The 72,089-nt window shown below is 34.3% G+C and overlaps 3 protein-coding genes across 6 annotated transcripts; 1 reads left to right on the top strand and 2 right to left on the bottom strand.

Annotated features, from left to right (window-relative positions):
- Positions 1 to 28,142: 28,142 nt before the first annotated feature.
- Positions 28,143 to 31,567, bottom strand: LOC114173507 (probable pectinesterase 29). The gene is made up of 5 exons (XM_028057961.1): positions 31,286 to 31,567; positions 30,734 to 30,893; positions 29,472 to 29,678; positions 28,684 to 28,931; positions 28,143 to 28,406 (listed from the first exon to the last, which is right to left on the bottom strand). The coding sequence occupies exons 1-5, from the start codon at positions 31,519 to 31,521 to the stop codon at positions 28,247 to 28,249; spliced, it is 1,011 nt and encodes a 336-aa protein (XP_027913762.1). The 5' UTR covers positions 31,522 to 31,567; the 3' UTR covers positions 28,143 to 28,246.
- Positions 31,568 to 33,269: 1,702 nt separating this feature from the next.
- LOC114173506 (histidine kinase 4-like) lies at positions 33,270 to 40,166 on the bottom strand. Of its 4 annotated transcripts, none has more exons than XM_028057958.1 (12): positions 40,070 to 40,166; positions 38,941 to 39,365; positions 38,533 to 38,766; positions 38,285 to 38,454; positions 37,644 to 37,862; positions 37,368 to 37,554; positions 37,225 to 37,276; positions 36,874 to 37,103; positions 36,559 to 36,657; positions 35,607 to 36,319; positions 34,486 to 34,977; positions 33,270 to 33,989 (listed from the first exon to the last, which is right to left on the bottom strand). In XM_028057958.1, exons 2-12 carry the CDS (start codon positions 39,280 to 39,282, stop codon positions 33,755 to 33,757), a joined length of 2,973 nt encoding a protein of 990 aa, XP_027913759.1. In that variant the 5' UTR covers positions 39,283 to 39,365; positions 40,070 to 40,166; the 3' UTR covers positions 33,270 to 33,754. The 4 variants fall into 4 exon arrangements, with proteins under 4 accessions (XP_027913759.1, XP_027913760.1, XP_027913758.1 ...); XM_028057959.1 differs by having other exon boundaries at positions 40,059 to 40,141; XM_028057957.1 differs by lacking the exon at positions 40,070 to 40,166 and adding an exon at positions 39,459 to 40,027.
- A 23,161-nt stretch (positions 40,167 to 63,327) lies between these two features.
- On the top strand, positions 63,328 to 64,515 carry LOC114174408 (sporozoite surface protein 2-like). The gene is made up of 3 exons (XM_028059249.1): positions 63,328 to 63,443; positions 63,605 to 63,927; positions 64,349 to 64,515. Exons 1-3 carry the CDS (start codon positions 63,328 to 63,330, stop codon positions 64,513 to 64,515), a joined length of 606 nt encoding a protein of 201 aa, XP_027915050.1.
- The last annotated feature ends 7,574 nt before the right edge of the window (positions 64,516 to 72,089 follow it).

Below are 72,089 nucleotides of genomic sequence, written 5' to 3'. Positions count from 1 at the left end.
AAAATACCCAAAATCTTGAAATAGCTCCATTTGTCTAGGTCACATGCCAAAATACTATATTGTTCAACATATTGTAGTAACCCATTACTCTCAAAACCTCCCACATGATGAAAGACGACTTCAAAATGGGAGTCGTCCATACCAACAAACAATGATATATCTATACTAGCCTATGAAATATCAATTTGCCCAAACAAAAAATCACATATTACATTTCATACCACTATCACACCGACAAAAGCATCAAAATCGACAAAAGCATAAGTAACAGAGGACGACATATTCAACACAATCACACTTTATAAATCACCACTGTCAACCAAATCATAGAAAAATGATAACAGCATCGCATAACACCATTAAATTAAACCACGCACAACATTCAAACAAAAAACCCTAAACTCCACGATCCCAACAACAAATCATGCAATCAACAACAAAAAATATTGGTTTGTGCACCTGTAATCCAAAATATATGCCAATTTGATGTCAATTGCAGCTTCAATTTTGTCCACAACGCGTTAACTCCCCCAAAATCAGCAAACCTTCTTCGTCCCCGCTTTGCTAACGTCTGTAGAGAAATGTTCCCAATTTTGTGACTTTTTTTATTTTGATTTTTGTCTTATGCTGCATTGCTCCACATCACACACAACTCTTGTGCCACGTCATAAAATTTTTCCTCACTTACCAAGTCCACACAGTCAAACGTTATCTTATTTAATAGAGTCAACGAAAAGGGACCACATTGATGCAAATTAATTAATTTGGGTACTAAGTAGACACAGTTAAAAGTGGATACCATTTAGACACATTGGGATGAAAGTGGGTATGTTACGACTAATTATACCTACAAACAATGTTAATTATTTTACGTTTTAAACCACGTTTCAGATTAACATTTATACTTCTAAGTAAACATTCCTAAGTGATAAAATTATTAATATATTAATTTGTTAAGTAGTGATAATTATACTTAAAGATATCATTAATATTTTATCTTTATCTTATTTTTTATTTTTATTGTTATTATTATTCATATGTATTTTGGGCTTAGTTCATATTTCTTTATTACAAATACAATCTCTATGTGTATTTTTTACATAAGGGATAATAATCTCAATCCTAGTTTCACTATATTTAATATGGTATCTAGAGCCTAAGGGTTTTAAGGAACATTTTTGTTGCCTTTGTCACTAGATCCTTTGTCAACGTCGTCGCCCGCCGTCGGAGATCCAGTTCCGACCGACGACCACACTGTTGTGATCGTCAACAGTGCACTCATCAAAGCTACCATGCACTCCCACACGCCTCTCTAATTCGCCAAATTACCTACCATTGCCGCCATGTGTGGCGGCACGTCCGGGCTCCTTTTCTGCTGCATTTTGCTTTCGTCAGAGCAGTTTGGATCTTTGGGGTTTCTCTCCCTTTTCCTCTATGACGCCTTCCGCTACTTCTTTCACTTCTACTATCGCTTCTACATCAAATATATCTGACTTACCAGCCTTTACTACCAATGTCGATGTGCACTTGCCTATTGATAAGTTAGATGACAAGAATTATACGACTTGGGTGTTTCATGTTAAGCTTTGGCTTGAGAGTCAGGGATATCTTAACTATCTTACTCTGAAAGTGACTAACATTGCTCTCGGTGATTTTCCTCGTTGGAAGATAATTGATGCTCACTTGTGCATGGTTCTGAAGAATACCATTCAATCTCATTTGAAACCAATCTTTCGTGCCTACGACACATGTTATGAAGTATCCGAACTTACAAAGTTATTATACACCAACGACGCCCAATATCTACATGGTGTTTGTTATGACCTTTTTAATGTTGTTTCTCCTCGTACTCAAGACCCTGTGGCAGATTATTTGAGAAGATGAATGCTCTTTTTCATGAATTTAAGTATTACCTCCTACCTTTATTCCTATTGAAGAAATCAAGGAATGGTCAAGGTTCTCTATGGTTTTTGAGTTACACGAACTTGGTGAAAAATATTCCTATGTCCATAATCAGATTTTGGATTCTCCTATTATACCCAATTTTACCTCTACTTGTTCTACCCTTTTTTGTGTACCTTGTCAACCTTCCAATGATAAACTTGTCGCTGCCAATGATTCCTCTACTTTGGTCTCTTAACATGATAATCGTCACCTCTCTCGCAAGCCAGAAAAAGGACGACACAAGTATGATCATTGTGGTAAGTTCAGCCTTGTATAGTCGTCCTCCTCGATCTGCTATTGTTTCTCAAACGGGTCCTCTATCACAACCATCTATTGCGGATCCTCTTTCATTTGTTTTCGCCACCGACAAATTTGCTATTATCAATGAATTTGCCAAATGGAGTGAGTATCGTAAGCTCTTTAGTTTTATGGCTTATGTTGCCTACACAGGTACATCTTTGGCTGGTTTAACTGAATCTTCGTCTATTGGTCCTTGGGTGTTCGACTCAGAAGCCATCGATCACATTACTGGTAACAAATATTTGTTTTCCTCTTTGTCCTCTACGAATAATTTACCCTCTGTTACAATGGCTAATGGGTCTTGTGTTTTAGCTCATGATGTTGGGACTGTCAATATTTTTCTTTTTTTATCCATTGATAATATTTTTATGTCCCTAAGTCTCCATTTAACTTATTATCCATTAATCGTCTAATATGTTCTCTTGATTATCTTATCTCTTTTACCCAAACTTTTGTTTGTTTACAAGATTAGAGTTCGAGATAGGTGATTGGCACTGGATGTGAGTCCCATGATCTTTATTATCTCCGCCCTTTTTCCCATGTTGGCACAATTATGGAGTCTTCACCTTTTCTTATTCGTGTAAGTTGAGTCATCCTAGTCTTGCTAAATTGTAGCAACTTGTTCTTGGCTTATCCAAGTTGCCCAAGTTGGTGTGTGAGTCGTGTCAATTAGGAAAACATAGTTATAGTTCTTTTTCTCATAGTGTCGCACACGGTGCTTTGTCCCCTTTTGACTTAGTTAACTCTAACATTTGGGGACCTAGTCGTGTTACGTCTAGTTAACGTTTTCAATACTTTTTTACTTTTGTTGATGATTATTCACGGTGTACTTGGTTATATTTAATGAATAGTCATTCTGAATTATTTCAAATCTTCCAATCTTTTTTTAATGAAATTCAAACTCAATCTGGTGTTCCTATTAAAATTTTGAGAAGTGATAATGGTCGTGAATATCTATCCAATTCTTTTAAAAAATTTATGGTTTCGCATGGCATTCTGCATCAAACTTCTTATGCATATACACCTAAAAAAAATGTGGTGGATGAACGTAAGAATAAACATCTTATTGAAACAGCTCGCACGCTTTTTAATTCATGGTGAGATTCCTCAACCTTTTTAGGTGATGTTGTTCGTACTGCATGTTATCTTATTAATCGAATGCCTTCTTCGGTTTTAGATAATAAAATACCTATTTCCATTTTATTTCCTTATGAACCTCTTCATCCCTTACCACTCAAGGATTTTGGGTCTATATATTTTGTACACAATTTTAGTCCTGGTCTTGATAATTTGTCTCCTCAATCGCACATATGTGTTTTTTAGGGTTCATGAGATCACAAAAAGGATACAAGTGTTTTTCTCCTTCTCTTAACCACTATTATGTTTTTGCGGATGTCACATTCAATGAGTCTTATTTTTACTTTAAAAGTTCCTCTCATTCCACTGACTCTCCATCTAATATAGTCAATATTCCTAATACTGTTAATATTCCTATGATTTGTGATCTTTCATGTATGTCTTATACGTTGTCAGTTTCTGCTCCACCACCACTTCAAGTTTATAGTCGTCGTCATCGTCCTCAACAACCATCGAGTGACTCAACTCAAGTGTTAACTATTATGTCTCTTCCGGATCTAACAATTGAGTCTCCCCTTCCACCAAGTGACCTTCCAATTTACCTCAGAAAAGGTATATGTTCTAGACATAATCCCTTCCTCATTATATTGCTTTAAGTTACCATAAATTGTCTTCACCTTTTTATACCTTTCTTTCATCTATTTCTTCTATGACCATTCCAAAATTTGTTCGTGATGCCTTAGCCCATCCTGGTTTGCGTTAGGCCATGCTCAATGAACTAAGATCTCTTCATAATAATGGAACTTTGGAACTTGTCCCAATACCGTCTGGGAAATATGTTGTTGGTTGCAGGTGGGCTTTTGTTATGAAAGTTGGACTTGATTATACAATTAATGGTTTTAAAGCACGACTTGTGGCCAAAGGTTACACCCAAATCTTTAGGTTGGATTATGGTGATACATTTTCTCCCGTTGTACAAATGGCTTCTATTCGTTTATTTATTGTCATGACTGACTTTTGAACAATGGTCTCTTTATCAACTGAATGTTAAAAATGTGTTCCTTAATGGCATTTTGCAAGAGGGGATTTATATGGATCAACCTCCAAGATTTGTTGCTTTAGGGGAGTCTTATGGGTTGGTATATCGTCTTTTCAAATCTTTATATGGCTTAAAACATTCTCCTAAGGTCTAGTTTGAGAAATTTACCAATGTTGTTCAACAATTTGGTATGACTCGATGTGAGGCAGATCATTCAGTCTTTTATCATCATTCAAGTGTCGGATGTGTCTATTTGTAGTATATGTTGATGACATCTTTGTGATCATTTTCAAACCACAGATCTTGGAAACTCATATTTCTTGGGTATTGAGGAGGCACAACCCAACAAAGATGATATTGTTATTTCTCAAAGGAAGTTTGCACTGAATATTTTGGTAGAAATTGGGTTGATGAATTCAAATCTGGTTACACACCCATGGATCCCAATATTAAACTTATACCAAATCAGGGGAGCCTATGTCAGATCTTGAACAATATAGAAAATTAGTTGGAAAATTGAATTATCTTACAGTACTCATCTTGACATTTCCTTGGCAGTTAGTGTGGTAAACAAATATCTTAATTCTCTATGTGAAGATCATTGGAATGCAATCATTTGTATATTAAAGTACATTAAAGGATCTCTTGGAAAAAGATTGTTATATGGTTCTAATAACCATGAAAGAGTTGTTTGTTATTCAAATGCTGATTGGGCAAGATCTCTTTCTGATAGAAGGTCTACATCCATATTCTGTGTCGGTAACTTTATCTCTTGGACAAGCATGAAACAAAGTGTTATTGTAAGATATAGTGCAGAAGCACAATATAGAGCCATGGCTTTCAGCCACTTGTGAGTTTGTTTGGCTTAAGCAATTGCCCAAAGGGTTATAATTTGGAGATGTTAATCAAGACACTTATATGTGACAATCAAATTGCTCTTCATATCAGTTCTAATCATGTCTTTCATGAGAGGACTAAACACATTGAGATTGACTATCATTTCATTCGAGAAAAGATTGTATCTAGAGACATCAAGACTGATTTTGTTAACTCAAGTGATCAGTTAGCAGATATTTTCACTAAGTCTTTACGGGGACCGATAATTAGTTAAATTTTTAACAAGCTTGGTACATACGATTTGTATGCACCAGTTTGAGGGGGGAGTGTTAAGATATCATTAATATCTTATCTCTATCTTATTTTTTGTTTTTATTATTATTATTATTCTTCATATGTATTTTGGGCTTAACCATATTTTCTTTATTACAAACATATCCCCTATGTGTATTTTCTACACAAGGGATATTAATCCCAAACATATATATATATATATATATATATATATACTTGTTGAGGATATAGAGATATGAATTGAATCGAAGGGATAAAATATGAGATCGACACAAGTATATTAAAAGGAGTGCGATGAAGTAAAAGAGAAATGTATTGAGACGCTGAAAATCGAGAAAGGAGATAAAGAAAAATGAGATTGAAACAAAGAAGATAATATCAAGAAAATTGTAATTAAGACAAGGACAAATTTGGATCGAAAAGAGAAGTTATTTATGATAACTACCGAAGAACATGAGAAGAATGGGCACATCTGACATAACATGGGTGATTTCAATTATCTCATTAATGTAAATTTTCTTTTATTTTTTTTTTAGTTTAACTTTCAAAAAAGGGGGAAATATAAACAGGTCATTCAAACGTAAAATAAGTGTGACAAATTATGGTTACAATTCCAACACTCTAATAATGTCGCGAATAGGATAAATGGGAAATATAGTGATGAATGTAGCAATTTACTAATTTTTATTTTATCCCTAATAATTTACTTTACTGCAATTTACATTCTTTCAAACTTTCATTGTCATTCTCTTCTTCATCCACTTTCTTCTTCACTTTTGTCTTTTTTTATCTCTATCTACCATTCCATATCTAAATACAAAAACGAAAACAATATGATTATTGGAGATAAATGCATGAGTTTATGGTTGAAATACATTTTGAAAAAACACATCCATTTGCACATTTAATTAAAGGTATTGCCTTCGATGGAGTGTTGTAGGGTGTTAACACATTCCTTACGCGTAATCGGCTCCCAAACCAAAATTTGGTTTTCGCAAACTATGTCTTATTTTACGGTTTTCCATAATTTTTTTCAGAATAAACTATGGTAGCTACTCCAAATCTTTGTATCTTTTAAATCTTTCCTTTTTTCGTTTGTTGTCTCGTCGCGATATCAGTTGTGACACATTTTATCTCATTTGTTTCCTACGTATTTCTTTATCTCTAACTCTAAATATGTTAGTTTTCGATTGTACATTATTATGATCAACTAGCTTTAGCTTTCTTGTAGTTATTGCAACATACTTTTTGTTTTCACTAAAATCTCCCTCCCAAAAAATAAATGTTCTTTTGCATTCAATCTACTAATGGCATTGGTTTCATCCTTGGACTAACCTGAGTTAATCCCTGTGCAACATTAGTAAGGAGGTTTTATTCTATTTTGTTTGGGATAGTTTAAGCGACAAAGCTATCACCACTTTTGCCTCCAATTTATATATATATATATATATATATATATATATATATATATATATATATATATAATAGATAATAGATAAATACATGGATAGATAAATAGATAAACAATAGTTTATTTTAATTTTAGTATATTTTGTTTATGTGGCACCCTAAAAATTTTGTACATATATTTTGGCACTCCCAAAGTATTTACTAAAGATCTGCCACTATATATAATAGATAAATACATGGATGGATAGATAGATAAACAATAGTTTATTTTAATTTTAGTATATTTTGTTTTTGTGGCGCCCTAAAAATTTTGTACATATGTTTTGGCACTCGCAAAGTATTTACTAGAGATCTGTCACTGGTTGGGATGTCAAAAAAATCCTTACCCGTGGATAAAACCCGCAACGGGTAGAAAATGGATATTAAAAATGGATACCCGCTACCCGCGAGTATGGGTATTTTTGATACCCGCATGTTTACGGGGCGGGTACGGGTATCATAGTATCCGTACCCGTGGATACCCGTACCCGCTAAACTTTACCCTTATATATATATATATATATATATATATATATATATATATATATATATATATTAGTAAAAAGCATTATGAGTCTTCATTCAATAATGGTGATCAGATTCTTATCCCACAAATGAGTAAATTACTTCCATATACTGTGGAGGAATTGATGTGTCTCTAAGACTGGTTATGGACCAACATGGAATGTAATGAAATTAACACTTTTACTTAGATATTTTAATTAAGTGATTGTTAGAAATTTTTACTGAACTTCTTATGTTTTAAGGCTCTTGTAGATTAAAATTGGACAACCATGAAATTTTATACAATGTTGCAAGAGGTGGACATGGATGAAGTTATAATTTCTTTAATATTTTATTCAAAAATAAACTACAATATAAATTGGTACTGATTTTTTATTTGTTTGTTTTTCAAGAATCAATCGGAGAAAGGGAACTTGTTGATCTAAGCACTAATTATGGCTAAATATTTATTTTTTAAAATATTTTTGTAAATACCTGCGGGTACCCGTGGATACCCGCGGATATGAAAAAAATAAACGGGTACCCGCATAACGGATACCCGACGGATATGGGTACGGGTACGGGGCGAATATTTATACAGCGGGTAGGGTACGGGGGAGCTACTACCCGTACCCTACCCGCCCCGTTGACATTCCTAGTCACTAGAGATTTTGAATATGTGATCTTGGATTTAATGGAGTAAATATTGGATCTGAAGAAGGTAATCTTGGTGGGATTGTGTCGTCGAAGAAGAAGAAAAGGTTAGAGAGGGAGAAAATGGATGATCACCTCCTAATGAATGATTTTATGAAAAAGACCATATTGTCTTCTTTAGATAACATAAGGACTCAATTGAGTCTACAAAAATAATATAAAGATCAAATTAATAATTAAACTTTTTATTAAACTGACATGTGATCACCTTTCAAAAACAATGTTAACACTAATTTGATGGAAGGAACCGCATTAACTCTAATTAACAAAACTTTGCGTTCAATTGAATACAAAAAATAAGGACCAAAAATAAAAATAAAAAACATAAATTTATAGACCAAATTACTAATTAAGCATACATGATTATACGTACAAAAGTTGTTGCTTGATATTTAGTCGTTTCAGTAGTTGAATAAATCCTGGTTTCCAGAACCAATTTCTTTGTTGGGTGCTTTATTTTCGGTATCAGTTTCCTTGCTACGTGGGACTACTAAACCACGACAACGCATTCGGTTACTTTATGTCAGCTTATATAAGCCACTCTCGCTTATCTTAATAAACATGAAGTTTTCTCTCTAGTTCTCTTTCTTCATCATATATATAGCTTTTACAATTGGTATCAAAACCACGTGAGAGGGGCCTGATACAGAATGAGGAGTGGGTATAGTGTGAGGAGTGAAACACTTTGTGAGAAGGGCCTGATACAGAGTTAGGAGTGGCACAATGTGAGGAGTGAATCACTTTACAAGTGTGTAAGAGTGAGAACCAAAAGATCAATTTGTCATCGAAAAAATTTGTTCAACCAGTCATTCCCAACTTTGATGGCCACTATGATTTTTGGTCAATAACAATGGAAAATTTCCTAAGGAGTAAGGAAATGTGGCACCTTATAGAAGACGGCATACCAACCTCTACCCTAGAACCACGCCCATAGAAGCACAACGGAAGACCATAGAAAAGGCCAAACTCAAAGACTCGAAAGTCAAGAATTTCTTGTTTCAAGCCATTGATAGAGAAATTCTTGAAACTATTTATAACAAAGGAACCTCAAAAGAGATATGGAGCTCCATGCGGAGAAAGTATCAAGGGTCCACAAGAGTAAAAAGAGCACAACTCCAAGCACTCAAAAGAGAATTTGAGTTACTTACTATGAAGGAAGAGGAAACAGTTGAAAACTACTAGAGTAGACTTCTCCATGTGGTAACGAAAATGAAAGCTAGTGGTGAAGTAATGGAGGAAAGTGTGGTTGTTAGCAAAATACTCAGATCTTTAACCTTGAAATTCAACTATGCTACGTGTTCGATAGAAAAGTCAAATGATCTTGGTACCTTAACCATTGATGAACCACACGACAGCCTTTTGGTGCATGAGCAACGTATGCAAGGTTTCCAAATAGAAGAACAAGTTTTGAAGATTACAACTAATGATAGACCTACATGGGGTAGGGGAGGCCGAGGTGCATTTAGAGGGGGACGCAACATCAACAACAGAGCTAGATGTGGAAGGGGAAGACAATCATTCAATAAAGCATTTATTGAGTGCTTTAAATGTCACAAGATGGATCACTTTCAGCATGAGTGTCCAGATTTTGAAAAATAGGCTCATTATGTGGAGTTTGAAGAGGCTGACGAAGAAATTCTATTAGATGGCGTATGAAGAATTACATCACACAATGCATGACGAAGTGTGGTTCCTAGATTCCAGTTGCAGTAATCACATGACAAGGAACAAGGAGTGGTTTTTCGAATTTAAGGAGGGCTTGTGCAAAACTGTGAAGCATGGAAATAATACCACAATGATAGTTGTTGGTAAAGGAAGCATTCGAGTAAGAGTTAATGGCTTCACTCAGGCGATATCAGATGTTTATTTTGTCCTCGAGCTTAAGAACAATTTACTAAGCTTAGGCCAACTCCAAGAAAAAGGCTTGTCCATCCTAATTCAACATGGAAGTTGCAAGATATTCCATCCAAAGAAAGGCTTAATTATGCACACTGATATGAAGGGTAATAGGATGTTTTACGTAATAGCCTCTACAGCAACCAAAAATCTAATGTGCATGCAAGCGAATACCACCTCAGACCAAGAAACACATTTGTGGCATTGTCATTTTGGCCACCTTAACTACAAAGGCCTAAACACGCTCACATGTAAGGAAATGGTCATTGGACTTCCACCTCTGAAAGTCCAACACAGAATTTGTGGTACCTGTCTCATTGGTAAACAACAAAGAGAGCCAATACTGAAGAAATGTCTATGGAGGGCCTCAAAACAGCTTCAACTAATTCATGCTGACATTTGTGATCCCATCACACAATCCTCAAACAACAATAAGAGGAACATATTAAATTGCATTGATGATTTTTCTCGTAAAACCTGGATCTATTTTTTTTGCAAGAGAAATCTGAGGCGTTGACCATGTTCAAAGATTAAAAGCATGCGTTGAGAAGGAAATTGGCACATACATCGCCTATCTTAGGATGAACCAAGGAGGTAAATTTACCTCACTAGAGTTCAAAATTTTTTGTAGCACTCATGGAATTTCAAGACAACTAACAACTGCCTACACGCCTCAGCAAAATGGAGTCGCTGAACGAAAGAATAAAACACTCATGAACATAGTACGAGCAACGTTGAATGAAAGACAAGTTCCTAAAGCTTTCTGGCCTGAAGCAGCTAGATGGTGTGTGCATGTACAGAACCGAAGTCCAACTTCAGCTATAGAACAGAAAACTCCCGAGGAAGCTTGGTGTGGTGAAAAGCCAAGAGTAGATTATTTTTGAGTTTTCGGATGTGTATCCCATGCTCATGTACCAAACCAAAAGAGAGGCAAACTCGACGACAAAAGCAAGCATTATGTGTTTCTAGGAATTAGTGATGAATCTAAAGCTTACAAGTTATTTGATCCTATCGCAAAGAAAATCATCATAAGTCGTGATGTAATCTTTGAAGAAGACAAGAGTTGGGATTGGCAAGGAACGACAAAAGAATGCAACACTAACATGCTAGACTGGGAAGAACAAACAATTAAAATTAGAAGTAAAGATCCAAGTTCTGCACAACAGGCCCGCAATGATAGTATCACTCTCGAAGCTTTTTCCTCGAGTCATCAAACTGAGCCCAGTTCAAATGAAACCAACCCACTAGCAACCGAGGATGCTGAATATGATGAACACGACTCCCTAGTTCAAGGGAGGAAAACAAGGCAGAGAAGAAAACCAGCTTAGATGGCAGATTATACACATTTTTCTGAAGCAGAAGTCGGCCTAATGGCGCTAATGCTGACTGAAAATGGGAGTGACCCTCACTCCTACGAGGAAGCATCGCAAAATAGAAAATGGAGAAAAGCAATGGAATTTACCCTCACTCCTACGAGGAAGCATCGCAAAATAGAAAATGGAGAAAAGCAATGGAATTTGGAGATCCAAGCAATTGAAAGGAACAAATCATGGGAACTCACTGTTGCTCCAAAAGGAATCACACCTATTGGGGTTAAATGGGGTTTTTAAAACCAAGCTCAATGAACGTAGGAATATTGAGAAATACAAGGCTCGTTTGGTGGCAAAAGGGTACGCAGAACAGTATGGCATAAATTATACCGAAGTTTTTGCCCTTGTGGCAAGGCTTAACAAAGTGCAAATATTGTTAGCTTTAGCAACTCACCATAGATGGGAAGTATTCAAACTAGACGTAAAAAGTGTCTTTCTCCATGGTGAGCTCAAAGAAGAAGTGTACATACAACAACCAAAAGGGTTTGTTAAGAAAGGCCAAGAAGACAAAATCTACCGATTGAGGAAGGCATTATATGGGCTTAAACAAGCTCTAAGAGCTAGGTACAACAGAATTGAGGCGTACTTTGCCAAAGAGAATTTTGAGAAATGTCCTAGTGAACACACTTTGTTTACCAAGAAAAATACACATAACATTTTAATAATCAACTTTACGTAAATGATGTGATCTTCACTGGAAATAATAAAAGAATGTGTGAGAAATTTAAAGGTTCAATGATGTCAGAGTTTAGTATGTTAGACTTGGGAAGGATGAGATATTTCCTTGGCATTGAAGTAATTCAAAATAGTATTGGAATCTTCATTTGTTAGTGCAGATATGCTCAAGAAATATTGGCACGATTCAAGATAACTGGATGTTGTAACACTCCTGCCGGATATTACGGGTTTAAAATATAATATAAAATAAGAAAATAAAATCACATTTATTATAAATCCATTTCCCAAAAACGCGAGAATTTCAAAGAATTTATTTCATAATAAATATAACTCTAAGTTTAAATCTGCTAAAAATTCAATAAAATACCAAAATAATCTCATAACAGATTACATCTTTATTCCAAAACCATAAATGATAAAACTCTATAAAACTATTCCCATGAGTTTTCCCTGCTCCGCTGCTAAGCCTCACCAGATCCACCTGCAACATCATCTGCTCTCGTGTACCGCGTACACGATCATCGCCAAACACAAGCAGATAGGGTGAGCTAACAAAATAAACATATATATATATATATATGACACAAATATACCAATCACACAATCACACCAAAGGAATTCCATCCTTTGATATCACATCACATGGCCACCACCATGTTATTCGTTTTCTACATCTTCTAGTGGGTACCTTAAGGTGTCTTGCTGCCATACCTATCGGCCACAACCGATAGAGCACGTACGGGTAACCATGCTACGGATCATACACCGTAACGCCAGGTGGAGTTCCCATATACGAACATAATTCGTAACGTCCCAAGACTACCAAACTCGTTAGTCAACTCCTGAGGAGGGCAATCTATCTGGACCCATCCGTATTGGCCACAACCAGCACACTCACACCGGTAACACTCACCAACCCGAGCTCAACTCAAAGGTTCCTCGTGTTCATCCACCATCCCGAGCTTAACTCGAGGGATGCCATTCCGAGCTCAACTTGAGGAATGCCACGTGCTTAACCCCTATCCTGAGCTTAACTCAAGGGATACGTTTCGAGCTCAACTCAAGGAACACCAACAAGCCGACCTTTAAGATATCCTAGAAGCCTTGTAGATCACGCACATCATAGCAAGCATAACACCAATCTGCTACAGCAAAATCGCTTGGTGGGGGACACGTACCACTAGGCGCTGCCGCTTCCAGATTGCCTGGCGGGGGACACGTACCGCCAGTCGCTACTGCTTCCAGATTGCCTGGCGGGGTACACGTATCGCCAGTCGCTACACCAGTACTCGCACATTACTGGCTTTAGTTCAGGTTCAAGCACACTTCACAGAGGTTGCTCTCATTTGCTCTCATTCTAGAGTACCCCTCATGAAAAGCATTGCCATCTATAATGTTTTAGGTCTTATAGCATCTCACATGTGCATTCATCCCCTAGTCATATAGACCATCCCAAGCATGCTCAAACAAAATATAAGTAGCAACACTCTAACAATTTTAAGCACATGATCTTATGCACCAATGCAAGTTAATACTGACACCCATGCCTTCACCAAACCAATTCTCCACATGTGACTAATCCAAAGGAATATTCAAATTGATATAGACTTACCACATAACCCTATCATGTTTCGTTAAAAGTTACTTGAACTTATCCAGAGCTTATTCATGTATTTTACACACTCCAAAATCAGCAATATTAAGAAATGTATATCTCTAGCTAATGACCTCCAAATCCAATCTCCACCGTTCAAAGTAAAGAACCACATGTTATGGACCACCTGTCAAAATTTCACCTATATCGGACAGTTAACGAATCAGAAAATGAAGTTTTACGAAAACTGCTCAAACTAGAAAAATGGTAGTGCCTAGCGCCGAAAAGTGAGGATGTGGCGCCTGGCGGGACTGTACTACCGTCGGCCGGTCCATGTTGTGCAAAAAGTACAAAAAACAGCATTTTTCGTGAACCAGAGCACCCCTCACATCCTTGATACGACGCCTGGCGGTAACCAAAGTGTCGCCAGGCGGTTCCTGCTGTTCCAGGAACCCCAACCTTCTTCTCTGTACCTACGAGCTTTAACCAATCCCCAACTACTCTATTTTCCATTGATTTTTCTATTCAAAGGCTACACTCACAGGTTTAAGATCATGGTTCGTTCCTATGGCTCCCACTATACGAAAACTCCTTACATTATTTCATTTAACTTAGTGTCACAATAACAATCTCAACCCCAAATAATATTAATTCAATTTTCGTCCAATTTGACCATCACTCACATGTAATTCAATTATGTATGATGCCCAAACACTCAGAACCAATAAGGACTTCCCCTTTCCTCAATCAGAATCACTCAAGCACACGTAAAAATGTCAAAATCAAATGAACAGGTTCACGTCGCCTAGCGGGTGTTCATCACCGCCAGGCAGTTCATCACAAAACCCAGAAACTGGGTTGCAGGTTTGTGGCGCCTGGCGGTACAGGGATTCAGCGCCTGGCGGTACAGGGATTCAGCGCTAGGCGGTTCCTTAGGGAACCCAGAAACATACTAAACTAACATGTGCCGCCTGGCGGCTATGAGCAGCCCGCCAGGCAGTTTCTAGAGAAAAATTCCAGAAATTCAGATTTTAATGCAAGTTTAACAAAAACCAAACATACACATTCTATAATCATACAATTACGCATAAAAACTCATATAGGACGTGGTTCAGCTCCCCTAACCTGGTTCCCTTGGCTTAATTTTGGAATTGTTGTAAATTCTCTCTTGATTCTCAATGATCTCTCTTTGGCTTTCTCTCCCAATTCAGCTTCAAAGCTTCACTTTCGTGTTCTGTTTTCTGAGTACACTCACAGCTTGCCAAAACCCTTCTTCTTACCTCACATTGGCCTTTTAAAGGTGTCTTAAAGCTAGATAATTACCAAAAACGAATTTAAGGTTTAATGGCAATGTTTATTATCATTCATTGATTCTTTATGGTCCGTTTTTCAGCCTCCCTTGACTGCCCATGCATCTAGGTTTCCCTTAACCCTTCAAATTCAAGCCAAAACCTAAAATAGCAAAAATAAAGTTTAATTTGGGTTCTCCAAGGCTTGAACCCATAACCATACAAATGCCAAATCAATGATCAACCATTTAACCAATTCATGTTTCATGATGACTAATATAATTAAATGATTATATCATTTCATAATCATGCTCAACATATATTTAAAAAAATAAAAACAAATAAATAACACATAATTGGCATACTTGGGACTCGAACCCAAGTCCTCTCACACAATCAAAGTACTCTCAACCACATGAGCTAGTACGTTTCCACGTGATAGTAATCCGCATTAAATGCCTTAAAGGCTCATACTACCCGCATTTATTAAATAATTATTTAATTAATTATTCAAATTTCTCGGGTCTTTCATTTCCCCCACCTTAAAGGATTTTCGTCCTCGAAAATTGGACTTACTAGGGAACAAGTGCGGATAGGATTGCCTCGTTAGGTCTTCCATCACTCAAGTCCTCTCTTGGGTTGCCTCGTCCCAAAGGACTTCCACAGTCCAGATCTCCTTCCCTCTGAGTGGCTTGACTTGAGAATCCAAGATTCTCATTGATCCAACTCCCACTATTAGATCCTCACGTACCTGAACGTCGTCCTCGTCTTACACAAGTGTAAAACTTGCAATGTACTTCCTTAACTGTAAATCCTATATACAAGTTTGCCAAGTGCGGTGGTAAAGCGATCTCATAGGCTGCTAGACCTATCTTTCGTGTTATCCGCTAAGGTCCAAAAGAATTTTTTTCTTTTTTTAGTCTGATCGTTCTTTCGTTGCCAGTAATTGGAGTAATCTTAAGAATCGCATTCTCTCCATCCTAAAACTTCCACGACCTTCTCCCCATATTTGCATACAACTTTTGTCTGCTCTGTGACGCGTTCATCTAGTCTTGGATTAAACAAGATTTCTCCGTGGTCTGCTACAGCAACTCAGCCTAATAATCGCCAACTCCCAATCCTAGTATTCACACATCTAAATTTTTGCCTCTTTTACCACCCACCGCCTTATATAGTCTAATTCTGATCTTGATTAATACTTCACTTAAGTGGTTTAACTCACTGGTTTCTTCTTAGCGATCTACTAAAACTTGCAATCATTATAGTGTTTACACTAAGTCCTCGTCATCAAGTTTTTAGTATCTATTCCTCTACTCCTCTTTCTTCCCATTCCCCACGACACCATCCGATTAGAAACTATTGACACCAGCTCTTCCTCCAGTACTAATGCGATAAAGAACTTCACCACTCCAAAGTGAAATTCAAGCATCTACTTGAAAACGAGTCTATGACTCTTCCCCCATCTAGATGCTCTACATCTATTCTTCTCTGGTCTTTGCTAAGTAACTCTAGTTCACACGACATTCTGTCCTCACCTTTCTGATCCATTTACAATTGATACACCGTCGTTGATTTATATCTTTGGATCATCGAACGCCACCTTGTTGAGTACCACACCGTTCTAGAATGAGATTGGAAAATAACCTATCCACTCTTGTGTTGATGTCCCAGTTTCACAAAAGAGTCAATTCCAATTAACCTTGAGTATGAATTCTTCGATCATCTCGAGACACCACCAAACCCAAGTATTCCGCACTTAGCCGCAATTGTAGAGTAAATCAACATCTCAGTACCAACTCCCTTTTGCATACAACCAGAACCCAATTCTCGTAATGGCAATACCTAGGAGTATATGATCTCGATTAAAACCAAAGCGTATAACCCCAAACACCACTTTTCTATCTTGTGTCCTTTTAATTATTTACTTTAACTGATCCAACACCAATTAGTAGAGACACTCCTTCAGCTACGTAAGACTTTTCTCTTTTCCTTTCATCCTCCCTTGTGCCATGATGTTACCAACTGCCTCATTCCCGCAAGAACAACTTAACGAAGTACTTCTTCTTTCAGTAATTGAAACCGTTCATCTCATGTCCCAAGTCAAACTTTTCTCTCTTGTGAGCCCCTTACTTAGAACATCCATTCTACTCTCGATTTAAATTGTGGTTATAGCCGAGAAGATTTAACTGCCTTTCATGGAGGTTGACCGGCATAAAACCTTGAACATATGGTACTCTTACCACGTGATTGGTTTTCCCCCTTTCTTAGAACATTGCTTGGTCGATCTATTCTTTCGAGTTTTGCCTCAACTTTACCTTCCGCTTGAGATTATCACTTTTTTTTGTCTCTACCCTCTTAGTTTAGCCTTGGCCTCATAAGTTTCCCTATTTTCCACTCCGACCTCAGACCCATGTTAGGGTGTAGTACCCATTTGACTTCTCAACTTTGTTGTACAAGCATGCACTGAACACCTCTCCTTATTCTAACCTTTGAATTTGATTCCTCTCGCAAAAACTTGTGGTATTCATTCCAAGAACCTATTCTTGCCCTCAATTTAACTTGATGTTTCTAAACTCCTCCAGTGTTTTTCGCCTACAATCCACAACTTAACTTCACTTGTACACTGATACACAACCTTCTGCATATTCGTATCTTCGGTCAAGAGACTACCTCAAAGGCCTATTCTAATCCCTGCAAGGCAAACAGATCAAGTTTGACCTTGAATCTGCATTCCTTTACCACCATAAATAATAAACATATACCACAGAAGTGCAAACATAACAAGAAAAGGTATAGAAAAGAAACTCAACCTATAACTTCTCTCTCTTTTACCAAAACCTTTAGAATTAAGAAAGGAAATTATCTCATATATAGTCATGAGTGTGCACCCCCATCACTCTACCAAGACATTTTCTGTTCTTAATACTTCCAGTTCACAAGTTCCTTTCTTGCGCACCAACGCTTCTTGGAAAGAACCTCTCCCCTTGCGCACCAACGCATCGGGAAAGACAAGTAATACCCCTTACTTGCTCACCAAAACCCGGTAAGAGCATTACTTTCCTTAGGTCTTATAAGCAATTACCCTTGCCTGCTCATCAAAACCCAGCAAGAGTACCACTCTTACCTGCTCACCAAAACCCAGTAAGAGTGTTGCTTCTACTAAGACCCGTAAGCAACAACTCTTGCCTGCTCATCAAAACCCAGCAAGAGTATCACCCTTACCTGCTCACCAAAACCCGGTAAGAGCGTTGCCTACCCTAAGACTCACAAACAACAACCCTTGCCTGCTCACCAAAACCCGGCAAGAGTCCACCCTTTACCTGCTCGCCAAAACCCGATAAGAGTGTTGTTTTCCCTGAGCCTCACAAACACAACTCTTGTCTGTTCAACAAAATCCGACAAGAGCACCACCCTTACCTGTTCACCAAAACCAAGTAAGAGCGCCAATTTTTCCTATGCCTCACAAGCAACATTCCTTGCCTGCTCAACAAAACCCAGCAAGGACATTGTTACTAAGCTTAGACATATAGAGTTAAGCATTAGAACTTAACCATAACACACAAGATACAATCAAAACACGTCAAGCTCACTTCCCAAGGCCCAAAAATCTTTTGAAAACCATTGCTCTGATACCAAATGTAACATCCCTGCCGAATATTACGGGTTTAAAATATAATATAAAATAAGAAAATAAAATCACATTTATTATAAATCCATTTCCCAAAAACGCGAGAATTTCAAAGAATTTATTTCATAATAAATATAACTCTAAGTTCAAATCTTCTAAAAATTCAATAAAATACCAAAACAGTCTCATAATAGATTACATATTTATTCCAAAACCATAAATGATAAAACTCTATAAAACTGTTCCCATGAGTTTTCCCCGCTCCGCTGCTAAGCCTCACCAGATCCACCTGCAACATCATCTGCTCCCGTGTACCGCGTACACGGTCATTGCCAAACACAAGCAAATAGGGTGAGCTAACAAAATAAACATATATATATATATGACACAAATATACCAATCACACAATCACACCAAAGGAATTCCATCCTTTGATATCACATCACATGGCCACCACCATGTTATTCGTTTTCTACATCTTCTAGTGGGTACCTCAAGGTGTCTTGCTGCCATACCTATCGGCCACAACCGATAGAGCACGTGCGAGTAACCATGCTACAGATCATACACCGTAACGCCAGGTGGAGTTCCCATATACGAACATAATTTGTAACGTCCCAAGACTACCAAACTCGTCAGTCAACTACTGAGGAGGGCAATCTATCTGGACCCATCCGTATTGGCCACAACCAGCACACTCACACCGGCAACACTCGCCAACCCGAGCTCAACTCAAGGGTTCCTCATGTTCATCCGCCATCCCGAGCTCAACTCGAGGGATGTCATTCCGAGCTCAACTCGAGGAATGCCACGTGCTTAACCCCTATCCCGAGCTCAACTCAAGGGATACGTGCCGAGCTCAACTCAAGGAACACCAGCAAGCCAACCTTTAAGATATCCTAGAAGCCTTGTAGATCACGCACATCATAGCAAGCATAACAACAATCTGCTACAGCAAAATCGCTTGGCGGGGGACACGTACCGCTAGGCGCTGCCGCTTCCAAATTGCCTGGCGGGGGACACGTACCGCCAGTCGCTATCGCTTCCAGATTGCCTGGCGGGGGACACGTACTGCCATTCGCTACCACTTCCAAATTGCCTGGCGGGGTACACGTACCGCTAGTCACTACACCAGTACTTGCACATTACTGGCTTTAGTTCAGGTTCAAGCACACTTCACACAGGTTGCTCTCATTTGCTCTCATTCTAGAGTACCCCTAATGAAAAGCATTGCCATCTATAATGTTTTAGGCGTTATAGCATCTCACATGTGCATTCATCCCCTAGTCATATAGACCATCCCAAGCATGCTCAAACAAAATATAAGCAGCAACACTCTAACAATTTTAAGCACATCATCTTATGCACCAATGCAAGTTAATACTGACACCCATGCCTTCACTAAACCAATTCTCCACATGTGACTAATCCAAAGGAATTTTCAAATTGATAGAGACTTACCACATATCCCAATCATGCTTTGTTAGAAGTTACTTGAACTTATCCAGAGCTTGTTCATGTATTTTACACACTCCAAAATCAGCAATATTAAGAAATGTATATCTCTAGCTAATGACCTCCAAATCCAATCTCCACCGTTCAAAGTAAAGAACCACATGTTATGGACCACCTGTCAAAATTTCACCTATATCGGACGGTTAACGAACCGAGAAATGCAGTTTTACGAAAACTGCGCAAACTAGAAAAATGGTGGCGCCTAGCATCCAAAAGTAAGGATGTGGCGCCTGGCGAGACTGTACTACCGCCGGGTAGGGATGGCAACGGGGCGGGGCGGGCACGGGTTTTGCTATCCCATACCCATCCCCGTAAAAAAAATTCATCCCCATCCCCATACCCAAACCCAACGGGTATCAAACTTTTGTCTCATCCCCATCCCCACCGGATAACGGGTATAATCTCGTACCCATACTCATACCCATTTTCTTACTACTTTAATATTAATTTTAATTAATTTTTATAAAAATAAAAAATTATGGTAAAGAAAACATAATATTATCAAATATTCAATATTAGAAGGATGGTTGTTTCTTCGATATTAAATACTTTAAATAAATTATAATTGTTTATATTTTAGATTATAATACCAAATAAAATTTCATGAGAACCAAAACAATTATTAAATTTGTAAATATTAATGAAACATAGTCAATAAAATTTAAAAATATTTTTTTAAAAATATAAAAGGAAAACAAATATTCAAATTAAAATATATTTTAAATATTTGTTTACTTCAATATTTTAAATTCTAATGAATCTCTTTTTTATATACTAACAAAAGTCATAATACATCATTTGATCAAATAATGCAAAGAACAAATAATAATCATAATAAAAGTTTAAAATAAATTATAATTGTTTATATTTTAGATTATAATACCAAATAAAATTTCATGAGAAGCAACACATTTATTAAATTTACAAACATTAATGAAACCTAGTTGATAAAATTTAAAAATATATTTTAGAAAATATAAAAGGAAAACAAATATTCAAATTAAAATATATTTTAAATGTTTGTTTACTTCAATCTTTTAAATTCTAATGAATCTCTTTTTTTATACACTAATAAAAGTTATAATATATCATTTGATCAAAATGATACAAAGAACAAATAATAGTCATAATCAAAGTTTAAAATAAATTATAGTTATTTACATTTTAGATTATAATACCAAATAAAATTTCATGAAAACCAACACATTTATTAAATTTGCAAACATTAATGAAACATAGTTGATAAAATTTAAAAATAACTTTTAAAAAATATAAAAGGAAAATAAATATTCAAATTAAAAATATATTTTAAATGTTTGTTTACTTCAATCTTTTAAATTCTAATGAATCTCGTTTTTATACACTAATAAAAGTTATAATACATTACTTGATCAAAATGATACGAAGAACAAACAATAATCATAATAATACAATTTTAACATAGATATTGTATCTTTTGAACTTCAATTATGTTGGATGGTAATAAAAAAATATTAATGACAATTACATTAAATTTTTATATTGTAGTAAATAAAAGTTATTTATACAATTATAGTGAAAAAAATTACAGTATGATTGATAATGAGTTAGAAAATAAAAAATAATTAGATAAACAACAAATAAAAATATTAAAAAATTAACAAATGTTTATAAACAATTTGAGAGACTATTGAAAGAAATCACACAAAGGAAAACAATGTATAATTAAGGATATGATAAGTTGAAAAATATCTTAGAGATCTAAGAAAACTTTTCAAATATCAACATATATACTAAATGGTTGATAAATAACAAAAATTGTTTTAGCGAAACAAAAGAGTTCTTCAAATGAAACAAAAACTAATAATAATAAGTAAAAGATTTTTTTTATATTACCTAGTAAACGAAAGGTTTATGCTATTAAATACTTAAATTGAGAGTATTAAACATTCTCATGTGAAAAGAAAATATATAATAAATAAAAATATTAAAAAATAATAGAAATATTCAAATGTGAGACATAAAAACATTTTAATTGACATACATCTTTTTAACATAATTACATAAAGGTTATGATAAGATGAAAAATATAATTGAGATGCGAATGAGTTTCATGACAAACTAAATAATTAGAAGAAATAAAAAATTTATATATATATATATATAGTTAGTTAGTTAATTAATTAATTATGAATATTTTAATAATTTAAACGGGGACGGGTATTATGGCAGGGATATGTACATCCCCATACCCATACTCAGTCAATGTGGGGATTCTCCGTCAAAAGGGGGACGGGTTTATTTGCCATCTCTACCGCCGGGCGGTCCCTGTTGCGCAAAAAGTACGAAAAACAGCGTTTTTCGTGAACCAGAGCACCCCTCACATCTCTGATATGGCACCTAGTGGTAACCTGTTGCGCGAAAAGTACGAAAAACAGTTCCTTCTCCCTTTGGCTTTCTCTCCCAATTCAGCTCCAAAGCTATACAAATACCAAATCAATGTTCAACCATTTAACCAATTCATGTTTCATGATGACTAATATAATTAAATGATTATATCATTTCATAATCATGCTCAACATATATTTAAAAAAATAAAAACAAATAAATAACACACAATTGGCATACTTAGGACTCAAACCTAAGTCCTCTCACACAATCAAAGTACTTTCAACCATATGAGCTAGTACTTTTCCACATGATAGCAATCTGCATTAAATGTCTTAAAGGCTCATATTACCCGCATTTATTAAATAATTATTTAATTAATTATTCAAATTTCTCGGGTCTTACAAATGTAATCCAGTAAGAAATCCAATTGTCCTAGGAACTAATATGTCAAAGGATGAAGAAGCACTAAAGTAGACTATGAAGTTTAGACAAGCAGTAGGCTGTCTCATGTACCTAACTGTCACTTGCCCAAACATAATGTTTGGAGTAAGTTTGATTTGATTAGCAAGTTCATGGCAGATCCAAAAGAATCACATTAGGCAGCAACAAAAAGGCTTCTACGATACATAAAGGGAACAACAGAGCATGGAATTCTCTACAAAATAGAAGACAGAAACAAAAGCCTTATAGCCTATATTGACAACAACTACGCAGGGGATTTGGATGATCGCAAAAGTACTTCTAGCCTAGTACTGAAGATTGGATATGGAGTTGTGTCATGGGCCTCCAAGAAACAACCTATTGTAAGTTTATCTACAACTAAAGCAGAATATATTGTTGCAGCATTTTGTGCTTGCCAATGTATTTGGGTTAGAAGAATTCTAGATCAGCTTGGAGAAGAAGAGAAGGAAGCCACCAGCATAGTAATATTGTGTGACAATGACTCTACCATCCAATTATCCAAGAATCTAGTCTTTTATGGGAGAAGCAAACATATTACAATAACATTCTACTTCCTCAGAGATTTGGTGAAGGATGAAGTTGTGAGACTAAGTCATTGTAGATCAGAAGACTAGGTTGAAGACATCATGACAAAATCACTAAAACTTGAGAGATTTGAAAAGCTTCGTGGCATGCTTGGAGTAATAAACGTTGTTGAAATAAGCTACTTACACATGCATCTAGCTTAAGGAAAGAAATGTTGTCTGATATTTAATCGTTTCAGTAGTTGAATAAATCCTGGTTTCTATAACAAGTTTCTTTGTTGGGTCCTTTATTTTCGGTGCCAAAAGTAAGATCATAAAAAATTATTGAAATATATTAAAAAAAATTCAAATGATATACTCGCTTTATATAAAATAAATGTTTAAATATTGTTTTATTATAAAATTCATGATTTTAATTTTAATTTCTATATGAAAATTCCTAGATTTTTCATTTCTATTAAAACAAAAAATTTTAATTCTTATGAAATTTAGTTTTAGTCTCTTTAAATTACTTTTCTTTAATTTTTATTTCTAAAAGTTTTGAAATTAACACTTTTATTCTTTATAGATAAATTATAAATTCAAAGTTTATAGATATATATATATATATATATATATATATATATATATATATATATATATATATATATATATATATATATATATATATCACAAGTTATAGCATTAAGCACCACTATGAAATAACAACTTTACTCTCTTTGTTTTTCCATTACACATAAACACGTAATTAATATCATCACATAATAATATGATGAAAATAGTAGTTTTCAATTTTAGAAAGAAATTACTGAAATCAAAAATCAAAACTGGTTAATATGATTTGGGAAGAAAAAAATATATAAATAAGCCAAATTGAACATCAATGATAACTTTTTCATTTTACTAGCACGACACCCGTGCCTTCGCACGGGTAATTTTGTATGTTTTATAATAATTTATATTTTAAGTTGTTAATAAATTTATAAATTAGTTTTTTTAAAATAATCAATATTATTATAATTAATTATATATATTTTTTTAAATTAAAATGTTAAAACTTTTATTTAAGAATAAATTATATAGACAATTAAATATTAATAAAATAAAACTTTTAGCAATTAGATACTACAATGATTAATACATAAGTAGAAAATTTAAATAATTTTATCAAAAATTTGAATTTGGACCTTTTTCACAAAGAATTCATCTTTTACATTAACCTTGAATATATACCTAAAATATCCATATAATAAATATCTAGGATATTTTTAAATATAAAGGATGTCACTGATTATCTAAAATATATTAAAAAAATATATTAAATATATTAAATATAAGCAAACAATGAATAAAATGTTTAATAAATATTAATAAAAATAAAACTTTAGAAATTAGATACGACAATGATAAGTATCGAAGTAAAAATTTTAACTAAATTTACAAAAATATGAACTTGGATCTTCACAGAGAAAAAAAAAACCTTCAATATCAATATTGAGGATGTACCTGAAATGAAAATTGTGAATATAATGTGTGTAAGTATAAACAAACAACCAATAAAATGTATAATGAGTATTGATAAAAAGAAAATCTGGCAATTAAATTAGACAATTATTAGTATATAAGGATAAGTTGAAACTAAAACTTAACTTTGACCTTCTCACAAAAAAGTCATCTTATATGTCAATCTTTACCTAAAAATAAAAATTGTTGCTATAATAAAACAATGAAAATGATATATATTTCAATAATAATAATGTTGTAATTTTTTTATAAATATAAGTAATATATACTTTAAAAGTGAAAATAACTCAATTGTACTTAGATACAGATATATTGTGCATTATGAATCTATATAAAATAAATACAAAGCAAAGTTAATGTTAAAATTTATTAACAGAAATATAGATATAAAACATAAGTCAAAATTTAAAATAAATTAACAATATGAAATCAAATCATAAAAGTATGAAGTTAAACATAAATTATTATAATAAAAAAATTATATATATATATATATATATATATATATATATATATATATATATACGTGGCATGTATAACACGAAATACATTTAACACATACTATTGCTAAAATAAAATATAAATATATTATGCATTATAGATATATACAAAATAATAATAATAATATTAAGAATAGTACCAAAAATAATAATAATAATAATAATAATACAAAATAATAATATAATAATAATACTAAATATTCAATAACACTAATAGTAATATTAATTCAAATAATAAAAATAATTATAATTATAATAATAACAATGTAAAATAATAATAAAATTAACAATAATAATAATATTAATAATAATAATAATAATAAATATTCATTAGTATTAATCATATTAATATTAATACTAATAATAATTATATATTATTAGTTATGTATAATAAAATAATATTGTTATATGATTATAATATATAATTAAAATTTTAAATTATATATTATATTGAAATGAAATACATAGATATGTTGTTAAAATAAAATGTAAATATATTATATATTATGAATCTCGTACAAAATAAATATAACACTGAGAGATTGAGGTTGAACTTAAAATTTATCAATAAAGACATATATAAACAAAAAAAAGCAATATAAAATTAAAAAAAATAAAATAAAACTTAAAGCACTATATGTCTATATTAATGAGTACATATTCACGGTGATTTTATTTCATTTTCTCTAAAGTTATTTTAATTGAAATACTACTGATAATCATAATAATAAAAATAATAATGCTAATAAATAATAATAATAATAATAATAATAATAATAGTAATATTATCAATACTAATAATAATAGTAAAAGTAATAATATTAATAATAATAGTGGTTAATAAAATAGTGCATATATATATATATAATAATAATAATAATAATAATAAATATTCATTAGTATTAATAATATTAATACTAATAATAATAATATATTATTAGTTATGTATAATAAATTAATATTGTTATATGATTAAAATATATAATTAAAATTTTGAATTATATATTATATTGAAATGAAATATATAGTTATGTTGCTAAAATAAGATGTAAGTATATTATATATTATGAATCTCGTAAAAAATAAATATAACATTAAGAGGTTGAGGTTGAACTTAAAATTTATCAATAAAGACACATATAAAAAAAAGCAATATAAAATTAAAAAAATAAAATAAAACTTAAAACACTGTATGTCTATATCAATGAGTACATATTCACGGTGATTTTATTTCATTTTCTCTAAAGTTATTTCAATTGAAATACTATATATTTATTTATTAAAATATAACAGAAAGATAAGTATACATTAGTTTTTGTAATAAGGATATGTTTACTTATTTTACTTTCTATTATATATTAAAATTTAGCAGAAATAATAAAATTTATAAATAATATTAAAATAAATGTACTAAAAATAGTAAGAATAAAAATAATAAAAGAAATTACAATTTACAAATAATAATAATAACAATATCCTAATAATTGTTAATGATAATAATAATAATAATTATTATTATTAAAATTTATAATAATAATAAAACTAATAACAATAGTAGTAATTGCATTGATAACAATAAATATAATAACAATATAAACAAAATATTATTATTAAATGTAACAATATTATTAATATTAATTATGCTATTAATTAAAATAATACTACTAATAATCATAATAAAAAGATAATAATTCGAATAAATAAATTAAATAATAATAATAATAATAATAGTAATATTATCGATATAAATAATCGTAACAAAAATAATAAATGTAATAATAAGAAGTATAATAATAATAAGTATGATAATACTATTATTATAATAAGAAGTAATGCAATAATACTATTTATTATAATAAGAATAGTACTAATAATAATGGTGATATTAATAATAAAATAATAATAGTAATATTATTAATAATAATGACAATGATAACAATAATACTAATGATAAATAATAATATACTAATAATAATAATAAATACTAATAATAACAATAATATAAATACCTATTATAATAATATAAAAACTAATAATAATAATATTATTAATACTAATAATGTTATTAATTAAAATAATTGAATAATAAAAATAATAATAATGCTGTTAATACTAATAATAATAATAAATATAGTAGTAATATTATAAATACTAATATTATTATTAATGTAATAATATTATTAATAGTAATTATGTTTTCAATTAAAATAATACTACTACTAATAATCATAATAATAAAAATAATAATGCCAATAAATAATAATAATAATAGTAATATTATCAATACTGATAATAATAGTAAAAATAATAAATGTAATAAATAATAATAATACTGCTAATAAATAATAATATTAATATATATAACTCTAATAATAATAAACTTATAATAAAAATAATAAATATAATAATAGAAATGTGTGTTCAGTGACATTTTTGAAAATAAGATAAGATGGTGAGGATATTTATCTGGTGGCAGTTCTGTAAATTAGTAAAAGTAGTAATGTTATTTCGGACAAAGCGGAGACGTGTTAAATGACAAAAAATCCAGAAAAAAATTGTTCGTGGCAAAGTAAAATATGAGTTGGATTTGAGACAAAAATTATAAAAGACAAATCTAATCACACTAATAAAACTATATATTTCAACTAATTCTCTCTACATAAAAGGTAAGTACATTACTGAATTAAAAAAGTTAATTAACTTTTTTGTATAACAATATTGGTGAAATCATTTTTGCATTAGAATGGTTGTTTCTGAAGCCAGCCATCAGTGTCAATGAACTTGGTGCTTGTCATACTCTCAATTGTTTCTAGATCCAACTTCTTCATCCAACTCACTCTTTGAGAAGTGTCAGAACCTGGCCCAAAATTCCCATACTCTGCAAATGTTATGTTACCCCTGCAAATGCCTTATATTAAATCACAAAGTATGGCAGATTCAACCAAAAGATTTTGATTATTTTTTTTTCAAAATAACTTTCTTAATTTTTTATATAAATTTGATATATTTTTTCTTGTCACAAATTTTATAATATTGTGATTTTGGGTGATCTAACAAGTGTTTGCATATGCTTAAGATATATTTATATATTAACATGAATGAATTAGTTCATATGTTGACATAATATCTATATATATGTGGGATTAATTGAGAGAGAGAAGGAATACAAACATACTCATTTGGATGATATCTCCATGCATCCCACCCAGCAGGTTGTACAACGTTGGAGAAGTTGGTCTTGTAAAACAAAACCCTAGCATGACTTCTCCATGGTCTCCCCAAATAAGTTGTTCCATTTCCAAACACATGGCAATAATTGAAAACAAACCCATTTCCATCTTCTGAATTTGTTCTCCCTTGTGCTGTGATGAACCCCGGTAACCCAGCATCTAGTGCCCCACCTATCACGGATATGGAACACCTCTACCAACAAAACAACACATGTTCATCAAAATCACTCATACATCAAACCATTTTTTCATGATATCAAACAAAACTAAAAATTTCAAATTTGAGGGTCGAAACGGTTGGATCTAGAAAGAGAATATACAACACCAATGAGACATAAGCCTAATCTACACATAATGGATTGACATTACTCTCAACAAAACTTTAAAACAGTAAATTTATGGATTTTCATCTTTATATATTGTTAAATTTTCTCATTTTTACTTAACGTAAGATTTAGACTCACATTTGGATAACCAACCAAAATTATATAATATAATACTTATTAGTATTATTGTTATTGTATGGAGCTACAAGGTTGAACAAGTGGTAAAAATTGAAAAAATGGTAAGAGAGGTTCTTGATCAATTTTTTCTATTAATTTAAGAGATATAAAATTGGTTTAAAAGATCTGAAACCAAAAGGGTAGAATAAGTTGTGGATTCAATTCTCCCATTAACAAAAAACTAACTACTACCATTTATTGATAAAAAAAATTATTATTGTTATTGTTACCTCAAATAATGATTGGCCTGCACCAAAAATAAAATCAATGGCACCTTGAATGGTGCAAAGCTTGTAGTAATGTCTTCCTGTGTCGTCCCATAAAGTGTCTTGCAAACCGAAGAAACCAACTCTGAAAAAGTAAGACTTGTCTCCACTAACCATTGCAGCCACAGCAGGCTTAATGAGTTTCCTATTTGTTGGGTTGTTGTATGAATTCTGTTGCTCAGACACAAAGTTAACAAAATTAGCACATTTTAATGTTATTTTGCTAAATTAAACAAAAAAAATTGTATTTTTAAACAAAACCTAGAAGGAGATTAAGAGGTTAATTAACCATGAGACTAGATCTTTAGGAGCATTTACGTTATTCCTACATCACAATATTATTTATGGTGATCTTCGTAATTTGGATTTAGATTTCATATAACTCTAAGATCAACTCAATGACCAAGATTATCATTTATTTGTCCGGTTCGTCACACCAATACTAATTTAATAACATATGTTGACGAATTAATGACAGTGTCAGCTTGTATTTGTTTTAACTCATTATAATGAAAAAATAAATTTAAAATATTTTTTTTATTTTTCTATTTAGATGATATAAATATAAAGTAATATTATAATTTAAATTATTAATTACTAATTAAAAAATAAATTAAGCTTTTAATTATTAATTAATAAAGTAATTTATTGTAAAAAAAATAATTATATTAACTCATTATGTTATATATATATATATATATATATATATAATAAATATCATAATTATATAATTTTGTAAAAACAAAAAATTAATCTTTATATTTAAATTTTAATATTTAATGACAATTTTTACTAATAACTAAAGATGTAATTTCTTTTCTAAAAGAAAAATCGATGCCATCAGTTTTTAACTCTTCTAATAAACAAAATAAAGTTTTTTTTTTTCTTTCGTAAGAAAAGATAAAAGGTAGGATTTTCAATTCATAACATTATTGCTTCATTGACCTAGGTAAAGTAAGAAAATAGCATATTATTTAATAGACTATTCCATGCCTAATAATATGCATTTATCTCTCTCTTAAATATCACATGAATTGGGCAAATTGTTGCCAAATATTTGGTGATATCATGGCTTAAATAAGGGAATATATTTTAAAAATCATAAACAACTAAATAAAAATTGAAGGCAAGGGAATAATTTAATTAAGGAAAAAAATATAAAGAGGCAATAATATTAATTTGAGCTAAAAATAGGAAAAATGAAACAGTAGATAGAAGATTCTTACCCTAAAGCTGATGGACTTGACAACAAGGTTGTCAGCCATGGCTACAAACGTAGGACTCTGTGAGGTATTATGATGGTCATCCCACTCAACAAAAGTTCTTCTCTTTCCCTCCCCTTTCAATATGATGTAAGGCTTATCATAAGGAATCTTCACTTTTTCTCTGAAACAAAAACAAGATTAAAGCATTCACACAATCAACAAAATATTCATGTACTAATGCAACAAATGATTTACACTGATATTATGCACCAATTTGTTAATTTTTTATATCATAATGTTGCTTGTCCATTTTATTTCGTTAGAAAATCTATACCAATAAGAAAACCTAATATATTTTTCATATATTCTATTGTCTTTTTAAGTTATAAAATTTCATAATGGAATATTTGATTGGTGTTATTAATGAATATTTTTCTTAAAAAATATTGAGTGACCATATATCTTGTAGGGTCTCTCTTCTTTTCTTAATTATATTTTTCTCATTCTAAATTTAAATTTAAAACCCTAGATGGAAGAAACCAAATAATATGTGAGAGAATATTATAGTTTTACCTATAGATACCAGCCTTCACCTTGATGGAAACCCAATACATGTTCTGAGAAGGGACTGAATCAATGGCAGATTGTATTGTGGTGAAGTTTCCATGGCCTGATTGATCCACCACTATTGACCAGTAAGCTAACTTTTTTGTTCCAACTTCTCTAAGAAACTGAGCATTAGCTTCTTCTAATCTCAAACCCACCAAGACAAATAAGATGCACACAGAGAAGCACCAACCAAAAGTCATGGTGATGAACCAAAATTAAGAAGATATAGAAAAATCCATCTATGATCTCTGTATTTAAAGGCCAAAATTTCAGTAGTGTGTTATGGAGGGTGAGTTAAAGTCAAAGGTGAAGAGGATTCAATCATGGACATATTTGATTTATATAAATAAATATGATACAAGTTCTGTGAATTTTAAGAATGAAATGAAGACAACTTCTGGAATCAATCAAACATGTTTAATTTTGATGTTATGAAAGTTTACCTAATTTGGTGCATTTGCCATTTTGGTTTCCCATTCTGTGATCACATCTTTAAGTCAATGATATGTTGGTAATTAAGCCTGATTAGGGCCGCAACTAAAAGGTGGTGTCCCAATGTTGGAGAATCTATGTCATGTTAGGTAATGTTCATATGTTTTGACACAAACTTTGAAAAAGATAATTTTTTTTTTTTTTCATTTTCTTTGCTCCATGTTCATTATCTCTCTTTTTTCTTCTGCACCCATTTGTTTTTTCTTTTAACTAATCTCACTTTCTGCAACTCATTGGAAGGTTTTGTCAAATAAAAGAAAGGCTTGAAATTGGATGAAAATTTGACTTCAAATTTCATGTGAAAGAAAAGAGTTTAAAGATAAAACATTACTTTGAGAAACTTGCATTTGGACCAGAAATGGTAATTGAATATTGACTTTACTTTCTCTTTCTCTCTCCTTCTTTAAGCTGTTGATATTAAAGGTCAATAACTGCTAACAAACTTTCTTCTATAACTTAAAAGTTGGTCCTCTGTTCTTAATTTTTTTTTCACCACTTCTTAACCCACTAATGTGTATTTGTGCTATATTTTTAAAATTCAGCAAAAGAATATTTTTGTATGTTATATATATATATATATATATATGAAATCACTTATTTACCCTATTATAAATTATAATTATACATTAAAAGTTGGGACTGGTTAATATTCCATAATTTTATTCAAGGGGAGGAAATGATGTTCACCTAATTAGTTAAATTAGGAAAATTTTTCAATTCATATTAAATATTTGACTTTAGTACCATTTCCCTCTATCAGGTGCATTTGCACCAGAATTTTCTCAGTGACTATCTTATAAAATCATGAAATTAGAGAAGAGAATGAAAAGAGTGTTATACCTAACCCTTGCATTCCTGCATCACTCAATTGTTTGCCAAATATGTGCCAAAACATCACAAGGAAAAGTCCAAATAAAACTCAACTTTGTTGCAAAATGATAATGAATTAATTCTATTTAATTCGATATATAAGAATGACAACGTGTCAAAGTATTCGTCTTCTAAAAAATAATTCATATTGTTACCTGTTTTGTTTACATATGGAGTATATATAAAAAATATTCAAAAATTCTTATATATATATATATATATATTATGAATATTTATTAGAGATTTTATCCTACGAGTATGATACAATTCAGGTTTTTAGCTCAACACAATTGTATAAAAATTCAGTTCATATATTTTGTTCAGCCTATTCTTTCCTACAAATTTGATTAACATATTCAAAACTGCCAATCAAAACACATTTAATCGGAACTCATCACTTTTCCTGCTTCTTATTCCAATCACACTGATGTAAATTTGCAAAAATAATTTACACTAAAATTTTAGCAAGTCTTTGAATTTTTGGTATTGTTCCTCAACAATGTTCTCAAAAGACACTCATCAGCACCAAAAAAATTAGTTCAGCTTCTCATAAATAATGTGAAGCGAATTACATGCAAATGAATAATTACTTCAACTTCATATAAATAAATAATGATTTGTTTAACAAACAAAACTGTCATTTGGCCTTTCTTCCATGCACCAAAGATATTCTACACTAAACATAAGCACACATCTTTTAAATATCAGTGATGAAATCTATTACATGTCACCTATACATAAAAAGCCTTCTAAATGATGGGTGGGGAAGTAATAATATAAGGGAAAAAACATTGAATTTACATAATTTCACTCGTACCCTACCCATAATCTGTACACAATTGGGGGGTGTAGCGTGGTATACAATTTACTCTAACAATACCAAACTGCAGCTGTTAGTATGATCCCTCATCAATGAACTCAAATATATGTTGGGAAAACAAGTGTTACTCCATGCATCAAAGCACAAGAACAAGTTACATGCAACATGTGAAGAAAGTTGTAGTAGAAATCATAGTGAAATGTGTTGTCTCCAATCTTCTAGTTGGTTGCCAAGTAAGAAGCACATTGTTGTTATGAGTCTGAGATGGTCTTTGTTTTGAAAAACTTTGCAACTTCCTGATACAGATTCTCTTCCTCAAATGGCTTTGAGACATATCCATCCATGCCACGTTTCAAGCACTCATCATATGTGGCATGGATCACATCAGCTGTCATGGCCAATATAGGCACATGCCACTCACTCCCATTGTTCATCTCCTCATTTGCCTTGCTCTCCATCATCCGAATTTGGCTAGTTGCTTGAAATCTGCAGAATGTGTAAAAACAGTAATTTTGTTTCCATGAATTACAACTTAACAACATATTCTTCTCCTCAGCATTCACAACTGTTTACAAGTTTGAACAAACCAAGATATGGAGAAAATTTAGATTTTTACATTGACATTATATCTACAAAAGTCTTATATCTAAGAGATCTTATGTATGTAATAAACATTAAATGCTATTCAGTAACTTTCAGGGCAAGAGTAGCCATGAAAACTTCATCCATTTTATCATCTGATAGGTCTTTCAAGAGAGGATTTTCCAAGAAAAGACAACATTAATGAGACACGAGTCCAAATTCCCAAAAGGAATAGACACCACCTCCAACCCAAAACCTTAATAGATTTATGGGTCTTCTTCTTTATATGTTGTTCATTTTTACTTAATGTAAGATTTAGACTTCTCAACTATATGGATCTACAATTTTCTAAGTACTTCAGTATAAATAATATATAATAAAGCAAGAAAAGAATCCATACCCATCCATTTCTGGCATTTGAATGTCCATGAAGCAAGCATCAAAATTGTGAGGCAATTGAAGCATTTCAAGTGCTGCTTTGCCACTTTCAGCACACTTCACATCAGCTCCAAACTTTTTCAGAGCACCTGCAGCAACCCTCCGGTTTACCCCGTTGTCATCGACCACCAAGATTTTCTTTCCATAGAGAAGGCTGTGTAGAAAAGCAGAGCCATTAGGCATGTCTTTCCCAAGCTGCCTCTTCTTCCCCATCCCCAAAACTTGCTGAAGACAAGCAGCCACCATACTAGCTCTCAGAGGCTTCATGATCACAGTATCAGTGAAACCCATGGCCTTAGCTTTGTCAAATTCAGTGTTACTAATATTGGTTGCCAGAAGGATCATTTTAGGCATCTTAAACATGTGACCATTCTGTTTCCACATATTGAAAATCCCATCTTCTCCAGATATCCATGTGTCCTTCTCAACCATGATGATATCTGGCAGGAACATTCTGCCACATCCAAGTAGTTTCACTGGTGAATGAACTCAACCATGCAACTTGAGCAAAAAATATTTTGTAATTGCACATCTTCTCAAAATGTAGTAAAAAAATAGTCACAAGCAATTTCACAAATATAACTTACAAGAATAATAAAAGCCATAAGAATGAAAAACTACCAAGTAACACACACAAACAACAAATATGTCTTTGATTTCAAATTGAAGACAACTGAAACATAATCAATAGACATTTAAAACCCCACTGGTATTGAAAGTATCCATATTGAAACTTGGCAATTGAGTCATGACTATGCCAACACATTATTGAACATAATGAGGCACCATAGCACGGCATTGCTGACAAATTGCATCTTAAAACCAATTGGCATTAAACAAAGTTGCTCAATAGGTATATAAGGCACACCCAGTAATTAAGGTAAGCCATGTGAGAGTTTCAACAACAACATCCTGATAAAACTGCAGAATATGTTTAAAGTTGCATAGTCAGTTTAAAGAACTTTTTTAAAACCACAAGCATGTGTTAGAACAATATAAAAAAGTTGATATCACTTCCAGTTTCTTCATAATTTACACCAATTCTATCCAAACAAAAAATAAAGAAGGAAAAATAGAACTTACCCGGAGTTCAGAGAACCATTCTTACCACATAAAGCAACAGCCTTACTGATGCTATTTTCAACCTTAACTAGTATACCTAGTCTCTTCAAATGGTATCTTGTCACAGCAGCTCTAACAGGTTTTCCATCAACAACAATGACTTTCAGCCCTCTAAAACTTGAAGGAAGATCTTCCAAATTTTTCTTCATGTCAGTAACCAGACTTTTCTTAAATGTTCCACAAACTGCGGTAAACGAGAAAGTACTCCCAATCTGGGGTCGGCTTATGAAGTTTATCTTACCACCCATTAGTTCAACTAGACATTTGCTAATACTCAAGCCAATACCAGTGCCCCCATAATTTCGTGAAGTTGAGCTGTCAGCCTGCACAAAAGGCATGAATATCCTATCCTGTGCTGAAAAGGGGATTCCAATTCCTGTGTCTTCCACACACACCCTCAACGTAACTTGTTCAGATGTTTCACAAGTAGCCACCATTTCTCTTGAAGAATCAAGGCAACATTTTTCATCAGCAATTAGGTGCTTAAAATTATCCCAACTGTTCCGTTCGTCTGCTGCTTCACGTCCACTTAAGGTTTTGAAATGATAATCATCAGATATAAGGAAAACTTCATCTGATTCTCCATTCAGAAAAGTCTCATGTTTTCCATTCATTATGCACTTTCTATTGTCCCCTAGATGGACTTTCACAAATATATGTCCATGTTCAGTGAACTGCAAGATGTGCAAATTAATTAGTAATATCATTAACAAGTACTTGTGAATGAATTCAATGGATGCAATAGAGCAAATGAATACGAAGGATTTGAGAACTAAAATCATTGCTCTCTTCCTCACTAGCCAGCTAAGAAGAAGAGAAAAAGATAAATCTAAACGTAAGAAAATGAAACAGTCGGAATGACATTTCCAAATGCAAATAACATCAGACAGATAAACTTCGAAATTCCACCTACTTTAACAGAGTTGCCAACAAGATTTGTTATTATTTGTCTGAATCTTCCGGGATCCCCCATGACAATATCCGGTACTTTATCAGAAACAAACACAGCCAGCTTTACTTCCACAATCAAAGTTCGGGTTGAGGATCAGTATGAGCATCAAGAACATGAACATCCAATGGAATAACACCCCAAGAAAAGTGAGGAAGAGATGAAAAGAACAATATAAGTTCATCAGTAAATAAAGAGAGAACGGTGAAATTTTATAACTTAAAAAGAGAAAAACAATCTTGAGCTATTTGTAGTAGGATGATCAACAATTAAGCATACCTCTAAACCTTTGTGTCTAGATTTCTCAGAGAAAAGGGAAAGAACATCATCAAGTATGGAACGAAGATCAAATGGAACGGCCTCCAGCTCTAACTTGCCAGCTTCAATTTTAGCTCTGTCCAGCACCTCATTTATTAATGTTATCAGTGCCTTTCCGCATGCCTGAGCAGTCTGAGCATAATCCCGTTGGGTTGAACTCAATTCTGTATCTAGAAGCAGAGCAAGCATTCCTACAGTAATTTGGAGTTAAATGCCATCATCTCATCATCATCATCATCAGTGGAAAAATGCAAGTTATGAGAGCATATATCACATTTTGTTAACAAGATATAGGCAGACTCATGAAGTTACCTAAGATACCATTCATGGGTGTTCTGATTTCATGAGAGACCGTAGCTAGAAACTGAAATTAAAAACAAAATTTAGGTTACTGTGATCAGAAAGCAATCCTTTTAAAATAATGAACCATGATAAAGATATGTAAGGAAAATTACCTGGGACTTGGCAACATGGGCTGATTCTGCTCGAACCTTCAATTCCTGCATTTCATGGAAATCATCCTCCACTTTGACAATATGATTTCCAGCACCGTATAAAATGTACCCCACTAATATAAGAATCACAAAGAATAGAAATGCCGTGGTAACAGCTATCCAATTTGTTGGCGCCTTCTGATGGTACCTATTCAAAATTTGATGATAATTATCTCTTGACAAGTAACAATATTGAAGCTTTTGACTGAAAAAAGCACAGCAACCAGAAGCACCTACCTACATATCATCTGATGTTTCCTGTAAGGGTCTCCAAAATCAAGCTTGCTTTCATGGGCCAGAGACATATCACCTTCTTCATAGGGCTTGCCATACATTATTAGTGGATTAGTATAGTTTGTGATATCATATACATTCACCAAAATTGCTTGGTTACCAGCAAGTTGCCCAAGTAAATTCTCAACAAGGGACTCAACATCAAAGGATCCTCCAACATATCTGATGTCCATTAGAAATTTGTTCAATAAATTGGAAAACTACTAGTTTACATTAAACATAAAGCCACACATGCACCCTGGCAGTTACATACAGAACTGAATTCAATTCAAATTAAGTTTATTAAGTTCATTAAAATACAAATACTGGAGGAACAATTTAATAATTAGCATGACTAGTGATCCAATGGAAATAAGAAGCAGCACAGGCTTTCAGATGTGGCAAAATTATATTCAATTACAGATTTGTTCCGAAAAAACTAGTACATTGGCACTTGTCACCACTTTTGTCATCATTATTTAGGCTATGAAAACAACACATGCAGAACAAGAAGAGTCGTGTACTATACCAGCTGACACAAAAAAATTGCCAAGAATATCACAAGAAAACTTCAAAAATAAATCAGAAGAGAAATTAGAGCCCACCCAGCAGTTGCTTCGATGCGTTCTTCCACTGTTGGCTTCTGAGGGAGCTTGGACTTGTATACAGGAAATGTTAAAACCACACCAAGATGGTGAGAACCCAGCAGCCTGAAAGGGCTCGTCAGAACTGCTTTTCCAGTGGCTCTAGCCCTTAAAATGTTTTCTCGGTCCTCCTGAACCATGCAAAAAACCAAACTTTGAAATGGGAATAGGACAAAATAAAGTAGATGTTCCAGAGAGTTGTGATCTACCTCTCCAGACATCATATCAAGAGACTCAAGATATGAGACAGTTTCTTGTGCAAATATCACCGGGGCATACTCATCTCTAACCAGTGAAGACTTCTCTTCCATTGTCTTTATAACCCATCCATGTTCTTTCTCAAATCTCTCTCTCTCAGATTTAACAACTCTTTGTGCATATGCCACACCACTCAGTAATGGCCGTTCAAATGCAGTCCTGGCTGTATACTCGGCAAAGGTTTCCTATTTTATAATGAACGATGAAAAATAGTCAAGACGTATGCAAATGGATGGAGTTATTTACCAATTTGAACTATGTATAGCCAAATAGTCTTTCATTTCTTTCAAACCATTACACATATTATAATGCTTACCTCGTTTCAAATAAAAAATTAGAGCAGAAAAATAAGCAATAACCTGGTCAATGGCAGAAGGGTATCTGTAGTAATGGAAGGTTGAAACGAGGATGGCAAGGGCATGGACATGGTTAACACTAACACTGAACTGATCTTGAAGCATTCTTGCCCTTTGATCACAGAGGCTACCCAGCACCTCCTTCCTTCTGACTTTAGTGTCATCATCCATTTTGCTAAAGATGCACCAACTGATCAAAGCCATTAGCAGGATCCACAGCAGCAAGAACTTTGGAAGCCAAGCTCTATGAGCCTGAATAAAAGTGTACTTTCTTTTAGACCCCATTTGATCATACAACCTCAAAGCCACAGGATGGTGGCTCTGCATCTTCAAACTAAGACCCATCAGCAAGAAATTCACACTCTGCCTAGTTTCCCTGAGCTGCTATGCTGTGTTATTCCCCTGCTCCCCTGCTGCCCCCTTCATATCTATATTTAGAGAAGCCCCAGCAAGAGAAATTTATATAGTTAGTGCTCACATAGGGTGTTAACTTTCTTTAAAGTTATGACAAAAATACAGACACTTTTTTCTGGTTGTGCTAGAAAAGAAAAAGGGTCACAGAACCAAACTCCATGTAAAAGCATCATTACAGCATTGTTTTTCGTGATCCAAAACATCAGAAAGGGCAAGCACAAACACACCAAGCATGATGAAGGATTGACCAATTGCCTCTCTTTCTCTCTCCTAACAAGCAAAACCCACTTCAAAAACCACCAAGACAAAAAGAAGCATGGAAAAAGAAACAAAACCCAGAATTAAAAGAAGAAAACTTTCCAAGCTCAGAAACAAGCACGGGTCTCAAAAGATGGAAAAACAGCTCAAATTCCTAAGAGCCACGCCACCACCTCCCTCACCCCCCATCTCTCTCCTCCCCTACACACAAACACTTGGCCTTGTCTCACACTAGTGCTGAGGATCACATTAAAAAACACAGGAGAACTCTAACCAATAATCATGCTATGTAGGCGTGAAACTGGTTCACACTTCCTCTTGCATATAATATTCCAAGCAGGGACACTGACCCCAAAACACAAACACACACAAACCAATGAAAGAGAGAGAGAGACATAGATAGCAGTAATGGGGTTTTGTAGAAAGAAAGAAATACTAATAATGCTTACGTTTTGTTTACCTGTAACAGGAAAGAAAGGGTGGCTGTACAATGAACCATAGGAACCAAGTTTTGTTTGGTCCAACTCTGTCTCTCAGTCTAGTCTACACACTGCTGCTTTTTATTTTATGCCCTTTTTATGCTACTTTTCTCTGTTGACACTTTTTTATTTATATTAACAGATAAGAAAAGATCGAATTTTTAGGATTTCCCTTGATACGCTCTTGTCTCCCATGAGCTTCACAATAATAAAAAACACAAAAATAATTAATTAACACATTAGTCTACTACTCTAATCAATACTAGCCCTAATTTTTCTCTTTCTCTTTCTTGTTGCAACTTTCATTTTCCTTTTTTTTCTTCTCTGTCTTTCTGTTAATGGCACTAACACTAATGCACTTCACACCAACTGTGTCTCCCCCTTCTCAGTTTTCATTGCTGAGGAGAGAAACTGAGAATAGAAAAAAGAAAAACACTATGTTCCAAGGATGGTGGAAAAAGCTTCAAAAAAAGCAACCTTAGTTGACCAGTGAGTGATGGAAAAAAACTTAACTAACCACTGTTTTTTTTTTGTCTCTTTTTTTCTGATGCCTATTGCTCAATACTCAAAGAGTGCAAATTTTTCTGCATGGTCCATAAGGGGATTTCTGATTCTTAAAATGAATCATTTTTTTGTCTCACCGGGGTCACTCTATCACTTTCTTTCTCTGTTTTCTTACCTTTTTGTGTGTCCAAATTTGAGGGATTACAACACAGAAAAGAGAGAAATGAAAAAAGGGAAAAAGAAAAAAAAGGGGAAAAGAGAAAAAATTGAAGTGGCATTTACAAATCTGCGTGATAATGACATGGCGACCAGGCAGGGATTTTATTCCCACGTAGATTACCGGAAGTGCCCTTCGTTAAATGTTTAATCCCCTATATACCCTTCCTAGATAATTACGAATTATCTGCTGTCAGCTAATAATGTTTTGGACGACCCAACCGAGCCATTCTCCGGCACATGTCAATAACTAATCCTTCAAGATTTAATATATTAAATAATTTAACATTAAATTAATTATGTATATTGAATTCATTAAACATATTAAATCAATATATATATATATATATATATCAAATATTATTGTATCGACTGTTAGATAGATGTGTTTCTTTGGAATTATGATTTAAAAGGAGAATGATTTAAGTGTATTTTGAGGTATAATTTGTATTGTTTATTTGAATAGAGACGGAGTTGAAAGTGATAAAATTTAGGTTTAATTATGCCTTTGGTTTCCATTTTGGAGTTAAAATCTCAAAATGGTACCCAATTTTTAAAAGTCTCAAAATGGTCCCCTTTTTTGTTGAAACGTCTCACGTTTGCCCTTGCCGTTAAGTCAACGTTGACGCCGTTAGAGGGAGTGCCACGTGTCAGTTCCTCGATTTTTTGAATTTTTTTATTATTTTTTTTTAAATTTTCTTTTATTTTTAATTTTCTTTTAAATTTTTTTTAAAAAAATTAAAAAAATTGCCACGTGTCAAGCAGTCATCGTGCCACGTGGCAGTGACAGTGACACGTGTCAGTATTACGCCACGTGTCATTTTCTTAGTCTCAATTTGGTCCCTTTATTTTAATTTGTCTCAATTTTGTCCCAATTTTTGTAAAAATTAGCAATTTTGTCCCTCTCCAAATTGAAATCAAATTTAATTTCTGTATAAATGTACACAAATATTTTCATCAAAATTGATATTTCAAGTAAATATTTTTAACCAAATTAAGTTCATTTAATTAATATTTTACATTGAACTTTATTTAAAATGGTTTAAAAGTTGTTAATAGAAAATAATGTTAATAGAAAAAAAAATTCATAAATTACCTAGTTCATATTACAATAAAACACATATAAATTTAAAATTTTAAAACAATTTTAAGTAAAGTTGAATGTGAAACAGAATTTTAACTAAACTTAGCTATGTTAAAAATATATAATAAAAATATCAATTTGAATACAAATATCAAATTTAATAAAAATATTTGTATAACATTTATATAAAATTAAATTTTGTTTCAATTTGAAGGGGGAGAAAATTGCTAATTTTTACAAAAATTGGGACTAAATTGAGACAAATTAAAATAAAGGGACCAAATTGAAACTAACAAAATGACACGTGGCGTAATACTGACACGTGTCACTGTCACTGCCACGTGGCACGATGACAGCTTGACACATGGCAATTTTTTGATTTTTTTAAAAAAATTCAAAAAAAAAATTCAAAATAAAAAAAAATTCAAAAAAAAATTCAAAAAATCGAGGAACTGACACGTGGCACTCCCTCTGATGGCGTCAACCTTGACTTAACGGGAAGGGCAAACGTGAGACGTTTCAACAAAAAAGGGAACCATTTTGAGACTTTTAAAAATTTGGGTACCATTTTGAGATTTTGACTCTAAAATGAGGACCAAAGGCATAATTAAACCTAAAATTTATTAGGAAAGTTTATCAAAGTTTGTCACTCACCGATGTGATAAATTAAAAAATAAAAAGTAATACATATAAATTGGTGATTAGCAAAATGTCCTTGTTGGTAATTGTAATTTAAATTGATTATTAGATTGGTTGAAATTATTTATTTAGAAAATAAAAGTCATTCCAATAAATAAAAGTTGTTAATGTATTTGTTGTACAAAAAGTGTTTAATATTTTTTAGGGTATTATTTTGTTAACATGTTAAACCTATTGTAAAACTCTTTTTTTTTTCTGTCCTAATCTTTAAAGGATTGCCCCTAATCTAATAGGTCTAAGGGCTGGCCTATAGAGTGTCCAAGGCCCCTAGGGCAGCCAAACCCCTTTCACTTCTGTCATTCTTGCAGAAACAATACTCTCACACTCCCCATTTTCCTACAGAGGCTCTATTAGGGTTTAGCCCCAATCTTGGTCAAGTAGCTCAACCTCATTTCTTGCTCCATGTAAGTTATTCTTCAGCTCATACTTCTCCTCTCTAGGCATATTTTAGTATTTTCCAGTTAGGGTTTCGTAGTAAACTCATTTTAAAATCTGTTCCGCTATCTTGTTCAGTTCATAAATCTGTTTCGTGAGTTGCCGTGCTCGGCTATTGGGTGTCGAAGTCCTTGTTAGCTTATTTCCAAGTAAGGGAAGTTAGGGTTCTGTTAAAGCTTTGATTTTTCATGATGTCTTTGATGATATTACATGATTCATGGATTGTTTACTGCTTTGAGCTTATAAAATGTCGTATTGTGTTGTTTGGGCTGTGTTATTGGACTGTTGCACGAGAGAACAGTGGTGAGCACTGGTTTTCTCGCCCAAGCGAGCATGTCTCGCCTAGGGGAGATCAATAGAGGCTCGCCCAAGCTACTTCACGCGAGTAGTCGCTCAAGTGACCCACGTTCTTTCTGAGCGAGCGAACATCTCGCCCAAGCGAGAGGGGTCTCGCCTAAGCGAGATCTCGCGTGAGGTTACTGTTCCCCCTTTTCGAGCCCTCGTCTAGGCGAAGGGGGCTCGCCTGAGCGAGACCCTTCAGCCTGAGCGAGGAGTTGGGCGAGGGAAGTGTGGTGTTGGGTTATTTCTTGTTCTTGGATGGTTGGCACTTGCTTGGATATAATTGTTATGGTAAAATATGTGATGAACAATGATGTATGAGTGATGTGATTCATGGATGGTGAATGATAAGAATGTGTGATCTTGGCATGTGAAACAAACGAGATGATTGGTATTTAAAGTGGCATGGTATTGGCATGAGATGAAATTCCACATTTATGGTTTAAGAATAATGGATTGGTATGGATTCACTGGAACATGAAAGAGTGGATTATGAAGAGTTGGTATGTGACATGTATATATGTATATGTATGATAAATCTTTCTTGATTGATTGAGTATGATTGGTTCGTGTCAGTACGTAATTCCTTGGAATCTCTAGGTGAGATTTCAGGGTCATGCTTCAGTGGTCGGGACGTAATTCCATGATCCCTATTAGTGGGTGTCCATGGTGGTGCCCCATCTATATAACTTGGTAAGGATTCAAGGTAAAGATTGCATCCTGACACTCTAAGGAGTCAGTTAGTCTCACTTAGAGCGGACTGACTCTTGTGGTGAGAGTAGTAGGAGGCCTGAAACCCATTAAGGGCTAACCTTGTGTGTGAGGCAATTGATTCATTGTAACACTTGTAACACATAGCTCGAGGGTGAGTAGAGGTATCCACCACAAGTGCAAGCATCCACTGAATCCGACCAGGTTATATGTATCCGGATGAGTCGAGTCTTAGTGTATTGATTGAAAGGTCATAACATGCTTGGATGATATATGTATATTGGACTGTGAAGGCATATTTGATTGCATGATAAAAATGTTTTGGCTCTAGCTTACCCTTTGTTTGTTTGATTGCATTGTATGTTGTTCTTCTACCTTTGCGATGATCATCAATTTATTGATGGGAGCAGATGCGAGAGGTACTCATGGTCAACAGAGGAGAGATGATTCTGCTGCATAGTCTACCCGGACTGGAGTTCTTTTATTTGGGCTTTCCTTTAGGGCCACGACCCATGTTCTGTTTTAGCTTTTGGGTGTATCATCAACTACTGTCGTTTACCTTTGTACCTGTTTGGCATCGTGGTGTGCCTTTTATGTTTGAACTTTCTTGGATACTTGTAAGGAGTAGGGTTTAAACTCCGAGGCCGCTTTTCTTTTATTAATCAGTGTGATGCTTCCTTTAATTATATTTTTTTAATTAAATGGGGTGTTACAGTACCAATTTAATAATAAATTGAAAAACATATGTATTTGATTATTAGTGAATAATAGTGATTATTATTTTGAATAATTTAAATAATAGCGTAAAATAATAGAAAGAATAATGATCCATTGGAATTGTTAAGATTCAATAATGAGAACAACATTCCAAGCGAAACAATAAAGCTCAATTTTTTTTGTGACATAGTTATTAAAGTTATCCAAACAAAACATGATATGAGTTAGGGATATTTTGGTAATGAAACCATTTGGCACCCCCAAATCTATTCAATAAAAGCGAGATAGAAGTGTAGAAAACAAAGAAATATATGAAGAGGATTGTATATTATTAGTTGTGTATAAAATGCTACAAGAAATATATTATATATACACACAAAATTAACCCTAAAAGCCACAATGAAATGGACCTAAACACATGGGCATATGTTAACATCCCCTAAAACTCATAATGTTATGGCTAAATGCATTGAGAGTTTGTCAAATAAAAAACCAAAGCATAAAACAGATCACAGCTTGGTAAATATATCTGCAATTTGTAGACTCCGAAGGAACAAATGGTAAAGATATACTGCCAAGTTAAAGATGATAATGAGTAAAATAGAAATTTGTTTCAATATGCTTGGTTTGCTCATGAAAAACATAGTTGCGAGTAATATGAATAACACTTTTATTGTCACAATGTAAAGGTGTAGAATCTTTCAAATAGACACCCATATTTGTAAGTAACCAATACATCCAAATAATCTCACATGTAGTCAAAGTCATGGCATGATACTTAACTTTTGTGGACGATCGAGATGCAACATATTGTTTCTTACTCTACCATGATATAAGTGAATCACCAAGAAAAATACGCCACCCAGTAGTGGATTTTTTATCATTAAGATCACCATTCCAATTTGCATCACAATAGGTACGCAAGTCTATAGACAACATAGAAGAAAGCAAAAGAGACTGAAATTGAGTACCTCGAAGATACCTGAGAATACGAAAAATAACACCCCAATGGATTTTTGTTGGAGCTGAAACAAACAAGCTAACTAACAACATGAACATCATGTGCAATGTTTGGACGAGTCATAGTATGATAAACCAAACTTTCAACAATAGTTTGATATAAACAAACTATTTCAAACTTCCATCTGATAAGGAATATCATAAAACTTGTCTCAAGAGAAGTATCAACAATCTTGTCAGTAAGCCGAACACGTTCAAATAGGTCAGCAATATACTTGTACTAAGACAGAAGATAACCTTTGGAAGAAGAAGCAACCTCATTACCTAAAAAGTAACGCAGTAAATCAGTACACCCAGATCTTTCATAGAAAAACAATGAGATAATGCATTTTTTAAAGATCAAATTCCATCAAAATCATCACCAATAATGATCATATCATCAACATATAAGGATAGCAAAATATGTCCTACATTGATTTTCTTAACAAATATGAAGAATCATGATGACTAGCAACAAAACAAAGAGAAGCAATTATTTTAGAAAACTTCTAAAGCCAAGCACAAGGTGTTTATTTAAGACCATAAAGGGCTTTTTGAAGTTTGCAAACTTCATCAGATTTGTGAGAGACACTTGGTGGTGGAATCATGTAGACTTCCTCATGTAGATCCCCATTCAAAAAAGCATTCTTCATATCCATTTGAAAAATCTTCCATTGAAAAATAGAAACAACAACAATCACGGTACGAAAGTAGTCATCTTTGCCACAGGGCAAAGGTTTCCTCATAATCCATGCCATACTCTTAGGTATATCCTTTAGCAATAAGTCTAGCTTTATACCTTTCAACTAAACCATCTGATTTAGTCTTAATTTTGTATACCTAATGAGATCCAATAGGACGTTTTCTTGGTGGCAATGAAATGAGATCTCGTGTATGAGTCTTATATAGAGCAGTAAATTCCTTAGCTATAACATTATGCCAAAGTGGATCACAGACAACCTCTTTATAGGAGGAGGCTGATGTATAGTTCCATTAGAGGTAAGTAAAGTGGTAAAATCATTAGAAGTGTATTCACCCCAAGTCACAACAAAATATTTTTATGGTAGCAGAGTGTTGGGTTTTTACAAGAGCATTAAAATGTTTTAAAATCGTGAGATAATCAGACCAACATTTCATAAGATAGATCCAAGTGAAATGAGTAAAATCATCAACAAAAGAAGCATAACATCTAGAACCTCCTTTGATTGATACAGAAGAAGGTCCCCCACACACTACAAGAAAAATGACTATTATCTACGAAAAATTATCTATGAAATTTTTTTCGTAGATAATTTATTTTTATCTACCATATAATTTCGTAGATAACATCAATTTCTATAAATCACAAGAAAAAAATTATCTACGAAAATAATTTCATAGATAAATATGATATACTTTGATGAAAATTTTTTATATGAAAATTTATCTATGAAGATAAATGTAGAAAATATATATCATAAAAAAAATATAAAAATTATTTTAAAAAACTTTACCTACGAAAATGTTTCGTATGTAAAAATTATATAATTTGTTTAAATAAAAATAATATGATATTTTAAAAAATGTTAACCCTAAGTCTCATTTCTCACTCCCACTTTCACACGCTCTCCCTTCCAGATATTTACTGTAGAGACGAAACACTATGTTCTTCATCAGAAGCTTCGTTGGCACGACGCCGACCATCATGAGAAGTTTCGTCAACAGCAACGCGTCCCTTTTTGTCTCGACCCTTCCGCTCCCGCCAATGCTCAACGCTCAACGCTCACGCTCACGTCGATGCTCAAAGCTCACATTCGAGAATGTGGTGGTCAGGCTCCTCTGCGGTTCTCTCCCAGAAGGGGAGGAGGATTTTGGCCATTGGACGAGGAAGGTCTTGGGTGATTCGGATTCAACGACCACTAGCCGCTGTCGCTGCTGGGTCGCCAGAAATTAGGGTTTTTATCGCCGGACACGGAGGCAGTTTATGTGGTGTGTTTTCTTTTCGCTACTTCTCTTTGTCGTGTTTGGTTACTTAATATTGATTGTGTGGGTGTAGGATTATGCAAATTATGGATTGGCATATCTTATTGACTTTATAGGCCATAAAATGCCTAAAATTTTGACAAAACAAAATGCATTGTGAGAGAATTCGTGGGTTGCCCTGCCTTGCTTCGCTATCGTTTCGCCGACCAAAGACACAACAATTATTGTCGTTTCACTGTCTACTTTGGACATCTATTTCTTCTCTCTAACAGTTTTATTTGACAATTCACGATGAACGACCTTCTCACTGTAAGTTGACATCTGTAATTCCCTCTTTCGATTCCAAATTTCAATTTTGATAACTGGGTCTTGTAGTTTTGTTGCTAAACTTATTGTTTTTATGTTCTAATTTTCTGCCATCACAGTGTCAGATTCATACTCTGTTTCATTTCATTTTATTTTATCTTTTTTTTAAATGACATTAAGAGGTGCCCAAATTTTTGCCTTGGATTCTAGTGGGATACGAATAGGAATCAACGTGTGTTCTGACATTGTAAGCCGTAAAATTCAGTTCATCGCTGAATCACTATATGGCTAGTGGAAAATTTCCGAAAGGCAGTGTCTTGCTTTAACTAAGATCATAGTTAATCCCCAATTAGATTTCAGGTGGCTATTTTGTTTGTGGCATGATTTTGGTTTTGGATTTATTCTAATAGTGATTCTGGTGTTTTTGTTTTGTTACTATTAATTAATTAATTGGAAGTGGGTTATATTTAGTACAATGTTGTTGTGTTATAAGATCAAAATCTAAGGATATTGCAACCATTTTGATGGGATACAATCTCTTTTTTTTTTCATTCCCAAGTACAAACAAATGGACCCAATTTTAATGGTTGGGCATTTGGCAATAATCATTTTCAATGATTAGTTACTCCACTCCCTTGGTACCTTTATGTTATTCTTCATTTGGAATTAAAACTACATGTATAATAGGAATTTTAAAAATTAAAACTACCAGTTTCTATATACCTTTTATAATTTTTATCGATGGCTAGTAAGGTTTTGCAAATATGAGATTACAATCTCAGGTTTGTTTTTGGCATGCACTGTTTTGCATGAAATCAAGCTTGATAGGTAACATACGAAAACATTAGATGCTTAAACAATTTTAACGATGAAATTTCCGTAGTGTTTGTGGTAACTAGAAGTTAACTTATCACTATGTTCACTGCTTTTTCTTTATGATATTTTTTCGTTTCATCACTTTTTATTTCCAAGAAGTTATAATATAATATTAAGCTAAGTCCATTGACGAAGTTGTTGCCAGCTAGAGGCAAAGAAAGTTATATTCCCTAAAATGTTAGTATATCCTTCATTTTCTTGTCCTTTAATCTTTTCACTTTATTTATTTATGCCAAAAGAAATGTTTTTGTCACTATTTGTTTCTTTTTAGGGTCGAAAGTTTTCAGTTCAAGGTCTTTTGGGAAAGATATATGTTCTAGCGCTTTTGTTGATGGAACAATGGTGATTTTCTGTTTGGCACCACAGGTATTTGTTGCTTTCTTTCCAAGTTATTTTAAATTTTTATATAACTTGATTTCAAATTTTAATTCTAATATGTATTTATTACAGGATTATCACCGTTTCCACTTTCCAGTATCAAGAACTGTTAAGCAATTTGTACACACACACACTGATGGTGGTTTTTTATGGGTTGACAACTTGATAATATAGATTTCTTTAACACTGTAAGTGTATAAATAACCACTAAATTCTCTCTCGATATACACACACATATATATACTCTCTTTTTTTCAATTCATACTTTATTTTTCCTGATAATGTCGTACTCTTCCGGTCAATCCCATTGTTGTAAATAACAAGTATTGTAATGTTGTCTTTGTTTATAAGTGGCATTTGTGTGCTTAACTTATAGTTTGGATATTTCTCATTCGGTGGGAGCACTGTCATTTGCGTTTTTGAAAAGGTTGGTATTTTTATTGTGAGAATGTGTGCTCCTTGGCATTTATATTATATATACAGGCCAAAATTAGTGTAATATTCAGATTGAAGGAGGATGCCATAATTGATTTTTTTAAGTTTAAGTTTTTATAGGATTGTACAAATGATGATGGAGATTGATGCGTTCTCACTTGCTATGGATGTCAAGTGAGTAGGATTTTTTTATTTTATTTTGAATTTGCAATATTATTAGTAATCTGTGAGTAGTAATTATCAGGTTCAGCATAATGATAGAAATGATTATTAAAGAAGAGAATCCACTGCACTCAATCTTAATCAGGTTTTTTATTTTATTTTTCTTTTTTGAAATTAAATTAAATTTAATTGTTCTCTTGTTGATGCTTGAATTATGGAATGGTGATTTCTCTGTTTCTCTCTTCAGCTTCAGAATCGATTTAGGAGTGATAACAAGTCTCCTCCACAGTTAGGTGCTTTTAAGGACTATAATATCAATATGAACCCTATGGTCTTATTTATTTGTATTCTAGTTTACTAAATCATTATGGATATGAATATTGTGAGATTCACTTGTGGTTTAGTTACTAGATAAAATTTGTTTAGTTCTAGCAATTAATATCATGGTTTGTGGCAGATTCTTGTAGGGAAACGAAATGCTCTCTTTTCCAAGTTATATACTTTTTTTACCCTTTTATATTTTTCTAAGTCTACTTATTTTGTTGGTGATTTTTTCATACGGTGATTTTGAACCTGTTATTTTATTTTGGTTGTTGTTAAGCTATATGTTCAAAGATTTGTTTTTTATTTTTTTATATTTAAGTTATCTACGAAAATTTTCGTAGGTAAATTATTTACGAAAGTTTTCGTAAATAAGTTATCTACAAAATTTTTCATAGGTAATTTATCTACGAAATATTTTGTAGGTAACTCGACTCCTGGATGAGAAACTTTTCGACGAATATTTTCATAGATAATTATGGACGTCCCGATTTCGTAGATAATGGTTGTAGGTAAGTTATCTACGAAACTCATATTCGTATATAAAGTTACCTACCAGCTTAATACCTATGAAATTTACTTCGTAGGTAATTCATAGATAAATTCAAATTACCTACGAAAAATGTTCATTATCTACGAAATACTGGCGTAGATAATAACCATATTTTTTGTAGTGACATCAGAATGTGCAAGATTAAAGGATCAAGAGAAGAAGAAATGTAACATCCCGACCGAATATTACGAATTTAAATAATAAAATAAAGAAATAGGGATAAAGCATCATTTAATATAAATCCATTTCCCAAAACACGGGAAATTTAAAACATTTAATTCATCGTAAAATACCTTAAATCCATAATTTAATAAAAACTCATACTACAAAGTTAAGTCCAATAATCTAATGATTACAAAATTCTCAAAGTTCTTAAAGCCATAATAAAACTCTACAGAAAATTCCCCAAGCTAGCCCACACTCCGGCTCTACGCCTCACCAGACATGCCTGCAACATCATCTACTCTCGTGTACCGCGTACACGATCATCACCAAACACAAGCAGATAATGTGAGCTAATAGTTAAAATAAACATATATACAACATATATATCATTACAAGCACACCAAAGGAATTCCATCCTTTGATTTCATGTCACATGGCCACCACCATGTTACCCATGATCTATGTCTTTGGACAATAACCTCAAGATGTCTTGCCGCCACACCTACAAGCCATAACTTGTAGAAGACGTGCGGGAAACCAGTTACCGACCATACTCTATAACGCCATGTGTAGTTCCCAATACAAACAGAGTTCGTAACGTCCCAAGACTACCAAACTCGTCAACCACATACTAAGGAGGGCAATCTATCTGGACCCATCCGTACGAGTCATAACACACACACACATTCACACTGGTAACACTCGCTAACACGAGCCACAACTCAAGGATTCCTCGTGTTCATCCGTCATCCCAAGCCACAACTTAAGGGATGTCATTCTGAGCCACAACTCAAGGAATGCAACGTGCTTTACCACTATCTTGAGCCATAACTCAAGGGATACGTTCCGAGCCACAACTCAAGGAATACCAACAAGCCGACCTTCGAGGTATCACCAAAGCCTTGTAGATCACGCACATCAAAGCAAGCAGTCACACTACCTCTGCATTATCACCTGGCGTTGCTACTGAGCCGCCAAGCGAGGTACGCTTCCAGACTGCCTGGTGGAGGACACGTGCCGTCAGGCACCAAGCACCCTTATCCCTCTGCCTCTACAGGTATCGCCTGGCAGGACGACCCTCACCGTCAGGCGCTACACATTCCAATAGCCACTATGAGTGTAGCTATCGCCTGGCGGTCAAACACCACCGGCAAACGCTACACCAGTACTTGCACAGTACTAGTTTTTGGTTCTAGTTCAGGCAAAATGACTCACACACCACCCACATTACCACTCATTTCGTGAATCATAAACTTAGTCACTTACTGCATGAAATAATTCCAGTTAGCATAACCCATTTTCATGCACCTTCATTCCCTAAATACATTACATTCCTTTCTCATCTTCCATTATCCATCCAATGCCTATTTAAAGGCCTAATTTCATTAAAGTACCACCACATATGAGGCTCATATACTAATTCACCAATGATTCATACTTTCTAACATGATCCTAACATTGCTTTCATCACCATGCATTACTCTCCAATATTTCACATAATCATTCATTCACATGTAAGATCAATTTGCCCACGAGTTAAAATCAATAGCTGAATTACCCTACCTATACTTAACTTAAACCAGCCACTACACCTTCTTATAACTCAATCCCAATCTCAACTGCCCATCAATACATTAAAACATGTAATCCCAATCCACTTCTTTTAATCACGCTTTTTCTTTCTAACCTATAAGGTATTCATAATAGCATACTTTTGCATTAGTTTTATGACCCTATTTCCTTTCAGCCATCCAATGCAATTGAAACCCGGGTCCCCAACACCCAAAACACAAAATAATAACTACATTCTCTATTGTCGCCTGGTGGCAAGCTACCTTCCGCCAGGCGGTGCATCAATTTTGGGAAAAATTCCAGAATTTCCAGCACTTACCAAGTCTTTCTCATTTTCCCAATCCTTTATTTGGTCTATTTCCATAATTATGCAATTCATCATGATCACAATTATACGATTACTTCACTCAACTATATTTAGTAACACTTTACAATGTAATCAAATTGTAGTTACTCTCAGACCATCAAAATCCCCAATTTCCAACCTTAATATGAATTGTTCATATTTTTCCCCAATTCATTTCCACTCACAGCGTAATTCAATAATCACAAGCCTCTAATACTCCGATAACAAATGAAGCTCCCTTATTCCCCTTCCAGAATCCACCCAGAAAACCCAAAACCAGCCTAATTTGGTTTGCGTCACTTGGCGATAGTGCATCAGCGCTAGGCAGTTCAAACAAAACCTAGAAATTGGTGAATTAGACATGTGTTGCCTAGCGGTAAAGGTCGTACCGCCAGGCGGTTCCTCTTCAGGAACCCAGAATCTTGTAAACAAATATGTGTCGCCTGGCGGTAGTTCATCATCCACCAGACGATTTTTGGAAAATTCCATAAAAAACACGAAATACACACAAGCAGGGTAGAAAACATGTATTCAATTAATCATACAGTTCATGCAATTAAACAATACGAAATAACATGTACGGTCCAACTCCCCTAACCTGGAATTCCTTGGTTAAAACTTCAGAATTTAAAGCTTCCTCTTAGTCAACAATGTCTTCCCTTGACGCTTCCAGCAACAGTCCTCAATCCTCTCGAAAATGCAGCTCCTATTTGCTCACAAAATGCTTCTCAAATGATTCCCTAGGTTGCCCTATGTTTTTCTCTCTATGTTCTCTCCTCTCTGTTACTCTAAATTCACTTGATTAATCACCATTAATTCAACTAGAGTTTAATTAAACTAGAGTTTAATTACCATTCAAAGTGCATTAGTGGTTGTTTTCCCAGTCTCTCTTGGCTGCCCATTTGTCAGCCAGGGTTTCTCTGCCCGTTCACATTCATGCCAAAAAGAATTTTGGCAAAAAGAAAGTTTAATTTGGATTCACAAAGGTTCAAACCCCTAACCATGCCAATGTCAAATCAATGCATAACCATTCAACCAATTCATGTTTCGTGCTAATTCCTATAATTATAGGATTATAATATCACTCATCATGATCAACATATTATTAAAATAATAATCCATTAAATAACACATAAACGACATGCATAGAACTTGAACACAAGTCCTCTCAACATAACTAAGTACTCTCAACCACTTGAGGTAGTACTTTTCCATATCACAATAGTCAACATCTAATGTCATAAAGGCTCATATTACCCGCATTTACTAATGATTTATTTATTTAATTAATTAAATTTCATGGATCTTACAAGAAATACTTTTATTAAAAGGTAAAACAAAAAAATTTGCCATTTTGCAACCACTACAATAAGAAATATCATGATTGTCCAAAGTACCCAAACTCTAGTAGACACTAAAAACTTTAAATGAGATGCAAACACATGACCTAAACGATAATGCCACAAATAAAAAGTTGAATAAGGAAAAGACAAATGAAACGAAGATAAATCCGCATTGGAGGCTGCACCTATTGATTCCTTGAACTGATTCAGGACATAAAGTTCACCTTACCTACGGCCTATCCCAATCACCTTCTGAGATGTGTGATCCTGTACAAAACAATCAAATAGAGAGATCTACACATTATATCTAGAATCACATATTTTTCCAACAAAAGCAAGATTCATAGCAAGATCAAGTATGTAGTAAACACAAACAAAGACAAAGATGGTGTAGCAATGGTACCAATACCAGATAATGGAAGTGAATCACCATTATCAGTTGCAATTAACATTGATGAGTTAGGTGATAAAAAAACAAAAGAATACAAATGATGTGACATATGATTAGTGGCACCTGAATCAATTATCCATTTGTCTAAAGATATATTTGGTGATGATATACATTAAGATTGCAAGGGTATGTTGGCTTGCTGTCAAAAAGCAAGGAACTTTTGAAATTGATCAGGGATTGATCCAAAGATGGTGCAGCAATATTACCATGTGACTAAGCCGAGGGAAATTGTTGTGGTTACTGAAAAAGACGAGACTAGTGAGGAGGGCGAGATTATTGTTGTTGTGTACGATGTTGTTGTGAAGATTGATGTTGAGGTCTAGCTTTGTTTAGGAACAAAGGACATTGAGATTTCCAATAATTCTTTTGTTTGCAGTAAGAACACTCATCAAAAGCAACTTCACCAACATGTTATTTCTGTTGAGCTCTAGTAGAAGACTTGTTTGAAGATGCAAAAATATATGGAGCAAAAGAAGGGTTGGTCTTATGATCATTAAGTCTGAAGTCTAATTTCCTCTGCTAATAATTTATTAACTAGAAGGCAGAGGGTTACGATGCAAAATTTAACCTCGTAAACTTTCAAAATCACTATGCAAGGCCATAAGAAATTGAACCAAACGTTGTGGTTCCCTACGATTAATATACGATGCAAAAGCACTTAATGTTATAAGCTCGGTCACGACAAGTTAATCCCATAGGGTTGTCATGACAGAATAAAAGTCTTGAATGTTTATGTCATTTTACTTCAATGCATGAAAATTTGTCTCAAGTTGATACTGTTTGGAAAAATTATATTGTGTATACAATCAAGATAAGTGATCGCATACCTCTTTTGCAGTATCATATTTTTCCAACTGAACGTAAATCAAGTGTGTAACAGAATTATTGACCCAACTAATAATTTTAGAGTTGTTAGCTTCTCATACCTCTAAAGTAGTAGCATAATCATTAGCTTTGATGTCAATTGGTTTTAACTTAACACTTGAAATATAACTTTACATGGACTTTCCACAAAGAAAGTTTTTCATAACATAACACCAATAGGAATAATTTTTACCGCCCAATTACACACTAATAAACTAAGAATCATCTTTACGAGTCGCCATAATAAATCAAATGCAAAACACAAATGTGAACCATACGGCAGAAGCAACAAACAAAACAGAATACGAACTTAATATTAGAAGTTTGTTGTAAAACCCGAGAAATTTAAATAATTAAGTAAATAATTATTTAATGAATGCGAGTAGTGGGAACCTTTATGACAATTAATGCTAGCTTTTATGATGTGGAATAGTACTAGTTCAAGTGGTTGAGAGTACTTAGGCATGTTGAGAGGACTTGGGTTCAAGTCCTATGTATGCCAAATTGTGTATTATTTTAATTGTGCGTTGTTTTAATATAATTGATTGTGATGAGTGATAATATAATCCTAAATTTCTAGGAATTATCATGAAACATGAATTGGTTGAATTGGTTGTGCGAAAGGTTTTACAGACCATAAACAATGCTAATTGAGTGAGAAAGAGAGCTGAATTGAGGAAGCACTAAAGAGGCTTTTATTAATCAAGGAAAAAAGCTCAAGAACCATCAAGTTTAAGCAAGGAATCCAGATTAGGGGAGTTGCTTTATTTGTTTATATGAAATTATATGATTTTACGTTGTATGATGTATGATTGGGTGCCTATTTTTGCGTTAATTTCCACTGTTCGAGTTTCTGGAAATTTTTCAAAAACCGTCAGGTGGCTTTGAAGGCCTGCCAGGCGATGCATGTGCGTGACACCCATTTCTAGGTATTTTAGATGAACCGTCTAGCGGCAAAGGTTACTCTACCAGGCGACACAAACCCTTATTCATTTTACTCTACCATAGGGAAGCATGAAGCATGAGGGGGTCATGTTGGGTTTAGGGTCAAATTGTTAATATGATTTTAGCGGTTAATCATGATGAAAATTTGCATGGGAGAAATCCGATTTGTTGTAATTTATGCACTTGATTGACTGAACGAGATTTGGGGGTTTAAGGTTCATCACGGGTGTGTGAAAAATCTGGGATTTGCCCAGAATTTGATGTGCCTCCTGACGGCAAGTATGCACCGCCAGGCGATAGACGCTACAGTAGTGGCAATTGCATTTTGTGACTGTTCGAGGCGCGTTTTGGGATTTTGTGAGGGTAAGGCTAAATCCTACACATGATAATCATATAAAATAAACCAATTGAAATGGATGGAGGTCTAACAGTAATTTAACAGTCATGGAGAATTGGTAGAAACTTGAGTTGGGTTTAGTACATTAGAAGTCGAGGAGGTTGAGTAATACTGGTTCACAATTAGTCATATTAAATACCCTTGAGATATTTGTGATAATGCAGCTTAATGTTAAACTCATGATTGGTTAATGTATTTGAATTTATATATATACAATTGATCATACTTAAGTGAAGCTAGGGGTAAATATATGAATGCAAAGATGCATGCTTATATGACTTTGAATGGGTATGTAATAGTAATTGTGTTCTCTAATGAAAGTTATACACATAAACATGTAATTTCAATGTGAAGTTGAACTAAGAGGAGTGTTAGAACCTTTTTTGGGGTGTTAAACCAGTAGTTGGTATGCTACTGGTATAGCGCTTGGTGTAACATCCCGACCGGATATTACAGATTTAAATAATAAAATAAACTAAGAAAAATAAAATTTCATTAATGATAAATCCATTTCCCAAAAACGCGGAAAATTTCAATCTATTTCACCATAACAATAAACGAAACCCAAAATGGGTAATTATCCATTATAAAATTAAAGTATGATAATATAAAAGTTTACAACTTATTTAAAATCATAAAGCATAAAGTCTAATAAAATCTCCCAAGACTAGCCCTGCTCCGGCTTTACACCTCACCAGATCCACCTGCAACATCATCTTCTCCCGTATATTGCGGATACGATCATCGCCAAACACAAGTAGATTGGGTGAGCTAATAGAATAAAACATATATACAACACATTTATATATATAACACAATCACACCAAAGGAATTTCATCCTTTGATTTCATACCACCTGGCCACAACCATGTTAACCGTGTTCTACGTCTTCTAATGAATACCTCAAGATGTCTTGCTGCCATACCTATCGATCACAACCGATAGAGCACGTACAGGAAACCATGCTACGGATCACACACCGTAACACCAGGTGGAGTTCCCAATACGAACATAGTTCGTAACGTCCCAAGACTACCAAACTCGTCAATAGATACTCAGGAGGGCAATCTATTTGGACTCATCCGTACGAGCCACAACCTGCACACTCACACCGGCAACACTAGACAACCCCAGCCACAACTCAAGAGTTCCTCGTGTTCATCCGCCATCTCGAGCCACAACTTAAGAGATGTTATTTCGAGCCATAACTCAAGGAATACCACATGTTTAACCCTTATCCCAAGCCACAACTCAAGGGATACGTTCTAAGCCACAACTCAAGGAACATTAGTAAGTTGACCTTTAATATATCCAATAATCCTTGTAGACCATGCACACCAAAGCAACACAACGCATTTCTGCTGCAGCAACACCGCCTGACACAGATCACAAGGTCCCAAATGCAATAGACTTCCAGGCCGCCTGGCGGTGAACGCGTATCGCTGGCGCCAAGCGCCTAAGGACCCACTGACTTGTAGACTCCGTTTGGCGGCACCATCCTCACCGCCAGGCGCCAATTTAATCTAGACCTCACTGCTTTTCCGTTGTCGCCTAGCGGTCAATCACCATCACCAGGCGCCACACTAGTACTTGCGCTGTATTGGTTTTGGTTCAAGTTCAGGAACTCTTTGCGCAGTTCACTCACACTTGCCCTCACTCCAGAGTACCCCTAATTAGTGCATTGTTGTCTATAGGATTTCTAGCCATCACACCCCACGTGTAAGTTTATTATCCAAATATGGTCATATAGACAGTCCTAAGCATTCACACTTATCATTTCTTGACAGGATCCTAACTATTTCATCTATGACAACACACAACCATATTCCCTTACCTTATCATTCTAAATCCTCTATGTGTATCTAAATATCAATTAGTAAAGTTACTTTAAGTCCATTCTCAACATGTCTAACTATGCTTATGGTAAACATATGCCAGCTACTGCGATATTTTATACTCCAGCCACAATACCATTAAAATACAAATTTGCTAAAACAGTCCTTAATTCTCATCTCAATTCATTAATCAATCACTCTTTCTAATAATATAACCACAAATCTCAATTCTGCTTTTACATATCACCAACTGACCCCTCACTAAATTTCCCCTGGCTACCAACTCAGCTGCAACCATCCCTAATCTGCACATGTCACCTGGCTGCCATGCTAGTGCCGTCAAGCGGTGCATAGAATTCTGGAGATTTTCCAGAAATTCTTACACCTGTGAAACCCCAACTTTGTCCCAATTTTCCCCTTGCTTGCAGATTTCTATCAATTCACACACGATCTCGATTATAATTCTAATAATTCGCAGCCTAACACACCCAATATCATTTTTCCAAAGCAATTTAAAAGTCAATTATCCTTGTAACATTCAAACCTCAAGACTCGAACCCTAAGATAGCATCCAAAGCAATTTCATCGATTTTAACCTTCAATCTTATGCGATGCCAAGTTTGCGAGTATCCAATGATCAATTAACGTTTAAGGATATTATTTCCCCTAATCAACTCAACCCAAACCCATAAAAACCATCAAATTGAGCCAATAGGGCTCATGTTGTCTGGCGGGTCAATTACCATTGCCAAGCTGTTCATAGGAAAACCCAGAACCTAGGTTGAACAACAAGCGTCGCCTAGCGGCACAATGCTCACTGCCAGGTGGTTCCTCGTAGAAACTCAGGAATAACACAAAAACATATGCGTCGCCTGGCGGTAGTTCGTCGCCCGCCAGGCGATTGCTGGAAATTTTCCAGGAACACGAAATTCAAATAATGTGCGGGATAGAGCATACACAATCATACTATAATTCATGCAATTATTCAAAAACATAAATAAACGTGGTCCAACTCCCCAAACCTGGATCCTTTTGCTTAAAAATGGAAATTTGGAGAGTTCCCTTGATCACCAATGGCCTCCCTTTAATTCTCTTCCAATTCAGTTTCCTTTCCTCAATCCTCACAACAACTCTCAATTTTCGTACTCCTCTCACTATGTAGCAATGGCAAGTGCAGAAACCTCTCCCCTCACCTGAATTTTTCCTTATAATGGTGCCTCAATGATGGATTAATGTGCTAAAACGAAAATGGCACTAAAAGTGGTATAATTGCTATTCAAGGTCCATCATTAGTTGTTTTTCCAGCCCCTTTGGCTGCCTTCACGTGGCTGCTAGGGTTCCCAGCCGTTCTCATCTTTGCCAAAAATAAGTTTAACAAAAAGAAAGCCTAGTTTGAGTTAACTAAGGTTCAAACCCCTAACCATGCCCATGTCAAATCAATACACAACCATTCAACCAATTCATGTTTCGTGATAATTCTTAAAATTCTAAAATTATATTATCACTCCACATGATCAATCATATTATTAAAATAATAATAAATCAAATAACACATAAATGGCATACATAGGACTTGAACCCAAGTCCTCTCACACAATTAAATACTCTCAACCATTTGAGCTAGTACTTTTCCACGTCACACATGTTAGAAGTAAATTACATAAAGGCTCCTGTTACCCGCATTTATGAATTAATTATTTATTTAATTAATTAATTTTCACGGGTCTTACACTCGGCGGCGCGGGAGAGGTCGCCAAGTGATTGGGGTACCAGAGGCATCCTTGGAGCGCGAGGCGCCTAGCGGTGAGGAGTCAACCGCCAGACGGGTGGGGAGGTGCGTAGAGTTGGACTATGAGCGGGGAGGTTCGTAGAGGCAGGACCACGAGCGAGCAGGTTCATGGAAGCATGTATATCCTGGGTCCATGGTCAAGTAATTGCTTGGGTGATTTAGATGTGCATGGTCTACGAGGCTTTGGGTGAAACCTTAAGGATGAACTTTGTTGTAGCATTCCTTGAGTTGTGGCTCGGAATGGTATCCCTTGAGTTGTGGCTCAGGATATTGGGTAAACATGTGACATTCGTTAACTTGTGGCTCGGAATGGCGGATGGACACGAGCATTCCTTAAGTTGTGGCTCAAATTTGCGAGTGTTGTCGGTGTGAGTGTGTGAGTTGCGGCTCATACGGATAGGTCCAAGAAGATTGTCTTCTTTGGCGTTTGCCGACGAGTTTGGTAGTCTTGGGACAATTATGAACTATGGTTTGTATTGGGAACTCCACCTAGCATTACAGAGTGTGGTCCGTAACAGGTTTTTTGCACGTGTTCTACAAGTTGTGTCTTGTAGGTTGAGGCAGCAAAAGGTATCTTGAGGTTATCATCTAAAGACGTAGAACACAGGTAACATGGTGGCCGCCACGTGGTATGAAATCAAAGGATAGAATTCCTTTGGTGTGTCTATGTTTATATATTTGAATATATATATATATATATATATATATATATATATATATATATATATTTATATATATATATATATGTGTGTGTGTGTGTGTGTGTGTGTTTTTATATACTGTTAACTCACCCTATCTGCTTGTGTTTGGCGATGATCGTGCAATGCGTTACACGAGAGCAGATGATGTTGCAGGTGGTACTGGTAGAGGTGTCAATTTGGCCCAGCCCACAGGGTTTGGCCCTGGCCCATGTGGGCGAGGGCCAAAAAAGCTCACATTGAAAAAAAGCCCCCAACAAAGAAGCCCACAGGGCCAAAAACCCTACAAAAGCCCTGTGGACCACACTCTGCCCCTTCCTCCCTTGGCTGCGCGGCTGACGGCAATGGCGGCTGGCTTCTTCTTCTTCTCCGGCGACGATGCTCCGGCGAGGTGGCGTGACGCGGTGGTTGATGGTGGAAAGGCAGTGGATGCTCGCTGCAGTTGATGCGTCGCGGTGGCCGGCGGAACGAAGAAGATGATGGAGAGAAAATGGAGGTGCTGTGATTGACGACGATTTGCGCGTCGCTGCAGGTGCGGAGCGTGAACGGAGAGGATGGTTGTTGTGGTGGCCGCCATGGTTGTGCGCGAGGAAGAAGAACCCGCTGGTGCGCGACGCGTTGCAGAGGTTCGTGGTTGTGTGCTCACAGTGGCGCCGCCGTTCCTGCGCGAATGGAGGAAGGGGCAGAAACCCTAATTCTGGAGAGAGAGTACTCTGCGCCACGTGTCAGCGTCTGATAGGACAGTCAAACTGGTCAACTGGTCAACTCTGGTCAACTGGTCAAAGTCAGCAGTCAACATTGGTCAAAACTGCAAATATGGTTAAATGAGAGGGGCAGAATTGGAAATTGGACAGGAATTAAGTTGCTAATTAATTAAATAAAAATAAAAGATTTTAGCAACTGACAGATAAAGCCCAAAGTCCAGTTGAAGCCTATATAAAGAGACTTAAGGGAGCAGAAACGGGGACTGACAATTTACAGCTGACAGCTTAGACACTGAGAACTCTCTGGTTTTGGCAGATACCGTCTCCACCACATCTCTCATTTTCTTCTTTTATTTTCTTTCTTTCATATCATCATGTATTCCATCAAAGCCATGGAGGGCTAAGCTTTAAGGGTTGATTCCACTGTAATTTCTTAAATGGATTCTGAGGTTAGATGAATTTATATGTTTTGTTATTTTGATTATTGTTGTGGTTTTTGTTTAGCTATGTCCTTTGCTTCTTAATCGAATAGAAAATAATGATTTTAAATCTACATGCATGCTAATCATATGAGTTAAAAGGTTTTTAAATTAAATTGAGACTTTACTTTGATTTTGTTTAGGAACTTTCATTTGATTAAATAAGTTTTTGCCAATAATTGAGACTTTAATTTGATTAGAGGTAATTACTTTAACTAAAATTAGTCAAGACTTTACTTTGATTAATTAAGTTTTCTATTTGGTAGAGAAACAAAGGAATAGACATGATTAGGCATAGTAAAATTAATTGAGACTGTACTTTGATTGAATTTACTATGGACAATCTAATAATTCTCACTTTTAATTGAGACTGTACTTTGATTAAAAGTGAGGATGCCAACAAATGAATTGAGTCTTTACATTGATTTATTTGTAAATCAACAACAATAATTAATTTAACAATAATCTCTAGATAACCAATGAAGAATCTTATTTAGAAAAAGCAGTGGAATTGACCTATTTACTATTACTGTGTTTACAATCTTCCGTGTCATTTTCTTTGCATATCAAAACCTCCCTATTTTTATAGTTGCTAGTTTTAAATTGCATTTTTTAGAATCAAATATTTGAGATCAATTCCGTATTCGTTGTGAGACGACTCAGGGTTATCTTAACCCTAACTATTTTCTTCACTACAAACTGGCAATACTGAAGTTGCTAAAGTAGTGGTAATTTGATCGCCTAACGACAGCGATATCAGGGACAGACCCAACGAATCGGACAAGCATGACGACCCGAATAGGTCTAACGACTCGGACCTGCCCGACGACCTTAACAAGAACGACAACTCGAACGGGCCCGATGATCCAAACAGGCCCAACAACCCGAACGGGCCCGACGACACAGACTGCCCGAATACAGGACAAACCTGACAACACGGATGGGCCCAACGACATGGAAGGGCTCGACTACCCGGACAAGCCAGACGAACCTAACAGGTCCTATGACACAAAAAAGCCTGACGAATCGAACGGGCCTGATGACCCATATGGACTCGACGACCCGGACTGGTCTTACAACCCAAACGGCCTGACGACCCAGATGGGACCGACGACACAGACTTGCCTAACAACCTAGACGGGCCCGACGAGCCAGATGGGCCCAACAAGTCAGATATGCCTAACGACTAAGACGGGCCATACGACCTAGACGAGCCCGACAACCCGAACAGGCTCAACAACCCAGACGGGACAAACGATAAGAACAGGCCTGACGACACAGATGTGCCCGACGATCCGAACGAGCCCAATGATCCAAACAGGCACAAAGACCCCAACGGGCCCGACAACCTGTATGGACCTGACGACCCAAACGGGCCCTCAGACCTAGACGGGCCCTACGATGTAGACGGGCCCTACGACCCGAATGGGCCTGAAGACACGTACGGGGGCAACGACCCAAACGGACCCGACAATCAAGACAAGCCCGACGACCTGGATGAGCCCGACGACCCGGACGAGTCCGACTACCCGGACGGGCTCAACACTCAGACGAGTCCGACTACCCGGACGGGCCCGACACCCAGTCGGGCCCGTTCTGGTCGTCGGGCCCGTTCGGGTCGTCTGGCACGTCTGGGTTGTCGGGCCTATTCGGATATTCGGGCCCGTTTGGCTCGTTGGTCCCGTTCGGGTCGTCGGGCCCGTTTTGATCGTCGGGTCCATACGAGTCGTCGGCCCGTTCGGGTCATTGGGCCTGTTTGAATCGTTGGGCCCGTTCGGGTCGTCGTCGCGTTTAGATCGTTTGGGTCGTAAGGCTCATCTGGCTCGTCTAGCCCGTTCGGGTTTTCGGGCCCGTTTGGGTCGTCGGGCCCGTCCGTGTTGTTTGGCATGTCCGGGTTGTCAGGCCCGTCCTGGTCGTCGGGCCCATCTTAGTCGTCTGGCCCGTCTAGGTTTTTGGTTCCATCCGTGTTGTTTAGCATGTCCGGGTTATCAAGCCCGTCCTGGTCGTCGGGCTCATCTTGGTCGTCGGGTCTGTCCTTGTCATCGGGCCTATCCTGGTCATTGGGCTCGTCTGGGTTGTCGAGCCCGTCCGGGTCATCGGGCCCGTTTGGGTCGCTCAACTTCATCTTTGACTCTGGCTTAATGTAGTATTATTTGGGGGGCTAACCCACCTTAGCCCTAGCCCTAACCCACTAGAGAGGGGGCTTTGGGGGCTGGGGCTTTTTTTTGGCCCCCTCATTTGGGGCCCCCTAAAAGGGGGCTTTATGAAGAGTGGGCCAGGGCTAGCCCATGGGCTAGGGGCCAAATTGACACCTCTAGGTGCTGGTGAGGCATAACATCGAAGATAGGGTTGGATGGGAAAAGATTTTACTAGAATTTTATCATTATTGTTTTTATGAACTTTGTAAATAGTGTTTTACTGATTTAAGAATTTGGATATTGTATTGGAGTTTTATAAATTATGGATTTTTTTGGATAATTTCTAATGTAGTAAATGTTTTAAAATTTCTCGCGTTTTTGGGAAATGAAGTATAATAAATGAGGTTTCATCATATTTCTTAATTTTATTATTTAAATTAGATTTAGGAAAGAGGAACTACTACAAGAATTTCTTCTCAATCATGGATCATTTGGGTCTTTTGATACCATGTAGAAATCAAAGAAATATACAAAGAAGGAGATTGTATATTATTGATTGTGTATAAAATGTTACAAGAAGTGTGTTATATATACACATAAAGCTAACCCTATAAGCCACAAGTAAATGGGCCTATGCTAGCAAGGAGTGGATAATCCTCCAATTCATTGTGTGCATCGCTCACAAATCACTCAATGAGAACACCAGCCATCCGTGCAAATTTGAACCTTGTAATGCTCTTCAATAGTAAATCCATAAAAAAGAACACAACCTTAGGGTATGTTTGGATTTGAAGATGGATTTGGGGGAATGGATAAGAGAGAAAAAGGAGGTGAAAGTGAGGTTGTTTGGATTAAAGGAAAGATTGTGCAATTTAAGTGAATTTGAGATGAAAGTTTGTGTATGATGTGACAAGTATGACAGATTAAAATGATATTTTAATAGATAAAATCATATGATTACCATTTTATCCTTGAGGTATTGTTATTATCATCATCCTCTAACCACCACCTGCACCTCCCCCTTCATTCATACATAAATTGACCAATTGCCTCCATGCATCTCCTATATGAGAGGGCAATCCTATAATTCAACCATGTTAAGGTGTATTTCTTAGCTTTTCTCCTCCCTCAAGCAAAGGTGCATTTTTCATACTCACCTTTAAATCACCGTTTACAAATCAGTGTATTTCTCTTGATACAAATGTGGTCGACACTCGCTTTTCTTTCTTCGTGCACATGAGAGGAACTTAATGTTGAAAAGGAAACAACACGCTTTCGTGAGTTTTGTCGGTTAGATAATTTTGAACAAAGAATATTGATTTTTAGATTAAGTTTTAAACATATAATTTAAAACTTTAGTTAATTAATTCTTCCAATTTATGAAATTACTAATTTTTTAAAAAATTTCTTAAAATCATGTTTGCATTCTCCTTTATTTTATTAACTCACTCGTACTTTTCTCTGATTTAGTTTAATAAAAGATAAAATAAAAGAAAATGAGTTTATCCTATTGACATATTTTTAAGACTTACTTATGTTCGGTTGTATAAGACATGTTTATTTATGTTTTAACATTAAAAATTAAATTTTGTCAATAATATATACACAAAAATAACACTTTTTAAATTTATCATAAAAAATTGCGTTGTAATTTATTTTGCATGTATTAATAGACATTTTATTGCTTAATAGTTATTTATAGAGTTAAATATATTTTTAGTTTTTAGACTACTTTCAAAAATTGTATTTCTTTCTTAAACTAAATGATATGTCTATTTTGTCTCTACACTTTATACAAGTTATGTAAAATATTTTTCTTAGAAAATGACACATGGATGTTATATTATTATTCTCCACTTAGAAGTTGCTACATGTCCCTTTGCTCTCTCAACCAATTTTCATTATTTATATTCCTATGCAAAAAATATCTTTTAGCTTTACACACACATAACATTGCAGACCACTGCTATGACTGCTTCTCTTTTCCTTTTCAATCAATCAAAGTTGCATTTTTCTTCAATCACACGCCACTAACAACACAAATCCCCATTTTCAATTCAAAAAAGGTCTCCAACGAGTGTGAGGAAGGGCAACCTCTAGTGTGTTAAAAGGTGTGAATCCATTCTCCATCAAGAACAACAGATGACTACTCCATTGAGGATCCTTAGAGAGTCAAGCCATTTATTTAGATATGCGAGTAGATATGTTTTTTCTTGATGTTTTCTTTCCCCTTTCTTTTTATTTGTATATTCTTGTCTTTATTTGAATATGTATATATTTGTCTCTTGGAATAATTTTGTGTGAATTGTTTTGCTTATTTTATTGGATAATTGGAATAATTGTTGGACATTGAACCCTAAGGTATAAGACATGATATTTATGCCTAGGAATTTTTTTGGGTTTTTTTTTTGCATGTGGGGGTTTGGGTATGCATCACAAGCTTACTCCTCTCTCAATGAATCATCCCTAGTGGAGTCGCCATCTATCGCAACCGAAATCGTGACGAGACGACAAACAAAAAAGAAACGAGTTTAATAAGATATTTTAGAGTTGCCACAATAATTTATTATGGAAAAACTACGAAAAATAGTAAAATAAGACACGATCTGCGAAAACTAGATTTTGGGTCTAGGAGTCAATTACATAGGGAAGGTGTTAGCACCTTACAACGTTCGCCTGAAGGTAGTGCCTTTAATTAGATGTGTGAAATTGACGTGGTTTTCAAAATACTCAATTTCCCTAAAAATAAGAAGACAATTATACTAAAAACAAACAAAAATGTTTTTGTGTTTTTGGTCCCAACAAGTATTGAACAAAGAACTACGTAACTCTGATTTCTCATTTTGAATGAAAATACGTAAGAGCAAGGTCAACCTTTGTTGGACCCAAAAACCAAAAAACATTTTTGTTTATTTTTAGTATTATTGTCTTGTTATTTTCAGGGACACTAAATCCTAAAAGAACAAAAGACTTATTTTACATGCATACTAATTTGAGACTTTTGGCTAGGAAGAATGAAGAATACAACTGAGGGAGTAGTAAGATGTATGATATTAGTGGAGAAGCATGGGATGACTTTGATGATATTGGAAACCTTAGAGTAGTAACATTATCTCTTGATAAACTATATATGAAAATTGTTTTATTTACATATGATACTCAAGGACAACGTGAAATTGACACTACTCCTATTTCTTGACAATAGGCTATATAAATAATTATTTACAATTTTTATTGGTTAAAATATTTAAAAGTAAAATTTGTCATTTCTAGTTCATATATACAATTGAGTTTAATATATTTAGCATATTCAATATAGATAACATTTATTGATAATTTTTCAATTGTGGTATGATTTAAAACAAATTACAATTGAATTATATGTTTTTTTAATGTAAAATGAATTGTCGTATCAAATACATATCGTACCCTATATTTTTCAAGATAAGACAAATCATCATATTAGATACATGTTGTATTCAATACTCTTATCGTATTCGTGCATCTTGTGAAGAACTACTTATTCATCAATATGCATTTGTTGTATTAAAAAGGTTTAATATTCAATATGCATAACTTTGATTGAGTTTGTTTGACACAAATGTGTAATTTTACATACTTATATTGGTGGGGAGACAAATATGATAGAAAGAGTAAAATTGACTATATTTTGTCACCTAGGAAACATTATTTGCTCATAATGATCAAAGGAATTAATCAGTTGCAACTCTTTCATCATGTTAAGCAAAACATATTGTTGCATAAGTAAGGCCATGTCAAGTTGTGTGCCTTCAAACCTTACTCAAGTATAGACATGTGAAAATGGAAGGACTAATAACACTTATTGATGACAATACTTCACCAATTAACCTAGCTAAAAGTTGAGCAACACATGGAAGGAGCAAATGCATAAAGGAAACATTTATTTAGTGAGAGATCAAGTGAATAAAGAGAACATAGATTAATATGTGTAACATCCCATTTTAATTGAATAAACCATTAAAACTAGACAATACAGGTTTGATAATCCAAAATAGTAAACACAACAGTTAATATAGAGTATATGTACAATCATCCCAAAAGAAACAATCATGCATGAACAAAAGAAGATTTTTTATCCCATGCTCAAATTGCGGGTTCTACTACATCATGTGGTGCATCCTCTCTTGCATCATCCCCTACTCACACCAATGATCATTGCAAAAGAAGAAAATACACAAACAACAAATAACACAAATAAAATCAAGGGTAAGCTAATGATAACTTTAGACATACATAATTCAACTTCATACATAAAATGTGCACCCATTAAGATATCACACCCAAATTAGCAGTTCATCATTCAAAAATCACAAGGCAATCTCATCAACACGTATAGACATAACCTAGACTCGATTATCCAAATTTATACATTGACTTGAACATAAGAAGCCTTGCACCTGTCATAGAACCTCTTAGTGGATTGTAACAAAGGCTCTAGCTCCACCTAGCCTAACAAATCGATAAAATTCCCCAGTATAGGGTAAGTTAACTTATGGCATTGCGAGATGAAGGGTCCCACCCCTAATCCCACCATAAGAACCTTTTTCAACTTTGACAAGCTAGATTACGACACTCTATGTGAGTTTGTAAGCCTAATAGAGTATAGGATGACTTATGACCAACATGTATCCCTAATCAATGCATAGCACAAAATTAATAAGAATTTGTAATTCTTCCTTAGAAGCCAAAAACCCAAATAATCATACAATTCAAAATAGTTCACATTTCATTATATTGATCCACTTTCACTCTTTTAAAGTCATCACATTTCTTAAAACACAATTCACAACTATTTTCACCAAGCATTCTACTCCATACATTACTTGACATCATAAGATAACCTTTCCAATTGAAATTACAAATATTGAAACAAAATTCGACAAGGTCCTCATACCCACAATCATAAATAGCTCATCACAACTTTACTTCATCCATACTAAGCAATCTCTCATGCAAGATCAATTTTAGCTATCATACATCAACATACATGTTCACACATATTCATTAATGAATAATCATATACCAGGGCAATTGCAACCAACATATCTTATCATACATATTTTTATCAAATTATTCCATACAACTCAGCTCATCACACAAAAAATAACAATAATCTTCCTCAACCATTCATCATTCACAACACAATCAACATGCATTCTTGACATTTCAAATCACATCTTTCAGCTAAAATCTACATACATACACACACATATATAAATACAAAATGGCCACTTGACACCATCGATACAAACTATTTGAGATTGAATAAAAAAAATTGCAGCTTGTTCAAAACTTCAAAGATTATGTTCTTACATTTAAATTAAAGATAATTGACTCAAGAGTGCGATACAAAAAGAATCAACCCAATTGAGCAATTGTAGACAAAGTTATATACCAAACAAATAACATAAATCAAAGTTGTCAACAACCTAAACTACGGGAAATTACGTGTAAAATTGCTCTAACTAAAGACATCTAATTCAAGATCTGAACCGTCAAACTAAAGAACTATTTGCCTAGAACCAATTGTTAAAATTTAAGTTAATCCGACGGCTAAGGAACTGATAATCTTATTTTTGCTGAGGTGGCTCAGAGTTGGAAAGCTCCACTCACCTAGTGAGAGAATTTCTTGCCCAACGATAATTGCTTGCCCAACAAGAAAAACTCTCTATCAAAATTGATTTAGCACTCGCTCAGCAAGCGGTGAGCTCGCTTAACGAATATGCATAACCGAGAAATGCAAATTCTTCAAAAACGAAAGTACCACAAGAACCAAAATCCCATTTTCATGTTTCCTACCTCAAACACATCACAATTTCACCAATTTCATATTGAACAACTTATTTCAACCCAACAATTCCAGTTACAATACATATTATAGGAACCCTAAAAAAATCCACAATACATACATAACAAAACTTGCAAGTTAGGGATTTTTATCTTCTACCCACACAGAGCAAAATCAATTTATGCCACCAAAACATATTATCAGCACATAGCCAGGCATCCAAACCAAAATCATCATGCAAGAATTTAAAGGTTAGCTTCCCTCACCTTGATTGAAGTTCTTGAAGCCTACTAACATAGTTTTACAACTTATACCCGTAAAACTCCTAAAGACACACAAACAAAACATCAAAACATGATATGAGCACATAACGGAACACACGAATGTGTAGGGAGTCCATTGGAACGAAATCGGACCGCATTCAACACCGAAAAAAGCAAGAAACTAAAAAATACATATTGGACTTCTAGAAACTAAGGAGAATGGAACTTACTTTATTTGGGATTTCAAAAAATGGGTCTTGTAGAGCTCTTCGTAGTGGCTCCAATGACAACTTTTGTTTGAAAATAAAATGAGATTTGAGTGAGATATTAAGAGGGAAGAGATGAAGAAGTGAGAGAGAAGGAGGCTCTTTGAAGAGGGTGGAGCTTATAAGTTTTCTTAGGTTGCAAATTCTATTTTCAATACAAAGGGGTTTTATAATATGTATATTAATTTATAAATTTAGTATATTTATTTAAATATAAGACTTGTATAGTTAATTTTTATATTTAATATATGTAATTTATAACTTTAGTAAAAATAATTTAAATTACAATTTTTCATGAAAAAAAAAGAATAAGTATATTGTACTGAGTAATTGAAGTGTTTGGACTTATTATTAGTAAATGTGTAAGCTTATATTATTTTACTTTAGTTTTAAAATATAATTAAGGATAAAATATAAAACATGTACACAAAATCAAATAATTTTCATTATATTATAACAAATAAGTGAATAAATAAAACATATAAATATATGTTATAGATTATACATATTTATATTTATATAAAATTGATATATGTACATTTTTTTAATAAAATTTTAGACTATCTAAATTATAATAGTATACTTTTTAATCTATTTATGTCTATACATTTTAATATTTGAATCATTTATAGCGAATGGAATTAAGGTTATAATTTTTAAGTTTTATTTTTTTCTTTATTCTTTCTATTTTTGTAGTAGAAGGGATTACCTTATATATGTTCAGTTTTCATATTTTTTTTTGTCTGTTTGTGGTGAAAACGTATCATATTTTCAGACTTAAAATTCATATAGTGAGTGCACTAAAAATTTAATATATTTTTTATTAAATATATATGAAAATTTAAAAGTAAATGTACCTGTTTTAAAATAGAAAAAAAGTTATAGGAAAATTTCTTCTATCTACCTTCTAAGGTCATTATTTGAATTAAAAGAAGGGCATAATGGTATTTCCGTATATGGAAAACAAAAATGCAGTTTTCTTCCTTTGAATCTCCGTTTCATAACCAACAACAAATACCTTAGAGACTCACATGTGTCTGGCAATGTCATTTAGACACATAATGTTAAGTCAAAGTATAGTCTACCAAACTAATGCCATAACTTTTAGTATATTATAACCCAAGTCAGTCTGGCAATCATCATTAAGAACAATTACCGCATTCCTAAAGTATTGATCATTCTGGAGCATGGAATTTCGTCACAGTTTTGTCCTTAAAAG

This window comes from Vigna unguiculata, chromosome 2 (assembly GCF_004118075.2).
Source record: "Vigna unguiculata cultivar IT97K-499-35 chromosome 2, ASM411807v1, whole genome shotgun sequence".
NCBI classification, from domain to species: Eukaryota; Viridiplantae; Streptophyta; class Magnoliopsida; order Fabales; family Fabaceae; genus Vigna; species Vigna unguiculata.
The sequence above is the reverse complement of the archived record's forward strand: the minus strand, read 5'-3'. Positions and strand labels throughout refer to the sequence as shown.

Bases quoted from the DNA above. Each gene is read 5' to 3' on its own strand.
- LOC114173507 (XM_028057961.1), bottom strand. From the start codon at position 31,521: ATGACTTTTGGTTGGTGCTTCTCTGTGTGCATCTTATTTGTCTTGGTG. The intron at 29,679-30,733 runs GTAAGAATCTTC...TCTGAGCAACAG, and splicing joins TCAAGTCCATCAGCTTTAGG to AATTCATACAACAACCCAAC. The intron at 28,932-29,471 runs GTAACAATAACA...TTTTGTTGGTAG, and splicing joins CAGGCCAATCATTATTTGAG to AGGTGTTCCATATCCGTGAT.
- LOC114174408 (XM_028059249.1), top strand. From the start codon at position 63,328: ATGGAAGGGCTCGACTACCCGGACAAGCCAGACGAACCTAACAGGTCC. The intron at 63,444-63,604 runs GTCTTACAACCC...CAACCCGAACAG, and splicing joins GGACTCGACGACCCGGACTG to GCTCAACAACCCAGACGGGA. The intron at 63,928-64,348 runs GTCCGACTACCC...CGTGTTGTTTAG, and splicing joins CGGGCTCAACACTCAGACGA to CATGTCCGGGTTATCAAGCC.
- LOC114173506 (XM_028057958.1), bottom strand. From the start codon at position 39,282: ATGGGTCTTAGTTTGAAGATGCAGAGCCACCATCCTGTGGCTTTGAGG. The intron at 37,555-37,643 runs GTAGGTGCTTCT...AATTTTGAATAG, and splicing joins AAACATCAGATGATATGTAG to GTACCATCAGAAGGCGCCAA. The intron at 34,978-35,606 runs GTAAGTTCTATT...TGGATGTGGCAG, and splicing joins AATGGTTCTCTGAACTCCGG to AATGTTCCTGCCAGATATCA.